A 60249-nucleotide genomic window follows, 5' to 3' on the forward strand; every position below is an offset into this window, starting at 1 on the left:
AGACCACAGCATCCACTAATGCTCTCTCCTTTTTTTTTAACCACCACATGTTAACTTTATCACTTTTATCGGGCCCCCACTGCACTGATCAGAAGTATGAACATTGTGTCGGTATCAACGGCTAACATAGGCTCCTTCTGAGATTACTGTGGCTTACACAGAAGTGATTATGACTCTCAGTTCAATCTGAGCTTCTGCTTCGACGAAGTATCTTATCGTTTAGGAGCAGTTTGGATTTTTCTTGCTTGGAGATTGAAGCTAAGCTCTATCAAAGACGACAATAATGCTTTGAGAGATCTTGTCACGGGAATCATATGCAGGCAGGTGAAAAAACGTAAAAATATCAGGACACACGTAATTTTCCATCATGATCGATTGATCGATCGTCAGATGAAAACAAATACTAAAGAGCACATCATGTCACGGTAACTTTTCTCTCGCTACCTCTCACCTAACTCCCTGGCTCTCATGCACGCTTTTGTAGATGGAATTTATAAGTTATAACGATGCTAAAGAAACTAAGGGAAAATATTCCTTGGTTTATATACAATGAGTGAGTTGATTTAGTTTGATGATTTAGATTATAAATATATGAAGATATACTATAATTATGATTATAACTAACCAAATTTGCAGCGAAAATTAAGTTGGCATGTTTGTCTCTGAGTTTAGAAAAATTGTACACGCTGGATAGTCTGGCATTGGGTGTCAGTGAACGCTTGAGCTCTTCTTGCAGAGAGGTTGCAAATCGGCTCTGGTGGACTTATATGCATCGGATGGTTTGGCTTGTACACCGGAGGATCGCCGGACTATTTCTTGCAGAAGAGAATTCTAGACAGAGGGGTCTGCTGAGTTGCACACGCCAGATGGTCCGGCGCTTAGGAGAAGTGTGCGCTGGATCATCTGGTATTCATGATTTTTCTTAGATGTTCTTTAAATTGAGTATTTCGATTTGGACTAACTGCAGGTGGAGTTATAAGTTGTTAGAGATGAATGTTTGCTTGTCTTATGTTGTGCAGGCGATAGATGTAAGTTGGTGATCGATAAAGGGATGATCAGGGCCAAATGGGGTGCTTGGTGCCGAACAATTGAGGACGTCGGATGGAGTCAAGGGTGATACTAGCTGTACACGTGGAGGTCAAGCAAAGTATGAAAGATGGATAGAGATAGCATGTTGACAAAGTCATGCGAATTGGATGTCGGTACAAGTGACAAGGCAGCCCAAGGGATCGGGAGCGGGAGAGACTTTCCGGTGATCAAGATCATAAGACAGAATACACGTGTCAACACTGGGATATTTTCTTGAGGTTAAGCAATTGGTAGTGAGTCACACTTTGAGAAGCGTGCAAAGGGTTTCACAGTTTGACCTCAAAATTGTGGGAATGATGAAAGTGCATATAGCATCATCGCGAAGCTTGTGTCGAGACGAAGTTAAGTCATAAAGAAGCCACTGTAGTCCAATGGATGGAAGAGAAAATAAACCAAAATACCTTCGATGGTAGGTAAGAGTATACTACAAGAGAGATATTTTGGAAACAAGCAGGAAACTTAGGGGTCAAAGAACATAGCTATAAATAAAGGGGTATGTCTATGTGGGAGTTTTGAACCAGCCACTTGAGTCTTTTGATTCATTTATATGAGAGCTTTGTGCAAGGGTTTTAGAGTAGAGTAAGAGTAGTGTTTAGCCTATGTATTAGGTTAGAGTTTTGTAAGGAAAAATCTTTATAATCTGTCTAAAATATAGCTAATCTCTGCAAGCAATAAAATTTATGTTTTACTCTTGTGCTTGAATTCACCTCTTCCAAATTTCCTCTATTGGTTCCCTTGCGAATTTGCAAGTTTTTTGTCTTTCAATTGCAATTTTCATTTTCATGTTTAAGCTAAAATTTCTCACCTTGTTGGAGAGATTTTTCTCGTTGCTAGAAGCATAAAATTCGTGTATAAATATACACAATTGGGTATTAAATTTCTTACCTCTTTATCTATCAACTTGGAGACTATCTTAACCCGGTATTCATCATTTTGATATTTAGATGTTTCTTCTCAAGATTCAAACCTTGTGTAGAGATGAGTCATGAATTGGTATGGTGTGAAACCTAGTGTTCGATTCCAATCATAAGACCCACAATTGATTGGATTTTTATGTTTGCATTGTGAATTTTTGAATCGTTGTTTTGTTCAACTCGGAACTTCCGGGTTCCTCTGTTTTCACTGTGGTTTTTTGTCTTACGTTGCACTTTGTTGTAATTCATTTTTAAGTGCGCGGGTGATAAAATAGAAGAAGATCATTTATTTTAAAAAAATTATTAAGATATCTATTCACCATGCTCTAATTACTATTCTCAGTCCTATACATGGTACACCTTGGACCAATCCTGTACTATGTACGTGACCATCGTAATCTTGAGAAAGATAGCAGTAACCCATTTGATGTCCACGTACAATGTGAATGGGAGTAGCTCGAGGATCGCGAGCTATTCAACATCATCGTGATCAGATATTATTTTTTCAAAACTTGATCATATAACTGCTTGGCTCTTACCAAAGTAGGCTCGCTCGAGATCGGTTGGTTGAAATAGGAGTACAATGTGAATGTTTGTGTACCAGGAAAGCGGTATATAGGGCTAGGCAGTAGAGCGGTACAATGAACGTTAGGTCAGGTGTTGAGCTCGACATGTGTACTCAGCATTTATGCAACGATCGACGACGTCTTTTCACCGGATCAAAGCTACGTCTGCAGAGAAGATGACTGCCGAGCTAGCACAGGTTTTTTTAAATCTTATTTCCCTCTCGTATGATTTCTTTTCACTTTATTTCATGCAGCTCTACGTTCCAATCAGAAGAAAACAGAGGCGCTTTTTTGACAGAGAAGAAAGTGCTACATAACGAATGGGATTAAATACAATATAAATGTATAATTATGGGTGGAAGTGACGACGATAAATAAAGTGGAAAGGGCAGCATGCTTTCCTCGAGGGCACTTTGCAAGGTGATGCCTGCATGTCAAAAAGCCCGGTTGGTACTTTTTTTTTTTTTTGATTCCCCGGTTGGTACTTGATAGCGCCAAAAGATCCATTAATTCTGTCGGTGGTACTTTTCCGTTCTCAAATAGATAGTGTCAAAGAATAAGCGTAGTTAAATTTTAAATTTTTTAATTAGCACACAAATTATTGAAATTTTGCACATAAAAATAACACGAGTAAATTTGTCATAAAAAATACTTTAACATCATCAAGTTTTAATCAGTAGTTCATAAATACAACTTTCTGTTTTGTGGTCGTCAACACTGTACATAGACGTCTCTATTGTGTTCATTGCAACAGTTCCATGTACCTAGAATTTGGCGATCAAACCTATCCAAATGGGCTGTACCTACTGGATCAGTCTGAGGCTCATCACTGTAGGTACGACTCAGGCACGACACATTTTAAGCGTAGATGGGCTGGGCCAGCATGGCACGGTGCGACGGGTCATGCCTAGGCTGAGTGCGCGGCACGCCGAACTGGCACGGGCATGACATAGCTTGACCGGACACGCCAATGGCCCATGCGGCACGGTCGGCCCGGCTAGGCACGGCGGGGCCTAGCACGACCGGCCTGGCCCAGCACGGCACACCAACAGCCAACGCGGCGGCACGGCTGGCCCGGCGGCCAGCATGGCACGCCCGACACGACATGCCTGGCGCTAGCCGTTGGGCGCGTGGGGACGGCACAACCAAAGCATGGGTGGCACGGCCGGCACGCGAAAGCACGTGGGGGCACGACCGATTAACGGGTTAAATGGGCTACGCCCAGCTTGTTTAACCTTTTAACTAGTTTTTCAAATTTTGTAGCCATTTTGTGACCGTTGAGCTCCGAAAAATTTATAAAAATTTACAAAAATCGCCATTTTTCATAAATTGAGCAACACGCTGCCATTTCATTCCACACCAACAACATAATTTGCTCTCATGTTTCCTTTTCTCATTCTTGCCTCAAAATTCTTGTGAATTTGCGAAATTTGGCACAATTAGGTTGAATTGTTGCCAAAAATCCAAGAAATTTCAACATCGTCATCTTGTTGTCTTGAAGAAATCTTAGTGATTTTTTTGCATCATTGTTCTTTGTTGTTTATTCCAAATTCCAATCTTTGTTTTATTATTTGATTATTTCTAACTCCGAATATTTGAATTATTTGTAGTGTTATTCGATATTGATCATGGACATTGGTGATCATGATTTTTTTCTTCAAGGACTCTCAGGAGACTATGGCACCTTTGATACCAGTGTTGTAGATGAAGAAGGACCCGACGGTGAACTTCCAGCTGGTTCATATGCAGTAGCACCTCCATCGTTAGGCTCTACAAGTGCACACATGTTAGCAAGCACAGGCTCCAAAAGATCAAGAGCTACTACTTCCGAAGTTTGGTAAGACTTTGAAAAGATCTACAGAGAGTAAGACATGGTAAGTGTTAGGTATGCTAAGTGTTATATTTATAAACATGAATTATCTACAAAGTCCTCAGATGAAACAGAACACTTGAAGAGGCATGCCACAACTTGCAAATGAAAGAATGGAGCAGCCATGAAGCAGACGGTGCTACAGTACAACCCTAACAGCTCTATTCATCATTGGGACTATAACTCCGTCAATGCTTGAAAAGAGCTATACCGTTTCATTGCAAGAGCGGATCTACCACTCAACATCGGTGAGTCTACTGCATTTGAAGATTACATTAAGCAAGCTCATAATCCTATGTTCATGCATGTTTCTAGATAGATAACTACTAGAGATATGGTAAAATACTATAATACGTGTTGTAGCAAGCTTAAAGAAATATTGCAAACATGTACATTTTTAGTTGCTTTGATCTCGAACATATGGGCAGGTAAGGCTGAGAGGATTATCTTAGTGTGGTTGCTCATTTTGTTAATAATGATTGGAAACTAGAAAGGAGAATAATAGGTTTTCGAATGATTGACAATGGACATACCGGTAAAAATATTGCTGAAAAAATATCACAAGTAGTTGAAGACTTTAGGCGCACTAATAAAATATTTCTATCACTTTAGATAATGCCGGTACAAACTCTATATCAATGGATATTCTTGCACTGTTGTTTAGTACATATGCTGAATCTTTCTTGTTACATCAATGTTGTGCTTGTCATATTATCAATCTTATAGTAAAATCTGGTTTAAAGAGATTGGAGCAATACCTAAACGATTTTCAAACTGCAATATCTTTTGTGAACTCGTCTAACCAGCAAATTACAGCATATTAACAGTATTGTGTTGCAATAGGTGTGCATCCACATAAGTTTGCTATGGACATGCCGATTAGGTGGAACCCTACTTTCTTGATGCTTAAAAATATTCTACCATTTAAGAGCACATTTTATGTGTTTATTCATACACATTATCATCAGCATGGGATCAGGCTTTACTCACAGAAGCGCATTGGTATGTTACTAAAAGGATACTTGAGTTTCTTGAATTTTTTTATGATGCAACTGTGAGTTTATCAGGAGTTTATTATCCAACATCTTATTTAGTAATGTATAATATTGTTAAAATTGCTACTCATTTAAACAACTATGAAAATGACAATCTTCTAAAAGATTGTGTAGTTCATATGGAATCTAAAATTTTAAAATATTAGAAAGAAATTCCTTTATTGTATGTATTTGTCTTTATTTTAGATCTAGAGCAAAAATTGCAGGTTTCTAATAGAGTTCTCATAATTCTAGGTGATGCTCTTGACCACGATTATTCTACTTATAATACTAATATTTGTTCTAAGTTATTTGATGTTTATAGTAAATATGAAATGAAGTATACTAGAGTTCGCCTGCAATGACCTCTACTGGCACCCACAACAAGTAAGAAGATGATAACGTGGGGAGAAATATTTAGAGGAGGTTCTTCATGAAGAAATTAAAACTCTTCATCACGATTGTCTATGAGCACCGGAATTCCAGCATCTGGAGGGAAGTTGACAACCTTCATCGACAATGATGTTATCAGCCATGAACAAGAAAATTTTAGCATACTATAATGGTGGCATGAGCACAAGATGAATTATCCAATGCTTTCACTATTAGCATGAGATTTGTTAATGGTCCCCGTATCTATAATTTCTTCGGTGGCTGTCTTTAGTCTTACTGAAAGGATAATCGAAGAGAGAAGAATAAGTCTCACAAGTAAGATGGTGGAAATACTCTCACTATAGTAAAAGACTGGGAACAAACTGAAGCGCGAATGCAAAACACTGCAGAGAACACTAGGCTTGAAGATTCATTCAAAAATTTGTATTTAGATGTTGATGAGAATGTGTAATTTTAAATTTTTTGAGCTATGTTGTACTTTTTTTTTCCTTTGCTAGAAATGTTTTTAATGAGGCAACCTATCAATAAAGCTCATTTTTAGAATTAATTATATGTCCCTATTATTTTTTATTTCTTTATTTTTTTCAAAAGCAACCCGCAATCACTCACGGACTCACCTCTCTGGCTCTCCCCCTATTATTTCTAATTTCTTTTATTTTTTTGAAAGCGACCTGTCATCACTCACCTCTCATCCTAGCCTATGTAGGAACGAGAATGGCGAGTAGAGGGGGGGGGGGGGTGAATAGGCACCTAAATAAATTTCTTTCAAAATAGATGATATTTTTCTATTTCTCACCCAACGCACCTCAAAATGCTCAAGCGGAAGCAAAAGAATCAGAGAGACAAAGCAAGAAGACTAGTTTAATGGCAACATGACTCCACGGATGGAATATGAACCGTAGGTTCCATTCAAGACCATTTCATGTATCTTTGTGCAAAAAAACTCGCAACTTTCAAAGAAACTAGAGAAGATGGATACCAGACAAGGTTATCCTAAAAAATGATAGTCTAGTGGCAAGGGGACTCAAGACCCGATCAAATACATGAGTATGTGAGTGTTTAAGCCACTAGCATAAAAAAATAACCTTGAAAAGGTGAAAAACTGCAGCTCAAAAAAAAAAGATCACTGAGTAAAGAATATCTCCAAGTTGATGATCTAGAGGCAAGGGTACTCAAGGCCCATAAGCATACACTCGTATTTGAGTTTTTATGCCTCTAGCAATAAGAAGAATGACCTCACAAGGTGCTGAAATTTCAGCCCAAAAACAAAAACGAAAATCAAAACCGAAAACCGAAAAACTTGCAAACTTGCAAGGGAACTAATAGAGGGAAACTAGAATAAGGGGAATTCAAGAATATGAAAAAAAAAACATAAATTTCATTACTCAAAGAGGTCAGTGCTATTCTTGATGGATTACAAAGATTTATATCTCAAAACTCTCATCTATTATATATGTTAAGTACTCATCCTTCTCTCCTTTAAAACTCTAGCTATAAGACTCTCAAAAGGGTGGCACAAGGGGACTCAAGTGCCTGATTTAAACTCTCCTATAGCCATACCCCTCTATTTATAGGACTAGAAAACTTAACCCCTAAGTTTCTAGCTTTTCACCAAAATACCCCTCTCTTATAATACACTTCTACCTACCATCGAGGACATTTTAGTCAATTTTCTTCTCCATTCATCGGACGGCCACAATGCCTTCACGACTTAGCTTCACCTCAACGCAAGCTTCGCGATGGTGCCACGTACTCCTCCAGTCCTCCCACGATTTTGAGGCCAAACCGCAAAACCGCCTGCACACTTCTCAAAGCGTGACTCACCACCTTGCTTACACCTTAAGCAAGTGCTTCGATGTCGACGTGTGTACTCCGTCATGCGATCCTGACCGCCGGCAAGTCTGTCCCACTCCCGATCCCTCGGGCCGCCTTGTCACTTGCACCGGCATCCTTTTCGCTTTACTTTGTCAACACGCCATCTCCATCCGCCTTTAATGCTTTGCTTGACCTCCATGTGTTCAACTAGAATCACCCTTGACTCCGCCCTACCTTGTTGATCGTCTGGCACCAAGCACTCCGCTTAGCCCCGATCATCCCATCGTCGATCACCAAGTTGCATCCATCAACTGCACACAATGAGACAAGCAAACACATATCTCCAACTCCAATTACAATTAGTCCATAATTAATATGCTCAAATTAAATCTCAAATCATATCAAAGCTTATGCAAAACCGAAGATCATCAAACCAAATAAATGACAATATCAATCACTTATTACAAGTAAACCAGAGCACATTTCAACTTGGTTTCTCAGCCTATAAATAGCCACCATCATAATTCCTAAACTTCTAAAGTTCTAGTGATCACATTGGCCACCCATCCCTCTTTTTCTACTTTTTAGCCAAAGGCACTTGCCCACTTCAATAAATCAATTCTATATTTTCATTCATGGACCAAGACGCCAAGAATTCACGTGCATGATCATTTGTGTGGCAACATTTTAAAAATGTCTTTAGAGAAATTAACGAAGAACAGATAAGATTTGCTAAGTGTAATATATGCAATAATGAAATAGGTGTCAGGTCTACATATGGAACGGGGCACTTGAGGAGGGATGTTCAATATTGCAAGTAAAATTCTAAGGTTTTGAAACCATATAATTTTCAGAACATAGATTGTACTCTTTTTTCCTTCCAATAGAAAGGATTTTAACAAGGCAACCAATCAATAAAACCTATTTTTATCTATTTTCAATATCTATTTTTTTAGAATTTTATAGCTATTATTAATTATTAATTTTCTATTTTTGGATATTCTCCATGCCCCACTGCGACAATGCCCCGTGCCTGTGGCTTAGCTCCACTCCACCTATGACCCCTCCATTATGCTTGTGCTTGGCTTACTGCCTCCACCCGTGATCCCTTCGCCGTGTCCGGGCCAGCCTTGCCATGCCGTGCCTTGCCGTGCCTCTGGACCGGCCATACCACCAGACCGTAATCGTGCACGAGCTGATCCGATATGGCACGATGGCTAACGGACCGTGCTGTGAGCCAAGGACGTGACATACGAACCAGCACGACACGACCGTTTACACTAACCGGGCCTATCAGACCAGATTGTAACCAGGCTGGACCTAGACGGGCCTATGCTGAATCGGTCTGACAGGCAATGATTCTACCAAGACTTTGTGTCATAGATCCACGTTTTTTTAATTGGAATGCTTGCTAGCAGCTATTGGGTGTGTGTTTGTCTTCTCGTTTGGCTCAAGAATTGCTGTCGTTAACCAGCTTCTAGATGGATTTTGGGCAAGTCCAATGCGCCTAGAGAGAGAGAGAGATACGGTGAAACATCTTCAGAATCTGCACAAGGAAAATAATGTGGCCCCCATTTGTTGCATAGTTATCCTTTCCCTTTCTTTGCAACTCTTTGCTGAGTGAACAATCAATCTCTGAGCAAGTTATGACAAAGAACCCTAGCTCCTTTGTGGAGAAACTAATCACATCAGCTCAACCCCTTGTATCCTAAACTTTTTTGACTTTGTTTCTCTTTCATCTTGCCATCTCTCTCCGTGGAGATACCACATCAAAGACGATGCTGATTTCGGTAATCATGTCGGGAGGTTGCGTCCAGATCATCACACTCCCAGTGCCATCTTCTTGTCCATTCTTACTTGTGACGGAAACAAGAATTTGTTTGCTAGCTTCTCGTAGTGAATCGATCAAGCAAATTAAATCAAATAACAAGATTAACACACTTCCTACATCTCAGACACCGACAAGGTTTCTAATGGGAGTTTGATTTGCGGGGGAGGGGACTACATCTCAGACACCGGCGAGGTTGCTGATGGGGGTTTGATTCATGGGGGAGGGGGGCTACATCTCAGACACCGGCGAGGTTTCCGGTGGGGGTTTGATTCGTGGGGGAGGGGTGTTCTTCATCGCTAGCTTTAGAGGATGTTTCGGGGGAGACAGGCCGGCCCGATGGAAGAGACAGGCACGGGGCGAGGTGACGAAGGACAACCAGTAGATCAGGGTGGGAGTGAGGGAGCACGAATCAGCTGAGTTAGGTGACAAGGGTGACGGAGTGAGAGTTGAAAGACGGTTGTGAGTTATTAGATACTTATCCAACGACTCACAATCTTTACTGGGACATTTTGCAAAAACTGACGTATAAAGAATAGCATTTGCCAAGAATAAACCAACTGCCATATAGTATGTACGAATCAATGTACATGTCTGTATATGTCATGTCGTTTGCCAGCTAGTGATGGATCGACGAGACAGATCTTCTTGATCGATTAGTACAGAGAGAGCTTTACACCAGCTTTCTAATCACAATCAATGAGTATAGTGAATGATAGGTAATGGTAGGCCATGTATGTAATGACATGTACCTCGCCTGAATCACATCACCAGGTTTATATGGCAGCTACCTTTTGTTTTGAACTTATCGTGATTGTCACCATTAAGCGGCAATTGTAAAAATGATGAGTATATTGCAATGGATAATTTGTATATAGAGTGCGTAGGTTGTTTTATATAGAGTATGCGGTGATTTCGATCTTAAGCAATTTTAGAAATAAGATAAAAATTAATTATACTATCGATGGTTAGTTTCTGACAATAATTCAAGGGTGTATCGGTCGATGGGCATGTGACAACGCTTGCGGTGTGTGTTTATGATGAGCTCAAGAACACAGGGATTATCCAAGTTCAGGCTTCCATTAGGATAACAACTCTACGTCCTGTGTATTTTGTTATTAGAGTTTGTGAACTGGTTATAGATGAGATTTTCACCACCCCTTCTACAAATCGGGTCCTCCTATCTTTATACATTAGAGAGAAAGAAAAATTACAAGTTAGCCTTTTTCTACTGACTCATATTTTAGCTAAATCTCTCACCCTTTGACTATTTAAAATAGGCGACCCACATGCCCTTTTTGTTCTGATGAAGCAATTGAGCCCATCCCATCCGCTAGACACCTCCACGCCTACACCACCACAGTCAGCTGGTACACCCCGTTTCATCAATGGGATCACACGTGCGCCTATGAAGCAGTCTGACACGCCTGCAAGCCTACCCAGTGACGTTTAATGCTACGGGACGGGATATGGCACCACTGCACCGGCCACGGCTGTTTGGTAGGAAGAAGTGGCTAGGGAAGGAAAACACTTGAGTGGAATGTATTTAATGAGAATAGACTGATTTGATGAGTACCTGTCTCGTGATCAGCGAAGGCTGGTCGCAAGAATCCATTATGTGGTAAGGATCCTAGACGCGAAGATACAGATTGGTCGTGAGGTGGGACTCTGGTCCGGGAAAAAATTGTCTACCAACTGGATATTGGCTGGTGTGGGTACTTAGAACAGAGGATCCCCTATTTTATACACCATCAGTAGCCCCTAAGGTCCCTCGCGGATGTGGTGATATGAGTGGTTCACCGTGTGGTCGCGGATGGACCTGGTGGTGCAACTAGGGTCCAGATCAACACGAGTTCACCCTGGGAGTGGCCATCAACATAGTCCACTATTGTGGTAGGCCCACAAAACCGTCTTCTGAGGGGAGGTTTTAAACTTCTAGAGAGAGAGAAACATTGATTTTCTACATCCGCCGTGACTCAAACTCAAGATACAACATAGAAAATGGCCTACTAATGATACAACAAAACCATGCATATCAGTGCCATTGATCGATTACATTGGCCTCTCCCTTCGTGATGACATTGAGAACCAGTCACAAGGAGAACGTGCTGTGGTTGGTTGAAGGCGCCTTAACTGAGGTGCCAGGGTGCCTATCTCCTTTCCTGAGTGACTGCCAGAGCTCCTGACCTGGTTTTCCAAAAAAAAAACGTACATGTAAGCTTAAACCATAGCGTGTGCGTCCTTTTTCGTCGGGCTCAACTCTCGACAATGCCCATGGGTTGATCCATGGCAGATTATGCATCGAGCTTCTCGCTTTGCATATAGCATGTGTGCAGGTTCCTTGCTACTAAACATAATCAGTGCGCTAAAGAAAGCCACACCTAGCCGGGTCATATTATAGAACCACAGGTACATATGAAAGGGCATGTCTGGCTAGTCTAGCCTGTAATAAGCACCGAGCTCACAGAAAACAAAGTACTTAATAACAATTTTACCGCAGTATTCATGCAGAAGTGTTGGCTGTTTTCATCCTATGGCCTTGATATACATGCACATGTAGTGGCAACGCCATCATATATAGCACAGACACGGCGAGTCTCAGCAAGTTAAGGCACCAAAGTCTGCAAGGCCTCAACCAGCTTTTCAATAATCCCTATGAATGCACGGTGGAAACTGGAAACACCCATTGTGAGGGGGAAAGACGACGACGACGTGTGTTCTACCTGTGAACCAAACACAAATCAATAACCAACTGCAAAGCAAATTTGAATTTGGTGGACAAATTCGACAGAGGAGCAAAACAAAAAACCACTCAAAAGTAATAAACGATGAAACCAAAAATAAACCACTCAATCGGTGTTTCCCCCCGCTCTCTTAATGAAATAAGTGCATTGCAAGTTCTATAAAAAAAGCACAGGACGATCCATCCGACCCGACGACCTGAACCACGGGGCACAAAGGCTAGTTGAACTGTGCAAGACCTCATGTACCCTTGTAACCGCCGGCCTGTTCCTAATTGTTTGTCCATGCACCTCTCACATAGTCCCATCATCATCTTCTTCGACCTGCTTTTCTACATTGGCTAGGGAGCTGAAGAAACTGATCGAGGGGTCCCAAATTCCTAATCCCCTCTTGTCCTTGCATTTCTTGTTTGTTAGTTCCAGCAGTAAGTAAAAAATGCAATGGCAATGAGGTCAAATCTCAAATCAGTGGTGTGGTGCGCAAATGGAATCTTGATCTTTAGGTTAGTTGAGACACAGTAATTCTGAGTTTCTGAAAAGCCCCAAGTGTCAGGGTTAGTCCCTACTGCCTAGCTACTAGTGATGCTTAATTAGGTAAAAAAAAGTGTAAAATGTGCCATGTACTATGCATGTATAGTGGAGCATGAATTAGTTGGTGGATGTGGGCTTTTGGTGCATGGCAGAGTAATGCCTGCCGGTGGGAAAGTGCTCTTTCTACCACTATGCTATCTGTAGCTGATGTATTGCAAAGATATGGCCTGCACAATCATGAAAGGAGAGGGATGTCGACTTGTGAGATTTTAGGTTCACCAGGCTGGTCTATGCCTCATGAGAAGCCCCATCGAAAACCTTATTAATCTCTCAACTTAGGCCCAGCTCAGTTGACACAAAGTCTGCATTGCACCTGCACTATATAGTACAGTAGTAAAGAAGGGGCCTTCCTATGAGCGGTTGTGTCCTGTGTGAAATAGGCCATCATCATCCGTTCATCGGACGAGATTTTATGGGGTCCGACGGTTATAGCATATTAAATGGTTTTTTCCAACGTCTCGTCCGCTAAACGGGTGAGTAATTCGTTGCTGCGACGTCCACAGGCCCACCTAAAAGGTCTCGCCCAAACAGTGGACGAGATCTTTTTTTATATAATTCGGCCGGTGTGGCCTTACCGACATTAACACCCCAATTTGCTTCGAACTCGGCCGGGAGAGGGAGGAGAGGAGAGGGGAGAGGAGGAGAAAATTTGTGGTGAAGTCCTATTAAAGTAAAGAAGTATGTTTGTTTTCTCTTTTTTTTTTTACAAATCTAGTAGGATAGACATTGGACGTAGATTATAATGTAGATCTAGATTTGGAATTGTATAGTTTAGTACTAAATCCTATTTATACGTATATTTTAGCAATTAGATGTAGTATTTAGACATATGTTAGGTATTAGATGTAGGATTTAGACATAGTTTATGCAAAACTGAGGCAGTAGATGTATGATTTAGAGGTGTTTGATGTAGCAGTCTAGGAATATTTTGTTGTAGTGTAGATAAATGTTGGGCCATGTATGTAATGAATTTTGCATTATTGTAGATGTTGTTTTACATAATTCTTTATGTTTTTTCACAATAATGTTAGGGTTTTTATCGATGGTTGGCAGGTATGTTAGATCAGTGGTAGTTTAGGATTTTTTATGGGGATAATGAGATATTATATGGTTTGGAAGGGATAGTACTATCCGTATTTCAATCAATGGGCAAGGGTATCTCCAGACCTATGCACAAAAGTGTCGAACACTTGTACGCATGGTTGATGCGAGGTTTTAAAATAGACTCCGAGATTCAAGATATGACCATTACCATTGTAGCCAACTATTTGAGAGATGATGTATACTTAGAGGTGTACCTATTTAGGGAAGATGAAGTGTGGAAGAGATAATTGCAAGATGTTGTGCACATAGGTTAGTCTCCTGTGTTGCTTGTGCAATTGAAGAATAAGAAGGTAGTTGGGAAGATGCAGGGTGGGGGTACACGAAGGAGGAGGGTGATGAGGAAGAGTATGATGATGATGTCAATTAGGATGATGCACATTCATCGGATTATCCTACCGAACCGACCGGTGAGGCAAATAAAGAGGAACATATCTCTTCTCTAATTGAACAGATGGAGTGGGATGATCTTGAGGTTGACGAATCTCTTGAGTATGGCATTTTGGATGATGAGGACGATGCTCATGTTCCTGCAGACTAGAACAATCTCAACTTTAACAACCTTGTGGTCAATGAGGGGAATCAGGTGTCCTGGGAGTATACGCGGAATGAGGTCACCGAGAGTGCTAGGTATTCTACTAGTCATGCCATGAAGGATGTTGTGGCTCAATGGCGATATCGCTTTGATGGTAGTTTTATGCTGTCAAGTCAAATAAGAAAGAATACGATGTCAAGTGCATGAAGGAGGGTTGCTCGTGGTAGGTGCACAGCTTCAAGAGGAAATGAGTTGAGTATCGGGAGGTGTCGATTGTGATCAACCACACTTGCACGATGGACGAACTTGAGCTCAGCCACAGGAACATCACTTCAGCCTTTGTCACCAATGTGATGTACGTCTAGATTGTGAACAACCTGAATTACGAACCATGGTCCATAGTTAGACAAATGGAGAAGGAGTACAAGTATACTATTTGCTACAACAAGGCATGGAGGATGAAGAGGAAGACAATTGTGATGAGGTTTGGGACCTACAAAGCGTCATATGACAATCTGCCACATTTGTTCTAGATCATTGCTCGAAGAAACCCAGAGACGTATTACGACATTTATAAGTACACATTGTTGTCCAAACCTAGCAAGTATGACATGAAGCGATGCTTCTTCGCATTAGGAACATGTATCGAAGCTTTCAAGCATTGTTATCCTATTTTGTGCATCGATGACATTTTTCTTATCGGCATGTGCAAGGGACATATCTTGACTACAATTGGAGTTGATGAGAACAACCAAGTTCTACTGTTGGCCTTTGAATTTGTGGAGAGTGAGAACACCAGTAGTTGGTATTGGTTACTGTACCATGTGAGGATGATAATTGTTGGTGCTCGGTCGAACATGTGCCTTTTACATGATCGGCATGCTAGGATGCTAGCGGCAATTCAGGATCTACAAAAATGAAACATACGATGGCTTGATTATACCTGTGTGGCCAGATCTACGGAGTAGGTGGTACATGAGACATTTGGATGCAAAACTTCTTTCGCCAATTCAAGAACAAGAACCTCATGAACATGTTCAAGATGCTGTGCAGTCAGAACTAGCAGCGAAAGTTTGATACTCTTTGGAAGACACTGGATGAGTTGATGAAGAAGAAAACACATGAGCATGCAAGGAGGCCTGTGAGGGGACCGAATGACGAACCAATACCTCTTGAGTCTCTGCCAACGGACAATGAAGCTAACATCACACAGAGGAACGGGTCATCTACCAGGTCATTTAGTGAGTGGATTAAGAATAAACCAAAGGATAAGTGGGCTCTTCTCTATGACACAAACAGGGATAGGTACAACATTATAACTACAAATTTAGCAGAGGTTTACAACTAGGTGTTGAAAGATGTGAGCGGATTGTCGCTGGTGGGGATTATAGAGTTCATACTTCAAGGAACCTGCAAGTATTTTAGGGATCGCTATGCAATAGCGCACCCGACGCTAAATGATGCTCATCTGATTTATAGGACGAAGATGTCGCAGTTCCCATTAAAATCACCGTGTCCAGCTATCTAATTTTGTCAAATTCGGGTATCCAAAATATCGCACAAGCATCTAATGGCACTGGACGATTCGGCAACAAAAAAATTGCCTATTATGCCATAGATTAAATTAATTCAATCAAAACAATGTGTTGCTCGTTCACTGGCCGAGACAAAGATGTCACCCGTTCACCAGAGCGAAACAAAGGTGTCACCTGTTTAGAGGGCGACAACTTTGTCTCACCCAGTGAACAGGCGACACATTGCTTTCTTCGGTATTTTAATGTCCTGACCGCTAGGGCCCACTTGGTCTGGCCCATTCATCGGGAGACATCTTGTTCTTTAGCTTATTAAGAGCCTAGCTACTGACTACTATACTATATGTTGCAGAGGGTTCAACAAAAATTTGACAGAAAATAGTAGCCGAAGAACTTGATTCAATTTTTTTTTAGGTGGATCATGTATTATTGTGTAGCAAACTCCCTCTTTCTCCGCATTCATTCATGGGGGTAAAGTAGTACACATCTGCAGAGTAAACACACAATTGTTCACTGGTTGATTCTACGACGGAAGTTAAGTGTGTGTTTGGTTTGAAGCCCTAGTGTGCCAAGCTGGTATTTGGCATTAGTATTTTAGCCTTCACTTGGTTTGAGGACCATATTTGGCCTAGCCCCAAAAAGTTTGGCACTGCCAATTGAAACATAGGACAAGTTTTGGTCGAGGCCAGGGTGAACAAAATGGTGACCCTAATTTGGCTTGGCTGCTGCCCATGTTGCTTGTTGAGGTGGCAGCACATGGTCGGTTGAATTAAATGCCCACCTTATGGAATTAGCTTGCTTCAAATGATTATAATTCTCAATCAGTAAATCTAATTTGTAACCCATTTGAAACATTATGTTCCTTGTAGTTAAATTTGCGATCGTCATTGATAATCGATGACTATCACTGTGGATTGTTCACCGTCGGTTCAAAAACTGACATCAAGGTACAAATATTTCAACTATAGTGAGAGGGGAAAGGGGGACGTCGCTTCGTGCCACCTTGGCCCCATGCCTCCCTGGTTCCAATAGGCCCTTCATCGCCGCTTTAGGCCTCCTTGGGCCTATGCTGCCCTGGCCTCGTGCATCCCTGGTAAAACCGGGGTCTGTCTCCTACCACCAACAATCAAATTAGCCTCTGACACCACCGGATCTGCCATCACCACTACTGTGGAGGGGCGCACGGAGGTGCAACACCGCGAGAAGGCCCTTTCAGCCATGCACGAGTCATCCACCTCCACCGTTGCATGGTTTTAGAGTTGCAGATCTAGCCTTGCTAGCTCGAGGAGCTTTCTGTTTTTGAGTTGAGCTCGGTGGGCGAGAGTGGACATGTGATATGGAGTGAGCACAACCGTTGCCACTGCCCCGCCCCGCCCCAAGTCACTGATGTCTGGATCCACCGCCCTAACACCGTCTCGTGTTGCCTGCCTACGATCGCCAATTGGGCACTGCTGACACAACTCACGGTGACATGCCTCGTCATTCTACTCTTTTGTTGCATCTCCCTGCGCTCTACCACTAGAGGACTCTGCCAGCAGTTGCTCCTACCGTTGGGCTGCCTGTGCATCGAGCACACCAAATTGTGGGGGCCCGAGCCATGTGGCACCACCTCGAGCTGCCACTACCACAAGTCACCTACATTTGGATCAATCGTCATGACGCATTATTGAGCCACTTTCACCTCGGTTCCATCGCCCCATCACCATCTTGAGTCGCTGAGGATCGAGCTTGATGTCACCTGAGCCGTCGTCATCACTCGACGTCGCCTCAGGTAGCTGGCGTCTAGATCCGTCGCCCCGTCACGGCCCCAAGCTGTAGCCACACTGGAGTCACAGTTGGGGTTTCTCTTAGTCCCCTCAATGCCTCTCGAGCCATGGGTGGTATCTCTACCTCCGTTGTCGTCTCCCCTGCTATCGCCACCAATTCCACCACCTTCACCTTCATCGGCGCTAACCTCCAATTCTATCGAGGCGTCGTGGGTGTTGGTGACCTTAACAGGTTGCCTTAGGCAGGATCTCCTATGGGCCACACCAAGTAGTTATCGACTCCTTCACTCACAACTCAATCGGAGCATAGTCTCACTTTCAAAAGGTGGGATCGAGGCAAATGTTATCACTACCTTGCACGTGACCACCAAGTCAGTTCTGTCGGGACGTCTTCCGTTACATCCACCATCGGTGCCTTGGGCATTGGGAGTGGTAGCGCCACCTTTGGTCCATTTCTCCTCCTGGCACACACGCTCCCTCCCCATCCACCCAACCTCACCGATCATAGCCAGCTCAAAGTTGGGCGGAGTTCATGGCTATGACTCAGCAATGTGGATGTCGCTCCCTGTCGCCAGTTTTACCTCGACTCTTTGCTAGGTGTGACATGAACGCCGACTCGGTCTGCCATGGTAAGGGATTGACTATGTTCCTTCTTGCACTTGAGCCAAAGTCCTTGGAGTACTATTGTGACTACTTGGGGTTGACTTCTAGGAGTTAAAGTGATGTCCCTGATTTATGAATAACCGTCTAAAGCTTACCTCCTCTCATTGTCAACCTCCCCCATTGTGTTCGAGCTAGAGACTACGTAATACATTTTGGACTTTCCTACTGCGCCTTTTCGAGACTCCGCCGAGGCACCTCAATGTTCACCTTTCGTGGGGGTCGTGAATCCCCCTTCACTACTACAAAACCATACATCAATGCCAGTTCCAAAGCCCTCATCACGGTTGATTTTAGAACCAGTGAAAGCTCGATTGACATCACTATCGGTGTTTTAGAACTAACAGTGAAGCCTTTTTCTAGAAAATATAAAAAAGAAAAGGAAAAAAGCGACTCTTGCTCACCCAAGATCCACTGCCACTGTCATGGCCCGGTCACTCAGGATCCCAGCTCCATCCTGGCCCCTGTCGAGGCGGCCCATGCTCCCACCGTACCCGAGCGTGTCACCCACTGTCGTCGCCTGGGTGCCGTCAAAGGACCCCCACCATCGCTTGGCCATCGAGAGCCGAGCGCCACGCCATAGGCACTTAATTAGCAGTATACACCCTCTCTGCCTCTAAGAAATGGAACAATTGCAACAATTAAGGTGAACAACTTGTCACAGTCACACCAATTACTCCAAAAGAAGTTTGGATTTAGATACTTCCAAGAGGCTGCAGTGGAATCAACGATGGTATCTGAGTTTTCTACTCTATATTGGCCTTGGCAAAGCTCTGCAGCGCGAAGGCTAGTGCCAGCAGCAGGATGGATGCGGCGAGCCGCAGGAGCATGGCCTAAGCGCCCATGCTTGTCATGACCTGCTTGGGGCTCACGTCCGTGCGCATGGCGTAGGTGAGCTTGGTCAGGATGGTGGCCATGTTGACCTCGCTGATGCAGTACTGTGGCATCAACTCCTTGGTGGAGTTGGTGTGGCCGATGTCCTCGAAGTCGACGGTCACTTCCTTAACTGCTCAAATAGTGACATGTCAATGGCCTCCTTCCCGTGCCGAAAACAGAAAAGGGAAGGCTCACCGGTAGATGCTAGTAGGACCTCGTTGCTACCGGGGTGCTTCCCCATGAACGGCATCATGTCGTACACTTGAAGAAAACAACGAAAGGTTGGGGACGATGTGAAGGAGAAGGGAGAGGCAAGTGGTTGGTGAAGGTGATGGGGAGAGAGAGAGAGAGAGAGAGAGAGAGAGAGAGAGAGAGAGAGAGAGAGAGAGAGAGTTTGGAGTGGAAAGAGAGCGAGCAGAAAGGACAAGGACTTAGATTTTTTGGTCGGGACTTAGATTTTTTGGCCGGCCAGGACGAGCAGCAGACGTGAACACAAGGCTAAATTGCATTCAATGTAAAATTTTGGTCTAGCTCTCGAGTTCACTGTCGGTTCACAACAAAACTGTCAATGATAGTGATACTATCATTGTCGATTTTTGTTGTGAACCGATAGTGATAATAACCTATCACTGCTGGTTGTTTTCTAAAACCGGCAGTTATATTATTTTTCTTACGAACAGCAGTAAAAATCGTATCACTGCCAGTTTTAGTTGATTCGGCAATTATGAGGCGGTAAAAAGACCATTTCTGCAGTAGTGCTTGCTCTCCTCCATGGCCTTCACCACCGACAAAGACGCAGGATGAGGGCTTATGATAGGTCAATGGTCTGTCGAAGTGCTCGTCTTGCCTTGAAGTACCTAGCCTATTTCGATGGATCACCTCCCCCCCCCCCCACCAGCGATGCTCTCTCGGATCGTTTTGGTGGCCTTTAAGATTACGAGGGCTATGAGTCATCGACTTTGCGAGCCACTCGGGAGCTGTGCGGTTTGCGGTTCTTCTTCTGTTGACTCTTTAGTCGCTTTGACTTTAGTTTGTTATGTTGTATCTGCGGTGCTTTGGATTACACAGGACCAAGAAAATAAAAAAACATATTATTTATTGTGTATTATGTTCCGATTCGTAAAATCTTTAGCAAAATCTACACCACTATAACCTGGATCCATCATAATAAACGATATGGATCTTTCTTTCTTTTTACCGATTAACGTGATAATTTCTAGGCTTTAAGAGTGAACATGATGTTTTTTAACTTTGTACATACCACCTCATGCATACGTTTAAAACACTAAACACATTCGCTTGTGTGTCACAAATGTAAGGTTTTTTCTTGTTATCGGCTAATGTAGTCTAAATCTGCCCATTCATTCTTCAGGCTGAACCAGGGGCAAGCCCCTACCCTCTGGTGCTCCATGGAGAGGAAGAAGAGATAGAAGGGATATAAAGAAGAATAGGGAGGGCAAGGGAGGAACAAGGAGATAAGCTCGTAGCAGTGCATCCTAAGTCCTCCACTAGATTGACACCGCCTTGCCTTCTTTTTACATGAAGAGAATCTCATGTGTGCCACTGAATGGTGACAAAATTCTCGATTTTCCACTAAAAAACATGGTTCCTTCTATATCACCAATTTAGTTTCTTATCCCCTAAATGTCGTTGCCGCCATAACGGATATGACGTTAGTGGCACACAGGATATGTAGAATTAAGTTTTTTCATCCTCTGTGTGCCACTATCATGTTATGACAGCGATGAAACCCATGGAAAAAAGTTTAAGTAATAAATCAAAAATTTTGTTAACATTAAGTGGCAGTAAGGAATTATCTCTTAAATGAAAAACGGTCCGAACTCGTTAGTAGCGACGCAGTGAATGGAAGCCCACCTGATGGCCCAGTTCGGCCCAAACGCCTCCCGCGATCGAAACCCTAGCAAGTCCCAGGCCTTATAAATTCTCAACCACGCCGCCGGCTCCCACACCCTAGAAACCCCCTGCCTCCTGCGCCTCCACCCTCCCTCTGGTGCGCGCGCCGCCGCCACCTCCTCCTTCGATTCGCACCCGTCCTCGATCGCCGCCGCGTCGGAGACTGACCTCGTCCTCTTGTTGTTCTTCGCAGAGGCCGCAGATACGTCCGGTGTGAGGAAGCCGCCCGCCGCCATGTCGTCAAGCGAGGTCGCCTGCACCTACGCCGCCCTCATCCTCCACGACGATGGCATCCCCATCACCGTACGTGCTCTTCGTTCTCTTTCTCTGTTGGGTTCGTTATCTTTCTTTGCGCGTTTCTTTTGCGGTTGAGTGATCTTTCGACGGCCGGAATTGCAGGCCGAGAAGATCGCGGCGGTCGTGAAGGCGGCCAACATCAAGGTCGAGTCCTACTGGCCGGCGCTCTTCGCCAAGCTCCTCGAGAAGCGCAGCGTCGATGACCTCATCCTCTCAGTCGGATCTGGTATAGCTTCCTCTCTCCTCCCCTCTATTGCTCATGGGCTGTTGCGCGTTGCTGTATTAAGTTAATTGTTGTAGATTTACTTTGTCCGGCTCATGTTGGAATGTATACTGATCTGTTCGCTTACACCTGTTATCTTGGTATTTGGGTAGTAATATTTTGCAACCTAGATTGTGTCATTCTCAATTATTTGAATGTATGCAAGCATGTGGTTAGTGCTTCTTAGTCGTGCTAGTTGACATGGTTGTTTCTATCTTTTAGTTGGTACCTTAACGGTATCAAGGTATCTTGAACAAAGAACTTTAATTGATTGTGCTTTGTATTTCTACTCAGATTATTGTTACCTTTCAGTCAATGCAATCGAGATATCTTATGAACAAACAATTGCAATTTATCATGCTGTATAATTGCATCCCTGATGATTGCTGCCTGTAAGTAGTGACCCGTAATCAAGGCATCTTATGAACATTAAACTTCAATTTATTATGCTATGTGATTGCAACTCTGCAAATTGTTGGTTCCTAACTGTCTTGTATGCGTGAGTTGACAAGTTTCAATTTGTCATGTATAAGTAACGTGTCATGTTTGTTTAGTTCTAGTCTCTGATGGTTCGTTGATGGACCCCACTGTTTTGTAAGTGTGTTTGTTCAGGACATATGTTGCAAGTAAATGGGTGCTTGAATTAGTTGAATTGTTCCTTGGTTGTACTGATAGCAAAGATTTTATTGCAGTGAAATTCATACTATTTGTTCTCCATTATATTCATACTGTCATACTATTATCTCAAGATTTAGTGTATTTATCTTTGTATCCAATTGTTTATAGGTGGTGGTGCTGCTCCAGTTGCCGCCGCTGCCGCCCCGGCTGGTGGTGCTGCTGCCGCTGCTGCCCCGGCTGCTGAGGAGAAGAAGGTAAGCTATCTGACACCTGCCGTTAACTATCTTTTGTACTATTGATGCTCTGTTCTGCAGTTTACATATCTCTTTGCTTGAATCCTATTTCAGGAGGAGGCCAAGGAGGAGTCTGACGATGACATGGGCTTCAGCCTGTTCGACTGAGGAGCCCCTAGCCCAGTTATTAGCAAATCCGCTTAGTCTGTCCAAGACTATGAATGTTCTGTCTTTAGGCTTTTGTTACAAGTACTCAAGTTTTGAGTTTTTGAGATGTGATCTTATGGATATGTGATGAACCACAAACCTACTTGGATGGTCCTGTTAGAATGAAACTTGTTTCAATATTCTTGTGTCCTTGGTTCTGATGCTCGTTTAGTTGTGTCAGTTACTCTTTTGTGAACAGTTTGTTTCGCCCACCCCATGTTCCTCCTGCCAACAACGTTTTTCGGCAGCCGGAGGTGCCATCGGTAGTTCTGTTGAGCCGATCAGTCGATTGTATGCTGAGTTGCGAGCAGTCTGCCACGGCTAGGGTCCGTCAGTCAAACGACGGGGAGATCAGATTACTTCTATCAGGCGCGAGCAATATGCCCCGGATGACTCCTTTCAACCTGGCGAAAATACGAGGATGCACAGGTGAACACAGCTGTAGATCACTTGTAGAGGACCCCTTCCTGAAAAATAACAGATAAAATTCACTTTTCTACGCTGTATGATGTTACTTGTAATCTGAATAAAGATATTCGTCACTTCTTTCTGCATGGTGAGATAAGAAAACACATACCAAAAGAGAAGAAACCAGGAGTCTTGTGAGATCTTAACTACAATATTTTCAGGAGGGGAACCGTCCTCTACAAGTGAATTTTATTTACAAGAGCTGTCGACAAAATTTCCTAAACCTACACATGTGTACACCTTGACCTACAAAAAACCGAGGCACACCCCCCGTACCGTGGTGGATCAACTATGAAATACCGGGTCACGTACAAAAGTTAATCTAGCTCCACCATCACGTATCTAAGTATCTACCCTGATCCTCAAATTGTGCCTCCACCAAAACTCTTCTGTGGACTTTTCTTATAATGCAGCTGCCATAATTTCAGATGCCCCATTCCTCGCCTATGACAATCAACACCAGCTGCGAAGTGATATTTGTTGTTTGGTAGTTCTCGAGGCATAAAGCAACGGCATCCATTCCAAAATATGACAGCAAGGATCAGTGCTCAGAAAACCTCAACTAATGTTGCTTCGGTGTAGGATGTTCTTATCCCATCTCCTTGCCTTTCCCTTCTCGATGAGTGCCTGTAGGACTTGCAGCGTGCCTTCTGCATCTTCAATGTTTGGCAACTCGACGCTGAGATGAAAAAAGGGAATGAAGGCTGAGCTCATAACCCTGTTTCTTACACCGCCTCTTCTGTCCCTCGGTGAAGTCTCTCCGTTGCTCCCAACAATATTCACAACCTCCTGAGACCTGTCCAGATGAATGACACTTTTGAGGTTCATCTCTGTGTCAATTGACCACTGGGGGTCAGGAGGAACACCAAGAAACTGAGGTGATCCTAAATCCACTAAATATGGGCTTGAGATGAGCAGAAGCAGTTTCTCGGTAAGCACAAGGAACTTCCCGGGCTCTCCAAGTGTTTTGCACATGACAAATGTCTCCTCCTTTAGCCTACCACTCTCAGCTTGGACAAGCAACGATACTCCGATCGCTTCTTCCCACGAGTACAAAAACAGAGGATGATCTCTGGCAACAGGTCTGGGGAAACGGACACGCAAGCGGTTGGATTCATGAGGGTTACTTCGGTTTTTTATGCTCTGTGCAGTTCTGCCTGTGGCTTCAAGAATACTAGCCATAGGCCGGGCCACAAGCCCAGCTGTTCCCATTGCTAAGCCTGTAGAAACAGATACACAGTTGGTCAAAGATGGAAAAAATAATAACTGAATGCAAATGCTTAATGGAATGGCTGTACCTGAGATGACACCGGGAAGACCATGTTTCTCAGCACCCCTGATTGGTGATTGGAGGAGCCCAGTCAGACCCTGCAGAACATCATTGCAGTGCAGAAGGCACGTGGTGCTTTAGATAAAGGTCCAACAAGATTGTATGGCAAAAAGTGAAAAAAATAGAAGATGATTTTCAATCCCAAGTAGCCCTCATGCTCCAACCTCCAAGGCTGTCGTCATCTATAATTTAGATTTTTAGTGCGAACAGGCATTGGCTAAGAATTTGTTAAAATCAAAAGAGATGACTTCTACCTCTAGAAATCCATTCAATACTCCTTCTCCATGCAAACCTAGCTGTCTTTCCCGTTCTTCCATTTTAGAAGCAGCTTGCTCATCATATGTAAAGGCAACAAGGCCCTGCATAGTGGAATTGTTCCTTAGTAGTGACCTCTGGAAATGTGGGTTTCAATGATCAAACTGGCGTGCAGCATAATACCTTATAAGCAGTTTTACTGAAGTGAGAAGTGGCACTGCTGACTGCATAAACTGTACTGCCAATGAGAGTTTTTGAACCTTGTGCAATGCCGTTGAATAGTTCAACTGGACTCTGTCAAAGAGCAATCCATAGATCTTTGAGTCTAAGATGGAAGATTCAAGAATTGCACATTCCTGCTAAGACTTTACATATACAAACCTGCAATTTCCCTTTTCTTGAGGCAGATATGAAGTCCTTTAGACCAAACCCAACATTCCGAGCGAAACCCATGGGATTTCCTATAACTCCAGCAGAGCCCAAGACCTGCATTAAACATTCTATCACAACAAAATTTCGCTACCCAAAAATAGCGTAGAAAGGAAGAGGTAAAGATTGGCACATTCATTGCAGAATGTTTCCAGAACATGAAACTATAAACTTGGCTGCACAGACATGTGCAGCCACTCAATATTGTACTTTTTTTCCTTGTTGAATTAATTGGCACATTCAAGAATTGTTCAACAGCGTTTATAATTTTGCATTCTAGTCAGGTCATATCTTGGATGCTACTGCCAAGACGATAACAATTTGACTATAAAGAGCCTGCATCATTTACCTTATAAAGTTCATGGAGGATTTGTCTGCTATAATGCCTCACAAGAATGTCCTGAACGGATTGCCAACTAGCCATCAGATTTTCCACCATTATTTCTCCAAGGTGAACTGGTACTCCTTCAACATCTAAGAGGGCCATAAGACCTCTCTGCAACCAAAACGGAAATGTGCAGATGACAAAAGATCCATTGCATTCTAATATAAATTCGCAGATCATACATACAGAGCAGCTGCTACGAACAGATCACGCAAATAACTAAAAGCAGGTGGACAGAAAAACACACACACAAAAACCGCATTGAAAATTTACCTACATTTTTACTAGGGAAAAAAAACTATTTCAAACCACCACTCTCCTAGCGAAGAAAAGAAAGACCTCACTCGAGGCCCTTTTCCTCCTAAAGTGCCACCATACCTCTGAAGTTGACATTGGAACCATTTTACTTTGAGGAATGCGGTTGTTACTGTAGCACAGTCAGAGCACAGGCGGTGCTCTGCTGTAAATAACATTCTTAATTCTAGTAAAGCAGTTGTGATGCAGAATGAAGTCATGAACACATGTAGGGACAGCTGCTATGTTGTATAAGCAACTGTGTTCTTACGAGGCTGGATTAAATAATACTATAAAAACAGAAAATATTTTCTATCTGTGAAGGAAGGGGTCTACACCTGGATTGCAGTAGTGTTATTGAAACTTGTGCTGGGATCAGAACCACCTTCATTCCTATTGAGCCACGGTGTGCTTGTAAAACTACATCAGAGAACATAGCAGCCAATGGTAAATTGATTATGTTTTTTTCTGCAGTGGTGTCCACAAAACACAAACATTAGAGAAGAGATAACCTGAAAGTCAACTTGACAGGAGTCAACTGAAACAATTCAATGTACACTTTTTTCTGCTTTCTGGCTAATAGATGTATCTGTTGCCATGGAGCACCAACTGGGACAACAGAAGGCAACAATTCACTGTCTTGCACCTCCACCATGTAGAAGCTTTGGGGCTTGTCTGATAAGTGCTTTGAGATTTTCTCATATTCTCCTAACATATCCGTAGCACCACCTAAAATACTTAACTCAAGACTTTTCTCTAACTGTCCAAGATTTACTCTAGAGGAAACAGATCTATAAAATTCAATCATGCTCAAGACAAGTCGTTCTTCAAGTTCAAGGCGAACAGGTGCTACACTGCCAATCAACAAACAAAAGGAGTTACCACATGTTCAGATATAAATATATGTCAATAAAGCACAAGGAGTACCTTATGTTTATACATTGGTAGGAAACAAATGAAACATCTCTGGTTCTCCATTTAGCTGCAGCAAACTGCAGCACAGGTTCTGTGGTATTGGAACAACTCTTACTGTCATTTGGTGATCTCAGCTTCGTATCTTTAGTCTTAAAAATATTAATGGATTTTCCCTTATGACTTCCCTCAAATGACAGCATGACAGGGTGTGGGCTGTCGGGGAACTGATTATCAATTTGCATAGATTGTATTTCAACTGTGAATCGTTGCTGATCTAAACTTTGCATGGCAACAATTGTCATCTCCTTGGCAGAAGCAAACAGCAATTCCTGCCAAAGGAAAATAAGTATAGTAAAACAAACTTCTCTTAAGTCGTAAGGTTGAGAAAAATCAAGGTAAGATTATCAAAGATATGCCAATGGATGACAAGTGTATTTTGATAACTTCAGTAAAGTTCATCTCAAGCTCATAGCAATCAGTTCACCTGGGGAGAAGAGCTTATTAAAGATATCCCAATGAATGGTAACTGTATTTTGATAACTTCAGCAAAGTTCGTCTCTAGCTCCTGTTTCTGATCAACAACTTTTGGTCCCTTTGATCCAAGAAAATCTGTTTCTTTTGATTCGGTATTGTGACAATTTGAATCAATAACACTTAGCACCTGCACATAATGATTGCAAATGAAGAATCGCCAAAAGAAATGGATCGACCAGTTATTGGGCAGGAGGTTGGCCTAAAAATCAACCTTAATTGCTCCTTCAGCATGCACCGAGATGCAGAATTTCCTTTCAGCTTTCTGTAAAAAATATATATATTTAGGTTAGGTAAACAATGGAAATACATAAACAATCACTGATAAGAAAAGTCAACTGAAGATTGTGATACATTAAAGACCAGCACAATCCAGCTTTCTCCCTTCCTTTGATGTGATTAACTAGTGCTTCCATGTGCAATTGGACCAAATAATTCCCAATAATACAAACCTTCTAACCTTTTTTGGACAGAAAACTTAAGAAATTCAAACGCTAACCACACAGATAAAGTTACCAAAGACATTTGGATAATGTACATGCAGAATTTATACCCATAGGTGTAAATATACCTAAGTAGGTAAATACACTCATACATTATAAAAAGTTTTAAGAAATTTCGTGTGTATATTTTATATTAAAATATGTGCACCTGCAAAAATGTGCAAAAATATATTCATATTTGTACTGTACAAAAAAAGACAAGGCCTATATTTTATGCAAATATGAACATATTTTTCCACAATTTTTCGCAGGTGAAGATGTTCTAACATAATACACTTATCAATTTTCTTAAAACGTTTTGAAGAGTACAAGAGCAAGAATAAAAGAAATTGGTGTAGCTACAGCTAAGTGTATATTTGCTTTTTTAACAATGTAGAACTATTGTTTGCAAGCGCAAAAATGTTTTAATATATGTACTTTCTTGAAATGTTTTTTCATGAGATCAATTTTATTTTTAAAAAAATCCATGATCAAGCAACCATGTTCTGAGGAAATGTACCAATTCCATGGAATAGTATTTGTTAAGAGGAAAACGCCAAGTTAGCCCTCGATGTATTCAGTTAGCACCAGTCACAAGACATGCTAGTCCAATTTGAAAACATTTATTTACCTCAGATGTGGATGGTAGTGACACATGAACATCATCATTGAGAATGTCCAGATTGTATGTACCCAAACTTCGTTCTCCAGGAACCTGTACATAATATGGGTAGAAACGATGTTGTGTAATTATTTAAGACAAAACAAAGTGATAAAAAGCTCAAGTACCTCAACAGTAAGACGATGAGGATAGCAAGGCTCATCCCAAGCGTATTGACAGGATGTGTAGGGATAAACAATCGTTTCAATCGACTCACATTTCTGTTGATATATCCGCAGTTTCTGAACTTATTGAAAGAGTAATTGTAAGAATGATAATCACTCAATTTTCAAATAAAGCTAGGCAGCACAAATTAGTTACCTCCATTGAAAAATTGTCAATCCTGTAAGGTACAAAACCAGTCTTGTCATCAGAAAGGAGAATCAGTACAGTACCAGTATTGATATTGTTTCTTCCAGAAAATTTCTTGCTGTGTATGTCTAGATCAGCATTTTGTACTTCAACTCGAACCATATTTGATACACCCGAGGCACTATTCCTCATTTTCAGTTGAGCATCTCCCAGGTGATCTGGTAAAAAACTTCCCGACCATTGCCATCCTGGCCCATCAAATCGAATCGAGACCAGCAACTCTCTGAAAACAAAGTTGTTCAACATAAACGTAAAAGACAGGAAGAAGATGTACAAAGAACACATTCGACCATAGCACTCTGATAAGAATAAGATTTATTTCATTTTCATATTTTTTATGTACATCAGTATATTATAAACATGTGGTTGTGGCATGAATGCATCACTGAAGAAAGTAGGGAGGTCTACAATTTCAATCCCGATTTCTAAAGCATGCATGTCTAAACTTTAAAATCCATTTTGGGTGTTAAACATTTCATATGTCCAAACAAAGCAGGCTGTCGAGATACAGGGTAGTAAATCATGTAAATCACCTTGCTGTATCAGACCAGTGAAGGAAAGAGTGTTGCCCAGGACTTAAGTGCTTTGAAAACCTTGTTCCCTTTTGTCTAAAGTACAAACCATTGCTGCATGCATTACAAATCACATATCTGCAAAATAGTAGGAACAGAGCACAGAAGAACACATTAGACGGCCACCATAGATTGGAACGATACATGGTAGAAGTAAACGCACAAGCTAGAAGAGTAAATATGAGGAAAAGTTTTGATGAGAAAAATTATAAATCCACTAGATATATGGTAGTTGCTCACTTAGAAGATCACTCACAGCAAGGAAAATAATTTTTTGGTTATATTAGTTTTTATACTATATTTATTTATTTATTACCAACCATACAAGCATTCCACATTTTAGTTCATTCTAATAACCATTTTGCTCAAGAAGTTTCTTTTATGGAAATGGTATCATCACAAAATATGCTGAGTCAATTATATCAAGTACTCATTCCACATATAATCTGGTATGAGCATTTTGGGGCTACAAGGGAAAAGAAAATTAATTTTTTCAGTGAACAAGTTAAGTTTCATTTGCTCTTGGTAAATGATCAAACTGTTATCTTATTGCTTTCCTTTCTAGTGACTGGAGATGAAACCTCTTTATGCAGTTGGGATAGATAAGGACAACAACTGAAAACAAATATGTTGCCACTATAGTTGGTAGATGAAAATGGGAAATCTTTCTATTACCTCGGCCTGAAAGCAATAGCCCTTGTTCTTCCAAAAAGTTTGGTTGAAACAGGCATAGATGTTGCTGCAACTAAAAAGGCACCAGAAGTAGATGACTGGGGAATTGTAACATTTGTTGAACCACTGGCAGGGACAAGGAGGAATGGATCCGACCAATCTCGCCGAGTTGTTTCAGTTCCATTATTAGGCAGAGATGCATTCAATTTAACCAGAAGTTCAGTTGATGGAGTGTGTCCATCAGGAGCAAACATAAAAGCTTTAACCTCTTTGTCAAATTCTTTCTTTACAGACTCACTGTTATTCGTCAAACTTATCTCTGAAGAAGAGCTGCATCCGTCCGGGAAATCTAACTGGGGCATTTTACTTGCAAAGCGCCTGTAAGAGAAACACAAAAGAAAATTGTTACACAGATAAAAAGAAAAAAAATGAAAAAGAAACAACTTTTGAATGACAGAAAACACTTACTGTGCGGAAGGATCTTCTGAAACAAGAGCAAGACCATTTTTTCCAGGCAAATGTCTTGCGTATCCATCCAACTCAAAACTAGAAGGAATCACAAGGGTGGATCCACTCCTCTCATAGCTGCTCTCAGCGATGGTAAGCAATAGATCTGTGCAATTGTACAACAAAAATGGAACAGAAAGATACAATTCTCTTGCACCAGAACGAGCATCCATTGCTTTCTCCAGCATAACGTTGAGAGGAGCTGCACAACAAATTGAAATCAGAACGTTATTATAGTGGACTTAAAATATAAAAAATAAAACGAAAGTCTAAAGGCCATACAGTTTGACAAATTTGAGTAGAAAGTAATAGTCTCTGTTAAGGAGAACTTTAAGCCATTTGATTTGGCTGTAGTAGAGAATGATTCAGCACGAGGAAACTTTATGACCAAGGATCTATAATCTTGAATGTGAATTGTAATTCCAAGATCGTTGGAGGGGTCAACAAAAAAAATAGAGATCGAGCCTACCTGTGAATATTATTCAGTCACAAATTAGAAAAGATAACCAAACAAACTGAGATAAAATATATGCATGACATCAGAAACTTACCTCCTTTAGCGAAACTACATGCGCAGCCCCGCCATTATCTATTGTCAAAGAAATGCACACAGGAAGATAGTTCTTTATGACAAGAGGTGTATTAAGCCTGACATGCCGTATAAACTGTGTCCTAGTCAAAAATTGCTTTGAAGTCTTCGAAGCAGAATTTCCAGGAACTGGTTGTGCATTCAAACGTTCACTGCAGCACTGGTCTTTCTGGGTACTACTAGATGAAGGGACACAGTATTCTTCAACAGATACACAGCACCGAAATGGATCGTTACTAGGGTGAGAAGGATAGCACACAGATGATTTCATAAACCCAACCCTGCTTTCACGTGAAAGCAAACTCGATAAGGAGTGAGTTTCACTCCACAAGTAAGATCTGCCAACAGGATGCCATCTAATCTGGCCAGCCTCAGACAAATGAACCGGCAATGGAATCTCTTTGCTTGGAGGAATGGGCCCTATTACCTGCAGAATAAAATTTCCACCACATCAGACTGTGAGTAGCTCAGATGTGGACATTAGCTGATGAGGTATTGATGCATGCAATAATAGGTCACAGAAATGCATGGAGGACAATTGATTCATTTCATTGTGCAATAATACATCCAGAGGTTAAACATGCACAGCTAATGGGCCAGTCACCAGAGAACCCAGTAGCACTGGTGGTTCAGTGCACTGCTCGGTTTTTGTTCAATCTAAATGCAAAATTTTGAATTCAATGTGACACTAAACTTGACTTAACAATTACTTGGTTTTTTTCCCGTTTCTGGTGTGGTGGAACCAATTTTTTCACCTTGAATACAAGGGAACAATTTATTTAAAGGCATGGAAAAGCAACTATTCAATTATTCTAGTCGTAACTTCACCCACAGAATTGTTTCCACTGGGATTTCTTTTGGTGGAACCCATTTTTTACCTTGAACATAGGTGAAAATTTTAAGGCATTAGAAAGACAACTATTGACTTATTCTAGTAGTAAGATCATCCGAAGAATTTGAAATGGTTGCAAAATAAAACCGGTGGAAATTTATATACCTTTGAAGAAACACCAAATGGTATATCAAACCGCAGCTCGAGGGGCATTGATGTTGCATTGTAGAGTATTACCTAGAAAAGGAGGTCATTAATATGTGCAAGCATTGAATAGTGTAACTGATTATTCAAATGGAAATTAGTCATTACCGTTGAGTAAACTCGTATATGCTTGCTGTAATTCTGTAAAGAAACATCGAGCACCACAGGAACCATTAACCCATCGCTACCCATTCTATTAGATGAAAATGCTCCTAAAGTTTCTTCACCATGAATTGGCTTTTTACTTGAAGAGAAGTTCACTTCAAAGAAGTAAATGCCCACAAGGTCCATTGACAATGGCTTCGATGGCCCAGCCGTTCCTTCAAACTCAATGGAGATCATATAGTGTGATACAACACTCATCCATTTCTCAATGAGGTGCTCAGAAGATTGTGCTTCTCTGTGTTGGAAGAAGAATTCATCAAGACTTTCTTCAACGTAAATTGGGACAGCAGACCCTGCCGGTACAGAATTTTCATCTATCACAGAGAAACTATCAATATCATCTGAATTAACAGCACCACGGTACACCTTGAACCTAAAGGGCAACGATGTATCATTTGAGAGAATGTATGGTGCATATCTTCTAGTACGCACATCATCATGGCTTAATCTCAAGATTCCAGGATCTTCTCGAAGACCACCGCCATTACTTGGATCAAGAGAATATGTAATCATCTGGCTAAGTCTAAGGATAGCCTACATATGCAAATGAAGAGATCAGAGCAATAAATTTGAGAATTAAGCCTCATAGACAAATTCCAATCTTCCACAACTAAGGTTCAAGATTCAACTATTATAAATGATCCAAATCCCAAACACCCCCATTTTTCCAGCAACCTCTCATTTTCCTTGAAAGCATATATATATAGTAGTGTTATGGGCCTTGGGCCTGTTTGGAAGCGCACAGCAAGGGTAGCAGCACCGCACGCCAGGAGAATCAAATTAGAATATATAGTTTGTTAGTTTAAGTTAGTTATGTGCTGAAATTACTGCTGGGTACTGTAGCAGCTCGTACTGTAGCTCGGTCAGAGGTAAGATCAGGGATTAGTTAGAGATAAGGTTTGTTAGTTTACGTTGTTAGGGCTGGCTTCTATATAAAGGAGCGTGGATCACTATTGTAATTAAGCAAGAAGAAACCCTAAAGAACAGTCAGAGTCTCCGAGAGGAGCGCTACTAATTGGTTTCTTGCTGCTATTCCATCTACCCTAATCAATTCATATCATTTGGTATCAGAGACCTCTAATCCTGCGCCTACTCGCCCACCATAGCGATATCGAATTTCCGACGTAGCCGATTGGTCCTTCGGCGAGAAAGGAACGGTGCAGGATGCGATGGACCTCAACCTCGATGATTTTTTCTTCCGCAAGGAGCAGCCAGTGGAGGACGACACCCACGACGTCCAGCCCTACAAGGCTGCCTTCCTGGAGATCCGCGAAAAAGGTTGTCTCCTGCTGATCCGCACGCCTTCTCTTGCTCCGCCGACCGAGGCCGGCCTCCTGCGCGCCTTCTTCGCCGACACCGTCTGGCCTGCACCGCCACTCCTCAAGCGGATCCACCCAACTCGGCGTGTCGCCACCCGGATCCGGCCTCCTGCTCGTCGCCGCCGACCACCCGGGTTTCCTCTACCGAAAGCTCCACTGTCGCACGCCCAACTGCCCGCCACGCCGAATCTCTCGGTCCCATCCTCCTCAAGTCCGGCGAGCCCGACGCTGCCTGCTTGGATCCGCTAGCCTGCTGGCCTCGATGGGATCACCGAGCCGCCTCTCCGACCTCTCCACGCATCGGCACCCCCTGACGCTCTGCCCTTGTCGGATCTTCAGTCCCGGCCATGTCCAGCGGCAGGCTGCTCCCCCTGCTAGATCTTCCTGCCTCAGCCTCTGCAGTGCCGACCGTTGCTCCGCCACGGGCCGCTGTCTCCCGCCTCCACTAGATCTCCACCGGACCCGCCCGTTACCCCTTGCCCGCCTTCCCCGCGCCGCTCGCACGACCCCACGCGGATTTGTCAGGTCTGCACGTCTTCGCACCGAATCCGACCTCAGGTCTGCCTACGCATTCCGACCGCGACCGCCTCAGCGCGTCTTGGCGCCGAATTCAGCGCTCCTCTGCCTCCAACCCGGCCGTGCCCTCGGCCTCGCACAGCCGCACGCCCACCGCAGCACCCGCCTACCCAACTCTGCCCGGCGTCGCCCACTCACTCAGCCGGATTCAGCCGCCGGTGCCACCTCCTGCTCCGCCTCCCTCCGCCCAGCCTCTCCTCTGCACCACATAGCCCTGCAGGTCGTGCATTGGCCGTTGTGAGCCGCATTGCTTCCTTCATCGTCGCGCGCAACACGGAACATCGCCACATCACAGAAGGCCTTCGCGAGTTTCGTCAAGCACCCCGCTGGTCGCCTCTTTTTCCTCACGGCCACGTCTTCGAATTTTTGTGACCTTCCTCCACTGTTGTTGCACCTTCCACGGAGAACAGCCCTGCTCGCCTTCTTCAACGACACGGGCAGAGGCAGCATCATCGCACAACGTGTGCTGCTCTCTCCACCACCACCGGGCAACGACAACCTTCTTCGGTAGTATGCTGAGCACGCACAAGAATCTTCGCATCCATCGTCGCCTTTGGTCCCTGCAATGCCAAGAGCTCAGGCCACCACCACAGCTCGAGGACAAGCTATCTTGGAGGGATGGTGTAATGTTATGGGCTGGGCTTTGGGCCTCAGCTATAGTTTGGTAGTTAGTTATGTGCTGAAATTACTGCTGGGGGTACTGTAGCAGCTCGTACTGTAGCAGCCGTTTGGGATAAGAAGCGGGAGTAGATTAGATTAGTTAGAGATAAGATTTCTTAGTTTAGGTTGTTAAGGCTTGCTCCTATATAAAATAGGGCGCATCGCCCAATGTAATCAAGCAAGAAGAAACCTAAGAGTGGTCAGAGCCTCCGAGAGGAGGGCGACTAGCTTGTTTCTTTCTGTTATTTCATCTACCCTAGTCAATCAATATCAAGTAGATACAAGACAAATATCTGTTTCAGAATCTACTATCCTAACTCTTAAATCACAATATTTTGGTTGGCAGTTTAAGCTTCCAATATTATCACTTAGAGGTGTAGATGGTACAAGTATTAATGAATTTTGCTTTGTGGCAAGAGAAAATCACAGTATACCGTGATCACATACCTCAATCAAGGGTTCTGATATATTCAGATTAAGCTGTTTGTTTGAACTTAAACACACATCAGTACTGGGCGATATATCCAGTGCACAATCAGCACATTTTCTAAGCATATTTAACTGAAACCTTGAGGGTTCTATAAAAGGCTCCCACATAACCTACACACATATCAATTGTTATTCCTGCACTGTCATAGCCAAAATTTGGGAAGCAACAACAAAGTATTACTTTACCTTGTCAATGTTGTTGTAATTTACTACAAGGTCAACAAAAGCAGAAAGTTCTGTCTGATCCTTCATTTGACTAAATTGCACAGTTAAATTCTTCAGTAAGGTCTCTATGACAGGCCCATGACTGCTCAGCTGTCAAAAGCATTGCCCAGAACCAGAAAGAGCTGAAGGTTAGAGATTGAATGGAACATAATACCACTCAGCATATTTGATGTAAAGCTCATGAAAACATATACATATCTGTATTGTTTACTGAATTCCAACATGGACTCTTTTGTCCTTATTTAAAAAGAGCACAATAAAGTTCTAACCTGTAATATATCCATGGGCAAGGTTACCAAATAATAAAACAAATATAATTATCCATGACTGATCATGTTTGATGGTACAAATTCAACTTTGGATCAAAATCTCTCTCTATATCATGCTGCTCTATCAGCCAACACCAATTATATATTGATCCACGAATAGTAAAATTCGTCCTATAGTCTAATGTTTTATAATAGTTACTTGGTAATTTCCATTTTATGATATTTCCAATATCACACAGTTCACCTTAACATTTCATGACACTCTTTTCTTAAAGGCAATATAATCAAACTGTATTATCTTCCAAATGTATCACAAAATGGGCATCAGATCAAATTATCATACTAGTCAAGCACATACATGAACCAAACATTTCCAACATTCAATAAGCAGCTAACTTAAGGGTATCAGTTACATATCTAAGCCTTACATTGGTGGCATTGCAGTTGTAGCAAAATGAACAAGCAACAACGTAGCACAACTTACCCTTCCATCATTTAGCAGAAGAGACCCTTTCCTTAACCCTGCCTTGAATGTCACAGAACAAAAAGAGGATGCAGATGGTGCAGCAGGAAATTTGAGTTCCATATTACACCAAAAGCTAAATATCTGGTATGAAAAACTAACATCCATGTATTCAGCTTGTAGATCAACAAAAAGATGTTCCAAAATCCTTTCTGATTGATGAATATAACCACATGCTTTAACCTTAGATATATGCATGAATGGAACAGAGGTACCCTTATTCTCTTGAATCATTTCCAGCATTACCTTCATCCTCTCTAAATCACATTTAAACTTCACGCAGATATCACCTGACATCACCACAAAATGTTTACTCTCGAAAGTTATGGTGACAAACTTGCAACTTTTTGGTTCAAGATATCGAATATCATCTGCCTTGTGATGAGTCGTCACTTTCACCGAAGAAGAACCAGGAGTACCGCCCATATCGTTGCTTGTGTGATTTTCTTCTTTCTCCCAGACAGGTATATGAACTAAACCAGCAATAGTTTCACATGTTACCACTAAGTTAGAATCATCTGGTGAACCAAATTCTGATGCAAGAAATGGAGACGATGCTGTCTCTGGAAAATGAGGCAAAGTTGCTGGGTGCTCCAAGGGCAAACTTTTTACTTCTTTCTTTACATAGGAATGGAAATGATCAATGATCGTATTCCAATCGGCTAAATATAACCAGATCTTGAAAAAAGGTACACTTACTAATGTCTCATCTTGCCCAGCATGGTGCTTTGTAAACTTGATGAAAACAGGAGATAATAGCCCATCAGAAACAATGGAGAAAAGAGCGTAACCACCAGGTGACTGCAGGGCCAAGGAAACAATATCCAAGTCCATGCGCTCTGGTTTTTCACCAACTAGTACAGCAGAAACAGCAAACTCTAGGTTTGCAGTGGCAATCTTCTCTAGTGCCACACCATTATCTTCCGAGTGACCCAAGAAAATCATCAGATCCTTGATAGAAACAGTGATATTGGTGGGTTCATTAGGGTCAGGGTTCCCCTCATTGAAATTTCTGTGTTCTAAAAACTGCAAGGCATTGCCTTTGTACATTTTACTTTCTTTGCTGATCGAAGTTAACTGGTCAACAACATGAAAAACCGTCTCCATCCCACCCAAAAAATAGAGGTCTGTATAAGATTATACAAAGTTAAAGCTAATATTATATAGAGGCATTTCAAGAAATTGAAAAGCAAGTTCAACTGATAATGATCTGTACCTTCAGCAACCAAGTTGCATTGTGATATTTTGCTCATAATGGAGATGGGCAAAGTAGGCTGCTGGGAGCAGGATTTTTCTTTGCAAGGAACCTGAATCCATATGCCAGCATCAAGCTTTTCAATAAGAGAACGGATTCTCTTAGGTATGTTCTCATCAAGCTTCAGCACAAAATTTGTTTGGTCGCTTAGGAATAGAAGTGATATGGATGCATTTCTTGCATATATGCTAACGACATCAACTCTACTGGGAACTATGCACTCAGAACTGAAGAATTCTTTGGGAATACGCTTTGCAAATTCTACAGAACTTCCGGTTGGAATGAACTCACAGAAAAAATATGGAACCTCCAGCTTTAGACAAAAGAAATCTTGCTTTTCCACAGGAAAAATTACAACACAATCACAAATCTCAAATTTGTATGTTATACAGTCATGTGATTCTCCATAGCATTCAAGATTGTTACTTGCCACAGGGTGATGCTGTTCTGCTATTGGATCCCAATCATCCAACATAAAGAATCCAACAAACATAGCCAGTAACTTAGATGGTAATAAGCAGCAAACATTTTGAATTCCAATGCATACTTCAGTTGACACTGCAGGTAAGTCTTTTTTAACTCGGACGTTGAGTGCACTAGCATTGTGATGTGAAGATGTACCCCAGAGTTGTTCATGGATATTTGGTGGAGTCCATGGTGAAGCAAGCGTTATATTGTTAGCAGAAAATAGTAGGTCCCATGAGCTTGCATCTAAAAATTTGAGTGTTGCTATAGATTCAGGAATGGTAATTGTTGCTAAAATATCACATGATTCAGGGAAATGTACTCTAACTGAAACAAGCGATATATCCAGAATAGTTATGCTGACATTCTTGGGGTTATCTGATGAGGTGGAAGAACAGTTTGAATGCTGGGTTTTACACAGTGAATTGCTTGCAAGCTCTGATGCATGATAGCCATTCAAACCTGAAGTATCATGCCACTGCTTATTCTTTGAATACACACTTTCTTGTGCTTGAACATCTTGAGTTCCTAAGCATCCAAAATTATATCCACATGTGAAATCCATATCTAAAAAAGGAAAGTGATCAACAGATACTCCTGCGAATAATGTGCCATCTGCACCACATAAATTTGACAATGAAAACTTGGGAAGTATGCCATTAGCTGCTCCGGGTTTCATGGAACTCTGACCAAGCGCTGTGGATCCAACATCACTGCCAACTGAAGGTACTGAATCAAGATTTCTCAAAAACCTCCGTATCCGACCAATAACAGAAGGGTTAATATGCAGATCAACATCATGCAAGTTCAGCTGGTACACATGATGCACTTGACCATCATGCTTTTGAGTTCTGTAATGCAGATTCAAGCAAGTTTCAACAGAATTTTCAGGGCATCCTGTTATGTTTACGTTTGAACTACTTTTGCAGTTTCCTGATAAACACAGCACATGTGAGTCGGATTCATCCTTCAGGTTATTGGAAGTAAGTTTAACTGTCTTCATGGTGAGAGAAAGTTCTGACGATTCGCAGATAGCATACCTACAAATTACAACAGCACTCACATAAAAATAACAGAAAACAATTAAGATTTCCAGATTAGTAGCCAACAATCAACCTGGTATTAATGTCTTCAACGCCAAGAGTGACAGCTGAATCTTCCTCATCATTATCATCAAGGTCAACCCGTAAACCCAGCTTGGCTAGCTTGAGAGACGCAAACATGTTTAAAGTTGATTTCTTGGGTCCATGACTCTTGGCATTATCAAACATATTGTTTCCGACAAGGTTATTTTCTTTCACTTTAGGCAAAGTAATAATAGCACTGTACATTGTCTGAGAGAGGTATACGTCGATAAATGGCACAATAAAACCAACCTGCCAAAACAATAGTTTAGAAAAAATATGATCAGAGAAACTTACATCAACAGCGCATAATGTATGCAAACAACGCAGATAGAAAAAATCACGGTGAACCACATTCAGCATGCACTTATACAATTATACAAGAAAACAGAACATTAAAGTCATAACGAAGTCACCATCCTTTGAAAATCTTTACCTCCAATTGTTTCAGCACTGGTTCATCTAGGAATACACACAATCGAAGTACGATGGAAGCATCAAGTTTAATCAGTGTTGAGGCGACATTATGTCTATTAGGCAACAATACCTTCACCTGCAAACAGGTATACATTTATCTTTGGTTCATATGGATATTGAATGAAGAATAACAGAATAATAAATTGTGCACCATGTCTGACCTCAAACCCAGTGAGGCCAACCTCAAAATGGTTATAAAGCTCATCAAACTGGATACCAAGTAGCAGATCATCAGAAAAATAACTAGGAAGGCTTTTTGACATGGAATCAAGAAAGAAACTGCTTTCTTGTGTCTGAGAAACATCCTCAACTATATCTTTCGACTGCATGAATACATCTTCAGCCTGAAAAATCTGCAATTTATACCCATTGTTCAATGATACAAACCAGCAATTGAATCAACCAATTAAAGTTGGAAATAAAGACAGTACAATAATTAAGACCCGTTAAAATAATATTTTTGAGAACCGAGTGATAGCTCATTTGGTAGAGCCTCCAGTTGAGAGGATGCCCACCCGGGCTCGAACCCGGGTGCTCACAAAAAGTGGGTACCTCCCTGAAAACTGGTTTCGATACTCCCCTCCTTTAAACAAAGCCAGGGGAGTGTCTTCTCCCTGTGCTTGAGTTTGTTTAAAAAAATATTTTATTCTAACAACATTAAGCTAGTGCATCGTTTGATTTAGGAAACTTATACTTTGAAACAACATCAAGAGCAAATGAGGCCTTATGTTGTCAAAAGGGGGTACACATAGTAGCTCGCGCCTTCCAAATTTTCTTATTTCCATAATTTATATACAGCCATTTAAAATGTCAAAATTCAATTTTCAACTTGAAATAAATAAAACTCAGCCAGTTTATCCATCAGTTCCCAATACGGATTCAGGAACCTAATCTGCAGAAAATTATCATCGTACAAATATCATGGTATTAACATGTTACGATCCTAGGATCATGAGGATAAACATCCGCTGGGAGGATAGCCGGTGGTGTCGGCTGCTAGGACAGGGATTTAAGACTATAGATTGGAGAGACTTAGAATATTGGGAAGACTTAGATTAATTTTTCTTTTGCTTGATTACAAGGATGTGCCGGACTGTCCCTTTATATAGAGAGGGGAAATTACAATCCTAATCCAATTCCAACTCCTAAGTTATCTTCCACCAAACTTATCTCTAAGCAGTCCTAATTTAATCCGACACCTAACTTATCTCCTACCAAACTTATCTCTAAACAGATCAATTCAAATCATAACATACCAAACTTATCTCCTAATTAAAAAGACAAGACTTATCTCCTGCCGGCCCTACTGCCTGATAACAACCCTAATGAGCTGGACATGACATTTCACCCCTCCTTGTGAGCAGCTCGTCCTCGAGCTGCAGGGTGGCGGCCATGGTTGCAGCCCCTGAAACCCCACGTTGACGAATGGTTGTAGCGTCGGCATCCTGTCACGTGAGAGCACCAAGTTGTCCAGTGTGTCTTGCCCATGCTGCTTGTGATAGGCAGCGCCACTGTTGGCTCCATTGGAGTCGCCCATGGTGACGACAAAACCAACAGTGGCAGCGATGAAGATGAGAGCGCAGTTAAAGCCATGGGTTGGGATCAGCTGTCTCTGATACCAGATGTTATGATCCTAGGATCATTAGGGGGATAAACATACGCAAGGAGGATAGCCAAACGGCATCGGTTGCTAGGGCAGGGATTAGACTATAGATTGGGGAGACTTAGAATATTAGGAAGACTTAGATTAATTCTTCTTTTGCTTGATTACAAGGATGTGCCGGACTGGCCCTTTATATAGAGAGGGAAAATTACAATCCTAATTCAATTCCAACTTCTAACTTATCTCTTACCAAACTTATCTCTAAGCAGCCCTAATTCAATCCGACCCCTAACTTATCTCCTACCAAACTTATCTCTAAACAAATCAATTTGAATCCTAACATACCGAACTTATCTCCTAATTAAAAAGGCAAGACTTATCTCCTGCTGGCCCTACTGCCTGGTAACAGCCCTAATGGGCTGGACATGACATAACATGTCCCTTGACCAAGATGTAAGACAATGTTATTTAGCATTAACACGTACCATGGAAAGTTCTTCCCTTCCAGAACGCTGTGATGGTAGCCTAATGGCAAAGCGGTGAATCCTCAAATCCCAAGTAAGCTTTTTGCGATTATCAGACATGTACCTTCAATCGTGTTCAAAATATTACTGAAATTATATAGTCACAATACAGTGTGAACAAAAACAAGGTAGATGAGAACATACTTTAGTTTGGAGAGAAATCTTGCTCCAACATTATCAAACCGATTTAGTGAGGAAAACACCTGCATTAATGCAGAATAGCTAGAATAGTCCATAACATTTCTTGTAAGGAAAATTGCATGAAATAACCAACTTCTGCCCAGCATACAATATATTAAAGGCAAGTGTTGTAAAGTAGCTGATCTATGGGAAATGTTAGAAAAAAGTAGAGAATCGTATACAAGATCAGAGGAACTGACTTTGCATTTCTGCAAATGAACAAAAAATTAAAAGAGTGGAGTGGGGACTATGGTTACAACTGAAAGCATTCTAACTCTATTCTACTACACATCGACAAAAGTCTCACTTGAGAAACCAACTGCATTATAGGTTATTGCGTCCATCTCTTTCTTCATTATCAATGTTAGCTATGCTTAATAAATTTGTGCGTAAGAACTCAGTAACAGTAACAAAGCAAGAAGCTGGAAAAATAGATTACAATAGAACACAGATGTACAACAATAATACTTACCCTATCATGCTGAAACTGGAAAGAGAAAAACAAATAGCAGATGTGTAGGACATTAACAAAGAATTCTGGTTCATAGATGGCACTGAATTCCTGGACAACAACCTAAAATGGAACAAGACAACAAACCTAGAATCAGCAATCAAGAACAACACACAGCTTTTATGTAATAACTTTATCTATATTTGGATAGGAAAGAACATTAGTACTCTTGTTGAAGCTTCTGAGCTCTGGTTTGACTTGGGAAAGTCAACTTGAACACTGATAACAGGTGCCCCGAGACCATCGCCAGTGCTACACTAAAATATATATCAATTTAAGAAATAAGCAACTCACAAAAGGGTGGAACAAAGAGGTCTGAGGATTAAACCATAATGTACCTTTTCAGCCAGCAAGATTTTATTTTCATTTAACGGGTTGATAACCTGAAGTGAATCAAGCCAAGCAAGAATAGTTGCTGAATCATCCCACATTTTACATTCAATACCAAGGCCAGCGAATATTGCATCTACAACCTTCGTGCCGAACCTCCTAGACCATCAATGTGCAGAAAAGTTAGTCGATAACAAATGGCCCATCATCCCACTAAGCTAAACCATTTACACAGCAATAGAAAAATATTGACCATTGGCTGCAAATAATAGGACTTCAGGAAATATAAGTTTTCGAACCGCTAGAGCTACACATGCATCTGATAAAAAGAACAGATAACCAGGAAGGACTTATGAATAATTATAATGACATGAGTTAAGTAAAAATGCATTAAGCAAAATACATTTTTGTACACTATTACTATATTCTTTTGGTTCATGCGGCTCTTGTTAAGTTTCATCTCTAGCCTACCCCAACTTACCTGGGGACTAAAGGTTTTCGGTTAAGCTCAAGGATAAGGAGCATTTTGGGCAATTCTTACAAAATAACCGAACAGGCAAACACAGCCTGAATTATTCCTGAGGTGAAAAATTGGGCTTTTGGTTGGCAGTGTTTTCATACGAGTTATTGGAACCTTCAATTAGGCCATACAGAATCTTATAAAGACTAACACTTCAGTATTACATAAAGTTGCTATTTGTGAACATTCAAAATAAAATACATAAAGTGTGCATTTTTTAAAGTTATTTTGTTTACCTATCTTGAGACATATTGAGACATAATCACTAAGTGGCAACCACTTCTTTAGAGCCATAACAAAAATAATTTACTGGAGTTGGCAAACTTTTTAAGTAATTAACTTTACTCAACTGCTTTCAAAGCACATGACAGAAATGTCATATTGACTAAATTTATTATGCTGGTAAAATACATAGTTATGGAAGGGCCAGAGAGACAAAAATGAAACACTTGCCTGGAGGTGACAGAAGTGAGTATCTGAGAAATAGATAGTCTAACAGACAGAGAATAGTAATTTTCTTTTGTCAAATAATTTTCAGAAGAAGAAACGGGATGAAATTCTGTTCCCTCATATATATCCTGAAACAAAAAACAAAGATCTTAGAACAAACTGTTCCTAAAACCTGAATTGCATTACAAATTGTTGACCACATAAGCAGAGTAAGCCAAGGGCTATAAGTATAACCTTAATAATGTCTTCTGAAATAACACCAGCAAATGAGCTACTGTCAGCTGTTCCACCAGCACCAAGCATTCCAAGAGAAAGCCAGTTTAACCATCCCCGGCTTGCCCCTGCTGACTGTTCATCAGTTCGAGGACTTCCTGGACTAGAAAAAGTCTCTTTGGTGGATTTTGCCAATGATTCCTGCTAATTATCAGTGAGATGCTATCAAAGAGAATGACAAAAAACAAGGCAAATATGGCCTATGTCATTATTGTTATGCTGAAAAATGCAAAGAAAGCATAACCAAAGATATATACTTTCCAATATCGCATGCATTAGACAAACATGATGTTAACCTCCCAGTATCGCATAACGAATCAAAGTTACTTTCTACCTAAAAAATGTTGCAATACCCCTGTTCAGTCCCATTACAGAACATATATTTGGTGATGCAATTTGGTAGTCCTTCACATCAGTTGCCTTCAATCAGTTTTTTTTTTTTCAGCAGCTCACAGCAATTGCCTTCAAACAACCTTTTTTTCCAGCAGCTTATATTTAATGTGCCGGAGTGTTTCATGAACAGAGGGGCCTGAATAGCATTGTGATGCCAAAGGCATCCCTGAGTTACTGCAACATTTTAGATATACACATATGTACCAAGAGGAAACTGAAGCCCAGCCCATGATGTGTAATATTCAAGCCTTGGAGAGCCAATATTTGTGTTCCAAGGCTAACAATAGTTCAAACGCCATCAAACCAACTTAATATTGGGTAATGCCTGGCCAAGTGGTGTAGCAGCGATGAAACATGGATGTCAGATGTGAAATGTAGGTAAATACAGTTTCAATTCCAGTGGTCAAAATGTTTAGGTAAAGACATTTTCAACTTTAATGGCTAAACTGAAAAACGTAATTCACAATCACCCTCATGATATCCCTCTGATCTAGAGTCGTACCAGTCGGTGGTCGCTCAAATTAGTTCAAATGGCGCAAATGTAATCCTAGCAATAGAAGGGTGTGTGTGTGTGTGTGTGTGTGTCGTAATCGAAACATTGTTTTTCACCTCTTAATACAATGACACGCAGTTCTCCTGCGTTCGAGGAAAAAAATCACCCTCACATATTCTTCAAATAGAAGTATTAAGTACCTGCAGTTGCTGTTCTGCAATTGTTCTGTAGTTAAGTATATCATCAATATCACATTCTTTGTCCATATTCTCCAGCTCTTGTAGAATGTCTTTACTAACAATCTGAAAAGAAAAAAAAATTCAAACAAAGTAAATTCATGGAAAGCATGATGTGTACAAACCATACGTATAAGCATAAAGGAACAATCTTCTCCTGATACAATAAAATCTAAAATCTAATGCAGACAATTTCTCTAGAGAGAAAGTTTGTGCATGATATATTGTTTACATGGAAGGCTACAAAATACACAGTATGATGAAAAATTACCAGCCCGACATGGTGCTACATAGTCAGTGTGACCAAACTCCGAATATAAAGGATGGCAGGGTGAGCTCAATGTGAGCAATCGACATTTCTTTGTGCAAAAGTGACAGTGACAAACGACAGCCAAACTTGGAAAAGGTGGGAATCAGATGCAACTTCTAGTTGTAGTAACAAAACCTAGCTACTCAGGATGATAGAGTTTTTCATCCATGATATCATAGAGTTCCAACCATAGTTTATTGGGGAAAACACGATCCTTAAAGAAACTAAAAATTATTATTGGCACATATCATATTATTTAGGCCTATCAGACAAAAAATAAAATAAAAAGACCAGCAAAACGACATGTTACCATGTGCACTATTGCCCCCTACCTCCCGTTCTATTTGTTTTTTTAATGCAACATACACTTTTATCTTTTCTAGAGCACCAAGATTACCATATAAGCGTAATTACAGTTACCCAGCCTCAAGCTTGTTGTACATTTGCACTAAACTATAAGTAGCAATTGTTCATTGATGTGTTCTTTAGAAGCATGAAAAATAAAAGTTTACCAGGAAATGCATACCTGTCCTTTCTGCAAAAGTTCCAATTTCATTCGGTATAAATTGACATATTTCCGGCGATAATCCCTGCCAAACATATAAAGAAGACATAACTAAACTACTAAAGTCTGAAAAATTAAAATATTTATTAATCCATTAACAAGGAAAATGATAGATTAGAACAATGCTGTGTAAGCAAAAGACGTAAGTGTTGTTAAAACCGCTTAAAGCAAGATCACCAAAAGGCGAAGTGCCAGTGCCATAGGACGGAAACGAGGCAGTACAGACAAGTGAATATGAATCATAAAATTCAAAGTGTTCTTACAATTGCAGAGAATCTAAGATAATGCTATATGATCATTTTTAGGGCCTGTTTGGATACGTACTACCTCCATTCTTTTTTAGATGTCGTTTTAGGATTTTGGTTTCGTTCTCAAATAGATGTCGTTCTCGGGTTTCTATGCATCCTCTCCCCAAATAGCCCCTATTAAAAGCTGGTGAATATAAATGCCCCAACTCTAAATCAATTCCAATGTTCCCAACCATACTCTTATGTTTCCAAGAAGAATTAATAAACCACACCTCTGTGTGTACTCATGCGTGTATGATTGCATTAGCTACACACTTGGCACCAAATAGTACTGGTACGATTTGAACGCAAAGCTTAAAGAGCATTTGGTTCCTAAAACTAACTCTAAGTATCCATACACGATGATGTCATGACTAAAGATGAAAAGAAAAACAAGGCCAAAGTGAAGCAAGAAGATGAAACAAACCAAACTAAGGTCAAGCAAGAAAATGAGATTTTAAAAGTAATCATGGCCATAGTGATCCCTGCCGTCGGCCTTGATGGCGCAATGTGTTTGGTCACCACTTTGGCTTCCCTCGACCATGACCTCCACCACATGACCGTGCTCAGGCTCTCGTCTCGCTACTCCGTAGGGCCGCACTCAGGTTTGGCTCGCTCCGCTGCCCAGCAAGCAAGGCAACTCATCAGCTTCGCTCATCAATGCTGCAGAGAGTCGCTCAGCCACCGGCCGCATGCAACTCCTATCGAGGCAAGAGCAGCATGAGCATGGTCCATCGCTCGAGACAACCAAGGCCAAGCCCGTTCATGACCCCTGGGTTGTTGAGACTTGGGTCTAGATTAATGGTGAATAAGACGGTGGAGTAAACAGAGTGAGTGAGGGTTATTGAATAGGGGCAGACAGGTTCAATTCAACGCTAATTATCACTGCCTTGTTCTGTGTACAGGAGTACAAAACGACATCTAATACCGAACGGAGGTAGTAGTATCTTTGGAGTTTTTGGAACATACCATGGTTTTATGGAAAATACCGTAGTATAAAAAAAATTGACATGTTTGGATGCAATAAAAAGTACGGTATTATAAACCATAGTATCTCAAATACCATGGTTTTTTTTAGATTCAAAAGATCTACTCCCACCCTCTCTTTTTTCTAAACCAAGACACGTTCTAGTGGAGCTCTGGGTTCTTGCCGTGCAACCCTTGGCACTAGCAGCTGAATTGGCTCAGAGAATAAAAAATTGTGTTCCCTCTACTCTACACATTAATATACACGTACTTAATTACCCTCACGATCTTTTTTTTTTTTTGCAAGAATACACTGTTTGATCATTAAAGACAGCTATCGTGTATTATTGTTACACATAAATGACTAGCTACAACAAAACTGTACTAATAGCATCCAAATGTAGTACTTTGATCTTCTTTATAGCAACAAATCAACATAGTGTCTATTTAACAAAACAAAATTACTACGTTGAATACTGCAAATGCCAATCATGGTTTTTTGTAAAAGACTGGTACCCATAGACTGTAGTATTTCACCCCACCCCATGTACTTGCAAAATTGGGGTATTCAAAAACTGTGTTTTTAAGATACTGCAACATCCAAACAGGCCATAACGTCTTCGCTTCTTATGATGGACTCAAAAATCAAGAGTGACGGCTGTAGGGTTACAACAGGAAACTAAGTCAGCAATGTCATGTACCACCTATGGCAAAATGAAAGTTTGATTATTCCTATCTGTCAGCGGATAGGTTACATGCTTTGTGTTAGTCTGACCTACCTGAAGCTTGCTTACAAAGAAGGGAAACTAAAATGCATATTCAATCAGGGAAATTGCTGTGATTGACAACCTAACCTTGACACAAAAGAGACCATCAAACCATGCATGTTTCTTTATTGCCGTAAAGAACATCTTTCAAGAAATTTCAAATTCACCATGTCTACATTGCACTCAATCGACTAATTTAATTTTTTTTGTTCAGTTTAAATGTTGCGAATCGAATAGAACAAGGAAAGACTTATTGACAAACTCACATTCGCTGCCCCAAATAACTCCATGAAGTTTTCCTCAATCTTTTGCGAACATCAGCTAAAACAGACCTCTGAGCATACTGCCACCACATTCTCTGCCAACCTTTACGTCTCTTAGATAAAGAGCTTTGAGACGGACGATAACGACCATATCTGTGAAAGTTACAGGAATATTGTTAGACACATTCAGAAAATCAGTAAACCCAGGCAGTTCATCTATTGGACCACATGATTTCCATTGTAGAAATGTTGTTGTCATGAGCATTTTCTTGGATAGCTCCTCAGATGATCGTGAGGATTAGGGGCAGACCCAGCATGGTTGCAAGGTATGCAGCCGCATACCCAATTTTTTTGCAAAAAAATGAATAGATATGAGGTATATAATAGACGTGTATAGGTGCACAGAAAATTAGGGGCAAAACTCCTTAACCTGCTGTTCCATGCTCCCACTGGTCCATACTTCTCTCCACTACCAATAGCTGAAAGTCCAATGGCCAACATAGAGTTACCTCAAGGCTGGTCATGCTCGATTCGAGCACCCATAGAGCAGAGTAGCAAACCAACAAGCTTTGGGACAGTTTATGGCTTCACGGTTTGCAATCCCCAAATCCTAGATTCTTCACCCTCTACCTCTCTCTCTTCTCCAAATTCCATTTCACGGGCAGATGGAGCACATAGCCACTGACGCAGCACAGCAGGCGGCGGGTACTGCCGCGACCTGCGACCGTGACAGAGGCCCTAATATCCCGTTTTCAAGCTATAAAGTAGTGTGAAGTTAAATTGTACCGGCTATTTTGTAATTTTTATTAATTATTTGAATTAGTACCTAGTATGAATAATTTCTGTTGTGTTATGGATCCCGCATTTACGAACGTGTACTTCTTCCATCAAACATTTTGTGTTATCTCGCGTACCCGGCCCAGAAATCCTGGGTCTGCCACTGGTGAGGATCTATTAAACTTACATACCCCATTTACTGGCGAAATTGTGGCAGTTATATATGCATAAAATTAAAACCTTATTCATTTGAAGGTAGAAAGATCAAGAGCAAGTGCAACAGACATCAACTCAAGCCAGGAACAAAAAAAATTAACGAAAAAACAACAAAAGAAACCCATGGTTTCCATACAAAACAAATGAATTAACCTGTAATGGGTTCTAATAACAAGATAATAGGATAGCAGTTTTCAGCCGTCTAAATTAGAATAGCTTACTTTGTTCGCAAAGCACATATAGTGAAGTAATCACAAATATTTAAGATTTGCTGGAGCTGAATTTCATCAACTGATAGGGCCTACAGAGATAAGATGAAAATATAAGCAGGTAATATTCAGATCATCCCTGAAGTTCTTCACAGATAATAAAACATGCTACAAATAAAAATCGACAACTGGAAAGATTACAAAACAAACCAATGCAGTTAGCTCTACATTCATGTCATACTGAGGTGCACCATCAAGCTTTGCAGCTTTGTTAGCCTACAATAAAGACAGGATTGCATCAGATCAGGCTGGTCACATTAAGCAACAAGGTAGTTAAGTTAATGTGAGAGTAGTCAGAAAGCTTTGAAATCCTTTGGATAAAAGAAGACTGACAACAGTATCAACATTGATGGAAACATGTCGGAGGAAAAATGCACTTACAAGAACAGATACAGTCACGCAAAATGGATGTATAAGATAATCATCTCTTGAGTGGCCATTTCTGAGACCGAAACTAAACTGAGTTTCAGGAAGAGCACCAACATGACATAGATCCAGCTGTTCTTCTAAATGATGACAGTAAATTCCAACATTTGATATCTCTACTATCTTATTTACTTCATCTTGTCTTGACCTAGCCATCAACGACCTAAAGCACAGAAACACAATGAACATTAACATATTGCATAATATATGTTCAAATCAACTGCATGAAATACTAAATATCTGAGAGCATGCAAACAATAAGGCAACAGCACTTCCACGTATTTGTCCATATTCCAAAGGCATTATAATGTTCTTGAAATATGCAAGAGCAAATTTTAATGACTGTGTAGGAAAGTCCTAACAGTTTTCACTGTATATTGCACACCAGAAACATAAGTGCTTATCTACTCATGCAGCTTTATCCGCAAATAAAATCAAGAATCTAAGTGCTCCATTAAGCAATTTTAAAGCACCACAGGAAACTCTTCAGACAGAACTTTACAGTCAAAAAGTAAACTATTCTCGTGCAGTTTTGGGCTCCTTCAGGTGTTGAGGCAGTCATGTGGAACAGTAGTTTCTACAGTATGCTTCCCTGTTAAGCTGGCAATTCTCAATGCGACACTTTAAGGGATTTCCACATAATTGCAAGCATTTCTAGTTATACATTACTTCTTAGCAATTGCATCTCAGTTTTATATGTTCCAAAATCGTGTTTTCTAATCAAAACATATCCTTCTAATCCTAATATTCAGTAACAAAATAATGAAGAATAAGTTGTCTAGAGAGACGAATAGACTTAACTAGCACAGGGGAAGCTTTTGTTCTAAATATATTGCTTTTCTGCAGCTTTTTAATAACAAAAGGAATGAAATGATTGGAGTAACTCACATGGCAAAACTTTGCTTTTGGGTATCTGTTTGTATTGAGAGACTGGAGAATTCCAAACCAAATACGAAGCTCCCCTATTGACATTTTGCCAAGAAAATAAGCATATGTGAGAATAACTGACAGATCAACAAGAAAAAAATAAAGATAACAGTGAAGGTCAAAAGGGTGGGTGTAGAACATAAGCATGAAGTGCACTAAAAAGTAGGTGGCCGGCAGAAGGAAATGTGGACCAATAGATGCAATTTGGATTTTTCTTTCAAGCAACTCATTTACAGTTGAGAGAGAGAGAAAGAGAGAGATTTTGGATGGACTAGATTTATGGAGACTTGATAATGCAAATTAAATTCAGCGGTCAACGTGATAGCATCCAAAATTGAATTTTACTATTTTCTTACCATCTTCATCGAAATTTTTTGAGAAAAAGGTTTAGACCTAATTTGAGGAAACAATAAAGCCAAACTTGAATGTTGGTTGAAACAAAACCATAGACAACACTGAGTAATAGGAATACAAAAACAGGCATACTTGATCAATGTGGGAATCCATGTATACAATATGAACATTTTGTATGGAAACTTGGATATTGTCCAGTATCTGCCAAAAAGAGTCAAACAAATGCAACAAAATAATCAATGTTTCAGCGCAACCTTCAAACTTACGGTTGTTTAAACAAAATAATGCAAGTTTATTACCTTTGCTGATATGTAGGACAAAAACGATTGCCCTGTTTGGTTATCTAGAGGTCAAAAGAATAGGGAAAGTCAGGAATAAAGTACACTGTGTAATTCTTCCTAACACACATGAGACTTGCAACAATTACGTTAACGCTGCGATAAATTGAAGTACAAGAAACACGTTAGCAAGTGATGACAAACAGTTTATTATGGAAGTCTTGAAATCTTTTTATGAAAGTTCTTAGATAAGCATGTCTTACTTACATACTTAATAAATATGATATGAGAAAATTTTGAATCTTTGTCTACGTTACCAGTTCAGCAAACTTATATATTCAAGAGAATAGAAAAGGCATGCAGTAGAAAAAGAAACAGAAATGGTGAGGGCATGAAACCTAAAGTTACCATAGAATACGCAACTGAAGTTGTTAAGCTAACAGTGAAGTAAATTATAATGATAAAAGGACCTCTGAAATTTACTAGAACATTGAAAGGGTATTTGGATTTGGGGATAGAGAGGTGGCATAGGGATTGGGATATGAGGTTAGGACGGGAGGCTAATCCTAACCATCCATCGTTTCCGATTGAGGGTTAGGATTACCCCACCCCCGTATCTCAATCTCAACGCCCTATCCCAAAATCCAAACAGTCCATAAGGAACATGGGAGTCAAGACTGACGTGTAACTCTTCTGGAAAATTTAGCAAGCTCTATGGCATTAAGTTTAGCCAACTTTCCAGCTAGTTCTCTCTTATCCAAAGAATCGGAGCTCCACTGTTAAAGAAACCAAGCATTTATTTGGTCAGAAGGGTGGAAACAACTCTAACAAGCAAATTGGGCAGTGTCATGTGACAAAATTCAATTACATGCCTCAGAATCCTCCCGCGGACATGCGCAAACAAATACATCTTCTATGGCAATAATTATAGGGTCCCATCCAAGCTTTTTCCATGGAATCCTGATGCTTAGTTTCCCGATTCGTCCTGTGAAGCAGTAGAATACAACTAAGATTTTACAACTATGCAGTGGTTAACATCCAGGAAAACACTACAATTGCATTTAAAAATCAATACCGTTCTTCAGCGCGAATGGTAACTGCAGGTAGTCGAAGGCTTCCAGAATCAGCTCTACATTTTCCAATAGTATTTCCTCTGCCAAAAACATAATCACCATCACATCGACAACAAGGTGACAGGCTAAACCACATCCAATGATGTTGACAATAGGAAGAAGTATTTAGCAACTGTTATCTTACTATACAGTAGCGAGGAAAGCATAAATAACTGTAACACTGAACATTGCGCAAACTGCACATAAAACCCCGCAGTCCGATCAAACTGGGCATTGGTCAAGCAGGAGTGCTACACTCTGATCAAAGCCAAAACGAGGGTAACACCAAACGCAACCACATAATACAGTAAAAACAAATGATGCGGCAACCGAATCGCAACGAATTAAACCGCAGAAGTGTATGGACAACAGCTGGTTTGGGCGTGATAGGGCGTAGCGGCGAAGCCGGGGCCGGTGACGCGGCGCTAGAGCGGAGCGGAGGGGAAGGGATGGAGAACGAACCGTTCCAGATGCCGATCTTAAGATGCTCCTTCTGGATGCCCTTGACGTAGCGGCCGAGGAGGCCGGCGAGCACCTGGCTCACCACCCCCTCGAACATGGCGGCGGCGGAGACACCCTAGGTTGCCCGCGCTCCCATGTAGCAGTTACGCGGAAGAGGAGGCGGGGAGAGGGTGGAGCGGAGCGGAGGGTGACGGGGGAGGCGGCAGGCGCCCGGAGGAGAGGGGGAGGGGGTGGTGGCGTTGGGGCTGGGCTTTTCCAGTTCCGTTTGCTTGGAGGAGGCGGACAATGGGGGTGACGGCGATTCGTGTCGCCTCTGGCTCTGCTGCTTGGCTCCGTGGACGAGTCCTAGTGCCACTACGTGTGCGTACCAGATGCCGTCCATTCCAACCAACGGCCCGCGGCCACTCACTCCAGTCCACGACGCCACCTTCTCCGCGCTCGGCTGCAATTGTATTCGGTATTCATCATGTATTTCGTCTGACAAAATATACATACTCGGCATGTATCCGTAGTTCCGTACAGATACGCCCGCCCTTCGCCCCCTGACGGTCGGCGCCCCGCTACCTCACTGCAACCACCGCCGGGCCCACTGCCTCCACGGGCTTCTCTGCCTGTCGGACTCCGGCGAGCCCTCACCCCAAACCCTAACCTCCAATCCCAAACCCTAACCTCGGATTCAAAGAAGAAGCTGCAGAGCACGAATCTCGGATGAATCGAGCGGTCACGAAATCTAAGTGTCGAGGGGCTTCAAAACAGTCGATGAAATAAAGTTTTTCCGGGGAGAAGGGGGGGGGGGGTGTTCGTGTAGAGCTTTTCATGTATGCTCTAATGCTGGCAGGAAGCTTTCCGTCTCTCTTCTTTTTTTCAAGAGACTTCAGATACTCCACGAGAATCATAGGCAGAATCTGGAGAGCTCGATTTTTCAGGGATAGACCAATCTCTCCGTATCATGACAAGCATACAGTAAGGTATCGTCATTCGTCAGTTAGGGTAAATTGCAGACGTGCTCCTCATTTTACCCCCTTCCATTTTCGACATTCAAACTGGCCAGGAAAAGATGGCATGCTGCACATCTGAAAAACTGAGACATTGCATAACAAGTGCGTCTCTAGATTAATTACAGGGCCCTGCAGAAAAAATGGTACAAAGACGCCAACCATCGGCTGTCGGAAGTCAAAACTGTGCGTGCCCTTCGGTTCCACGGCCTTCCCAACATCGCTGGTGCACCTCCGTCATCCTCTCCACCGGGTTGCAGATGCCAGTGCAGTTCCAGTCGAAGGCGGCCGCGCATGGGTTCCCTGACTGAGCTTTCCATTCACAGTCTGCAAGATCATCAGAGATGCCACATCAAAAGTGTGCAGAGTGTAGTGAGACTTGTGAGAGGTACCACACTGTAATCTGAACAATGAGCTAAAATGGTTCACAACATATGACAGGCAAATAGAGGCATGATACCCATGTTCAGTCCATAAACTAAAGATTCCCTTAGGTGCATCTGAAAGCATGCCATAATGATCAGAGCTGGCAGTAATGATTGGTCAAGTAAGTGGAAGACATTCATCGCCAAAGATGAGGAATAGTACCCATTACGGCAACATTGAATATGCAAAAAGATAAAACCATGCCAACTGAAGTGCAAGAGACAAATACACATTGCTGTGGAAGAAGGTCAAAACCAACTAGACGTGTGAAAAATGTCAGGAACTAAATTTTCCACATGGCAGTAACGTCATTATATTTTGAGTTTGTTCAAAAGTAGTCATCTACTGCTCAGTGTTGGTAGCATTCAGATGAATGAATTTTAAAGTCAGCTGTGAACATGTTTGGTTAAGTATGGGGTCATTGCTGGTAAGCGGAGGACAGAATGCTGGTGCAAGCAAGTTTTAATTAATGAAGACAGATGCTAACCAGTGTAGTTGTTAGGCATTCATATCATCCTTTTCTTTTCTCTTTCCTAGCAACGTATCATCCTTTTCTTACTAGAAACTTCAAAAAAAATTGGCTCACCTACCTAGTATGGTAAAGCAAATAACTTCCAGGTTAAGTAAAATCATGCCAATATCCAAATGAGCATGCAATAATCATCTAGATGCTACAGGAATACTGAAGCAATATGAAAGATCGAGTGTAAAATGGAGATGCCAACCTGGGGGTGTACCACAGCAAAGGCTCCTCTCATCAACATGCTCAACATCCAACCCAATCAGCCAAGAGCCAAATGATACATCTTCATTTGAATACTTGTGCAGGATATGCCTGAAAGTGGCATAAAAGATATATATGAAATGACAGCAACTAAATCTGGTTTATCTGGCATTGCATACCATCATTGGAACTCACCGGTTTGCTGATATGTAAGTTGCTAAATCCCTGGTTACAGCATACAGCTGTCGTGTTGCATGCCTAAAGTAGTTGTTACCCTCGGTCCCAAACTTCCAATGATCCGGTTCATAATACTTGGAGTCACTGTTAACATTAGGAAGGCACTTTGTTACACCATTTCTGAGAACACATGCTGGCAAGATGAAACTATTTGTTGGGGAGTATCTAGTAAGAATTGTCCTTATAATGAGGAAATGCGAAAGTGTGATCTTGATTATTTATTCAATCAGCATGGAAATGAATTATGTTGGTTGAATCCATAAAAGGGGGGGGGGGGGAATCTGGATTAATGGAGTGTTACTTTTTAGCAATAACAGGTCCGGATTTCATGCAGCCAATGTACACGCGTGGTTTCGACCTGTGCCGCGCCAAAACCGATCTGGTGATACCTGTATTCAAAGAGTCCCAATCTCAGTGTGGTGCTATACCGATTGAACAAAGTTAAAAGGGTCCTGTGTTGATGTACCAATGTTGACATGAACATCATCATCAGCTTTTACATAGAAATCAGAATCCCATGTGGTAAGAGCAGTTGAAAGAAACATCTGAATCTTCATAGGGAGCCCTCCATAGCCTTCAACATGATCCTGTGAAAGATGACCAATGTTGCAACTCGTTAGCGTTGTTTGTCATTGATAGGGAAAAAGAAATACTGCAGGTAATCAACGCAGCATACAAGTCTCAAAATATCACTGTATTCTTTATCTTCTGCATCAATTGCACGGTCCACCTCATTGTTAGGATTTGGATTTGCACTACAGAAAGGAATTCCCAAAGTTCAGGAATATATTAAAGAAGAAAATTGTGTCGTTGTCTATTTTTATCCCCAACTCTAAACAAGACCATACCTGCGTCCGATAACAAAACGTATAACAATGCCCTTCTCTTCCAATCTTCGTAAATGATCGCCTACAGATGTTCAATACTTTATGAAACAAAAGCTCCACAGTGCAAAACAATTAAAAAGCATCTACCTTGCGGCATCCATGTCTGCCTTATTGAGTCTCTCCTCTTACGGTTAGTGAAAGTGGTGAAAACTCCCATGACAAAAGACATCCTAGGCCGCATGCTTCCCTGGTCACCCTCCGAATCACTGGGCGATACGCCCTGGCTCATCGCTTGTGCTGCTCTAGCAGCAGCCAGGCGCATCTCAATGTCAGATATCGTCTTATCCAAAGCCCTGCAATTGAAACACTAATACGATATATCAAATCCATACTTAATCAAGTAAATTCAGAACTGAAGAAGCTTGTGGCATTACATGACGACTTCGCGAGCCTGTGACACTTGGTTCAATGCGGCCCTCGAGTGGTCAGAACTTGCCTGGATAATTGGAGACCAATTGGCAATGTGTATCCATAGGAACATGTAAGGAAGAGAAGAAAATCTGAAGAAAAAAATGACGCAGTACCTTGTTTGGGCAACCGGGATGCTCTGGAACTGCCCAATATCTGCAAAAAGTACACCAATGTAGACCGGTTATCACCATTTCCGACCTTGAAATCGACGAGCATTGCCTCAACTCGCACCGAAAAGGAGAGATTGCGGCGAGTACAGCCTAAGGAGCACGGAACTGGAGAGCGAGCTGGGCGGCGACTCCCTCGGAAAGCACGGCGGGTTTGGGGGCGAAGGCGAACGGACGCACCTGTTGACGACGCAGACGCCGAGGACGAAGCAGGCGGCGGAGAAAACAGCCACCCACCGCATGGGCACGCGCGCCGGCGGCGCCTTGTGCGGCCTCGCCATCATCGTGCCCGCTTGCGTTCGAATGGGAGGAGTGGGAAAGGGAAGGCTCCGTGCCCGTGTGAGAGCTCCGCGTTTGCCTGCTCGCTGGAATGCTGTGCTGCCACTGCAGTCAGTGTACCTCAGGGCTACGTGGACTCGGTCCACAATGTACATCCCCTGCACCTGCGTGATTTTCAGGCTCCATTTATTCAGTTTTGGCCTTTTGGGGGATTGTATTTGTACATGCTGTCTGGAAGTGGCATTACGTTTTGTAAGCATGATGGTGCTGAATTGGAGAAATAGAATGAAAAATCAAGTACTTTATGGCATTACATTTATGTCTCCGTATACATCTTTACACAATAGCTTTGAGTTATCCCGTGTTACAAATAGATCTTGACACGAGGAGGAGACTTGGACTATTCCTTTTAAGAGTGTCTTTTGCAATTCTCTACCCTTTTCATACCAAACTCAAATTTATCCCCTTGATATTTTATAATAAATAAACATGTCCTTAATGCTAAGTCTCACAAGAAAAGTAAGATAAAACGTGCAAGCTAGCCATGAGTAACTCACTGATCCAGCCGGTACTTTTTTTTCTTTTTCCGTGTGGGAAATGGCCTGCTGCCATGGACCAGGTCCATCAACAACCCCCTCGTTTCCACGCGGACAGGTGCATTAATCAGCGCTGTAGCCCCTCATGGTCTGGGTGCTTGTACGCGTAGCAAAAAGTGGGCACGTCCTCCTCCTCCCCTCGTCTGTGGCCGCGACGCCTGACGCTGGACCTGGCCTTGGAAGACCACAGGTGCACCGACTCCGCAAGAGACAAGAGAGCCCGTCGCTGGGCGCTCGGGTGTATGTGGTCCAGCGTCCACGGGTGGTGGTGGTGGAAGGCGCAGAATGTCGCCGTGCTAGTACCCCTCGGACCGTGCACAGCGTACGGCCTACATTGCAAAAGCTCCTTTCTGCGGGCCCGCTGTCATCGACGTGTTCGCTGGTGCAGCCTCTAAGCTATGAGGTTTTTTTTCTAATCTTTACTTTATAAAATATGAGTTATCTCTCGTATCATCTCTTCTTTCTACTCTCTTTTTATGTAATAAAATTTTTTAAAATTTAAATAATTTACTCATTTTTATTATCCATTCTCGTCCTACAGTATCCTCATTTTACTACTAGTTATAGATATAAAACTCGTTTTACTAATATAAATAAATAAATAAAATAGAAGAAAAATTAGTAGATAATTTCATTCTTATTTTTTAATCACATTTGAAATCAAACTATAGTATTACTCTGATATATTCAGATCGGCGACGCTCACGTGATGTTATAATGCCCAATGTTTAGATTTTTATGGCACCGCACAAGTAATTAGCTAGTTGAGATAATTGATGAGCTATCCTAATATAGGGAAAATTTCAGTGCAAACCAATTTTTCGGTGTAAACTGTAAAAACTCTCTAAAAAATATGTTTAGATGTACCAAAAAAATAGAAAAAAAATCACACATGTACATAAGGGGGTGACACACATGCATATAAAAATTCAAGGCTAAACTCTTTTTAGTTCATGAGATATAAAAATGACAAATCGGAAAGAAAAAGACAAAATTGACAAAAATCAGTATCACCCCCTCATGTAAATCCGATTTGTTATTTTTATATCTCATGAACTAAAAAGAGTTTAGCCTTGAATTTTTATATGCATGTGTGTCACCCCCCCTTATGTACATGTGTGATTTTTTTTCGATTTTTTGGGTACATCTAAACATGTTTTTAGAGAGTTTTCACGGTTTGCACCGAAGAATTGGTTTGTACTGAAATTTTCCCCATCCTAGTATATATACTCTTTCTTTCTTTTCGTTGACTGACCTAACCTCCAGCAAAATGAGAATGGTCGCTTTCACGTCTCGAAACATGATGCTCCATCTTCATCTTTCTTCAACACTCATCAAAGTTAAGTGAGCTTGGCATAGTAATGAACTAAGCTGGCTGGTATTATATTAGAGTGTAAGCATTCCCCTCCCTCTCAAAGAAAAAAGTCAAAAAGAGCACCATCAAAGATAAAGTAAGCTTTGGGAACCATATTTTGGTAGGTGGTGGAGATACGAGGGTATGACCTATTTATTAAGGTTCAAATTCTAGTACTTATAATTTACACAAATTGAGTGTTTTTAGTAATATTATTTGTATGCATGTGATACATAGAGATGTATTCGCGAGTGTGACATGCGTACGTAGTGATGTGTGCATGTGTGCATCATCTTGTAATGAAAAAAGATAAGTGACTTTCGTATGGTAATTAACTAAGCTGGTTAGCATTCTAGAAGAACTAAGCTGGTTGGGAGCAGTAGTGTAAGCAATTCTCCCCTCTCAAAAAAAGGAAAAGGATAAGATGAAGGGCGTTCACTTTTCTCTCGCCGAAAGGATACAATGATAGTTGTCCTCACGATCATTTATCAATGTTAGCCCTTTGATTTGTTTATTCCTTTTGTGCGTTGAGGAGCTAATGCATTGCGTTGCACATGGGAACGTGATGATACGATGTTCTAGCATGATTGCAGATGATTATGTTCTTTTTAACCAATGTGTTAAGTAGTAGTTGGAAGATAACATTGTTACCTTCATCTTCTTATTTCACAACACCAAATATGGCGATTGGATCATCCATAATTGATCACCGCTCTACCACACTGCCACCCAAACAAGGCTAAATTCAAAAAAAAAAAAAATCCTCTTATATTTAGACTTCCCCACAACCTGGT

General features: G+C 41.5%; 3 protein-coding genes and 1 pseudogene across 7 annotated transcripts; 1 reads left to right on the forward strand and 3 right to left on the reverse strand.

Moving 5' to 3' along the window:
- Positions 1–19181: 19181 nt before the first annotated feature.
- On the reverse strand, positions 19182–20084 carry LOC133899409 (cytochrome b5-like; annotated as a pseudogene).
- A 1109-nt stretch (positions 20085–21193) lies between these two features.
- On the forward strand, positions 21194–22982 carry LOC133898371 (large ribosomal subunit protein P1). Of its 2 annotated transcripts, none has more exons than XM_062339043.1 (5): positions 21194–21322; positions 21419–21528; positions 21625–21748; positions 22571–22656; positions 22750–22982. In XM_062339043.1, the coding sequence occupies exons 2-5, from the start codon at positions 21460–21462 to the stop codon at positions 22801–22803; spliced, it is 333 nt and encodes a 110-aa protein (XP_062195027.1). In that variant the 5' UTR covers positions 21194–21322; positions 21419–21459; the 3' UTR covers positions 22804–22982. The 2 variants fall into 2 exon arrangements, with proteins under 2 accessions (XP_062195027.1, XP_062195028.1); XM_062339044.1 differs by having other exon boundaries at positions 21270–21322; positions 22753–22982.
- Positions 22983–23404: 422 nt separating this feature from the next.
- On the reverse strand, positions 23405–53671 carry LOC133898370 (intermembrane lipid transfer protein vps1302). Of its 3 annotated transcripts, none has more exons than XM_062339041.1 (48): positions 53380–53670; positions 52881–52958; positions 52678–52790; positions 52488–52581; positions 51827–51870; positions 51660–51728; positions 51135–51208; positions 50202–50409; positions 49971–50036; positions 49773–49852; positions 48562–48711; positions 46237–46300; positions 45365–45466; positions 44240–44419; positions 44009–44133; positions 43044–43194; positions 42873–42962; positions 42667–42768; positions 42159–42217; positions 41976–42078; positions 40049–40240; positions 39847–39963; positions 39403–39662; positions 37783–39326; positions 36528–37693; positions 35736–35864; positions 35508–35660; positions 32449–33039; positions 32302–32373; positions 31267–31731; positions 30998–31184; positions 30677–30917; positions 30212–30586; positions 29498–29614; positions 28914–29187; positions 28721–28834; positions 28563–28646; positions 27664–27714; positions 27403–27579; positions 26931–27247; positions 26516–26857; positions 26342–26423; positions 25674–25820; positions 25277–25381; positions 25079–25189; positions 24895–24999; positions 24609–24678; positions 23405–24530 (listed from the first exon to the last, which is right to left on the reverse strand). In XM_062339041.1, the coding sequence occupies exons 1-48, from the start codon at positions 53474–53476 to the stop codon at positions 23869–23871; spliced, it is 10299 nt and encodes a 3432-aa protein (XP_062195025.1). In that variant the 5' UTR covers positions 53477–53670; the 3' UTR covers positions 23405–23868. The 3 variants fall into 3 exon arrangements, with proteins under 3 accessions (XP_062195025.1, XP_062195023.1, XP_062195024.1); XM_062339039.1 differs by having other exon boundaries at positions 44240–44422; XM_062339040.1 differs by lacking the exons at positions 23405–24530; positions 24609–24678 and adding an exon at positions 24685–24822 and having other exon boundaries at positions 44240–44422; positions 53380–53671.
- A 782-nt stretch (positions 53672–54453) lies between these two features.
- On the reverse strand, positions 54454–57581 carry LOC133899723 (beta-1,6-galactosyltransferase GALT31A-like). 2 transcript variants are annotated; one of them, XM_062340772.1, is made up of 11 exons: positions 57407–57581; positions 57173–57212; positions 57023–57084; positions 56736–56941; positions 56610–56670; positions 56438–56516; positions 56228–56348; positions 56063–56150; positions 55720–55845; positions 55526–55635; positions 54454–54701 (listed from the first exon to the last, which is right to left on the reverse strand). In XM_062340772.1, the coding sequence occupies exons 1-11, from the start codon at positions 57508–57510 to the stop codon at positions 54553–54555; spliced, it is 1146 nt and encodes a 381-aa protein (XP_062196756.1). In that variant the 5' UTR covers positions 57511–57581; the 3' UTR covers positions 54454–54552. The 2 variants fall into 2 exon arrangements, with proteins under 2 accessions (XP_062196756.1, XP_062196757.1); XM_062340773.1 differs by lacking the exon at positions 57023–57084 and having other exon boundaries at positions 57407–57504.
- Between the last annotated feature and the right edge of the window lie 2668 nt (positions 57582–60249).

The sequence above is a fragment of the Phragmites australis genome, chromosome 18 (genome assembly GCF_958298935.1).
Source record: "Phragmites australis chromosome 18, lpPhrAust1.1, whole genome shotgun sequence".
NCBI lineage: Eukaryota > Viridiplantae > Streptophyta > Magnoliopsida > Poales > Poaceae > Phragmites > Phragmites australis.

Coding starts and splice junctions, on each gene's coding strand:
- LOC133898371 (XM_062339043.1), top strand. CDS start 21,460: ATGTCGTCAAGCGAGGTCGCCTGCACCTACGCCGCCCTCATCCTCCAC. Junction 21,529..21,624: donor ACGATGGCATCCCCATCACC/GTACGTGCTCTT, acceptor CCGGAATTGCAG/GCCGAGAAGATCGCGGCGGT. Junction 21,749..22,570: donor CATCCTCTCAGTCGGATCTG/GTATAGCTTCCT, acceptor AATTGTTTATAG/GTGGTGGTGCTGCTCCAGTT.
- LOC133898370 (XM_062339039.1), bottom strand. CDS start 53,476: ATGTTCGAGGGGGTGGTGAGCCAGGTGCTCGCCGGCCTCCTCGGCCGC. Junction 43,195..44,008: donor CTCACTTCTGTCACCTCCAG/GCAAGTGTTTCA, acceptor TTGATGGTCTAG/GAGGTTCGGCACGAAGGTTG. Junction 30,918..30,997: donor CTACTCAAATTTGTCAAACT/GTATGGCCTTTA, acceptor TTTGTTGTGCAG/CTCCTCTCAACGTTATGCTG.
- LOC133899723 (XM_062340772.1), bottom strand. CDS start 57,510: ATGATGGCGAGGCCGCACAAGGCGCCGCCGGCGCGCGTGCCCATGCGG. Junction 57,085..57,172: donor ATCCCGGTTGCCCAAACAAG/GTACTGCGTCAT, acceptor CCAATTATCCAG/GCAAGTTCTGACCACTCGAG. Junction 56,349..56,437: donor ACAGTGATATTTTGAGACTT/GTATGCTGCGTT, acceptor CATCTTTCACAG/GATCATGTTGAAGGCTATGG.